Genomic DNA, 72,089 nt, shown 5'->3' on the forward strand with positions numbered 1-72,089 from the left:
AAGTTTATATAAACAGTGAGTAAGAATATCAAAAAGAAAATCCAGAACAATCCCAGCCTTGAGCAGGTCTACAATCATGTCTCTGAGGTCCTTAGACAGCTCTTTGGTCTTGCCCATGGTGGAGAGGTTGGAATCTGATTGATAGATTCTGTGGACAGGTGTCTTTTATACAGGTATCAAGTTGATGTTAGGAGTACTTTTTAAAAGGAAGAGGACTTATTTAACCGGTCTGTGGGAGCCAGAATCCTTGTTTGTTGCAAGGGGATCAAATACTTATTTCCCACAGTTAAATGCAAATACATTTGTATCTTTTATATAATGTCAATTTCTGGATATTCTTTTTGATATTCTTACTCTCACTGTTTATATAAACCTACCATTAAAATTATAGACTGTTAATGTATTTGTAAGTGGGCATACTTACAAAATCTGCAGGGGATCAAATACTTTCCCCCACTGTACAAGATCAACGCCACAGTATTGCCCTCATACTATATTTTTCTAGAAAAAAACCCTACTATTTAATACTAAGACCAAGTTATGTAGATGTTCTGCATCGTATCACGACTATCACCTCAGTCCGTTACAAGTTACTGCTCTCTGGCCTGATACCCTGGCCACACACTATTGAATGTAACTCAAAATATACTGTAAATATTATCAGTTGGGTATCAAACTAAAAGTGTAAAAATAAGATTGGAACGTGTGTTATCAGTAGGCTAAAGCTAACGTTAGAAGTTCAAAAGAATGTAAGGTAGTTAGCTAGCTAAATGTTTTGTTAAATAGTATGGCAAACATTCTTCATTCTCTGCACTTTGCCGGACGAATGTAAACAGCATAATAAAAACCCTTCTAGGCATCTAGCAAATCAACAGAAGGGAAGCATTGTAGATCAACTATGATAGAACAACCAAGAAGCACTGATGTAAACAGAATATGCCTCTTCTCACCTCTTAACTTAGAGGTAAAATATTTCCTTTTTTTGTTTGCAGTGAGGATGATGCAGCTCAAGTTGATGTGATGGAGATATATCCTGATCTCTTCGGATGTGTTTACAAGTTTGCCAAGACCCAAGGGTGGAATTCAGAGACCCCGTTGAAGGAAATGTTCCTTAGAGAAAACATCAGCACCAGCTTTACATCCACAAGCCCTGAGGAGCCTCTGTCTGTCCCCGTACAAGAGTCTCAACCCAGGGACTTGAAGTGAAGAAGTACTTGAGAGTCTTCTAAGGAGTCAGAGAATAAAAGAACAAGCAATTCTGAAGTAATAGTTTTTAACTGTTACTGTATAATGTCCAATCTGAATACGCCTGTAAGGCTTTGCGTGTGCATTGTTCATAGTAACTATTTTCCAAAAGCTGATTGTAACAGTATGTAGATCATAAGATACTGTACTGTAGTTCAATTTTGGGAACTTTCTCCTCCAATTCTTTTTTTAAATAACTTTTTTAAAACATTATTATGATGAACTATACTACCTGTATTTGCAACATTATTTTTGTATGGCTTCAGTCTAGTTACTTTACAAATGATTATACACAAGGCATATGATAAATAAAAACATTAGGAAATTGAAACTGTTAACCACTGAATTATCTGCATCTCAAATGAATAACTTTTTGTTTAGCTATTGATGCATCAATATTGCCAGTAAAGTACCTGAAACTGACACACTTCTATATTTTAAAGATTTTAATATAGTTTATTTTTATTTTCACATTTACATTTTAGAATATTTTATCATTTTGCATTACCATGTATGTGCTATAATATGTTGGGGGAGCAGAACGTGAGAGAGTTGATGTAATGAACTCTGAAATATATCATCCTATGTTGATTTCTTTGGGACAGTTAGTGTTTTGAGTGATTTTATATTTTTTATATGTTCTTGTCCATCCTGTCAGAAGGATGGTGAGGAATGAAGTAGCATTCATTCTGTTTTTGAGGGTACTGAATGTTGACTGACAGGTTACAAAATATACGTATATAAAAATGGACGGCAGTACCAGTACTTGTAGTTCACAAACTAGACTGTAGCTTTGTTTTTAGAGAAAACCTCAGAAGTCTAAACTTCAACAACATGCTCCACTGGTGTTGGTGATTCTATTTGAATCTTACTGACTGTAAAATAAATGTATCTGTTGATTATCAAAATAAATGTATAACATCTGATTTGATGATTTTCCTTGTGATTGTATTTGGGATATGGCTCAGTGAAATATAGTTTTAACAACAGACCTCTCAGATTCTCCTTTTTACTGATGAGTGCATGAATGAACTTTAACCAAGTCTCCAGGTGTTAAACTATCCATAAACTTATCTGTAAGATTCTGCTTATAGCTTCGTGTGCGATGCAGACGTCTGAATTTCTAACCTAACAACATGTAATCCTTTGCGCAAATTAAGCCAGTGTGTGTGTCATTTTTACCATATATGATGATGTTAAGCCTGCAGCTCAGTTTCACCCCCATAATATGTAGTACATAAGACAAGTGGCAGTGAGTTTCAAACCTAACCTGTTTCGTCATGAACATTTCTAAACATAAAGTACAAGTACAAATTCCCTGTAACCCGACACCTACCAACCCTCTTATCACACACACGGTTTCCATTCAACTTAAACCTTGTTGTGGTTTTAACAATATGAAATATGCAGTAGGTTGCCTTTTTGCCAGAATGACATGCTCTACTCTACATTATGTTATGGTGGAATGTCAACTTGGATTACAAATGGAATGTTCTGACATCAATCAGTTTAACCCACAAGAACCCGGACATCATTTAGACTAAATAGACCACATAGAACACATTTCTGACAAGTAACCCCCCCTAGTGTTAAAGATCTGAAAAGTGATATATATGTCACATTGGGCTTTAATGGTAAAGTAACTCTTATTTATAACTTAATTAATGAGGATTATTTTTTGTTTTAAATTAGTTTGAACATTTTTTAATTGAAGAATTAAGAATATATTAACTAAATATAATTGAATCAGCTAAATTAACTGAGCAGATCATAGTCATATTTCTAATTGTGACATATGTGTCACTCCAGATTGACTCTGAAAGTTTAAGGTTGATGACCCGATGTGACATTAGTGTCACAGCGATATATCTAATTTGTTTCATATCAATTTGATCAAGACATGTTTCCACAACAGGTTAAATGTTATAAAGGACATATTATGTACGCATTTTAATTCTTAAATGGTTTGAATTGTACCTTTTAGCAACAAAAAACAAGCTTCTGAAAAGGAAGGACAACAAAAACAATCGAGGAGGGACTGTTGTGCTCAGAACATCCTCATTTCAAATGGCAAAAGAGATCGAGCGCGGTTGAGTTTGGAGAGATCAATTATTTTAAAGACTCAAAGAAGACATCATCAGCATTTTTGATATTCCTAATCACATATTCCTAAATCAGTTATACTGGCAGGGATATCAAACCATGACTAACTTTGTTTCTGCCTATTAACTTGTTGTATTAGAAATTTAAAAAAAATTCTCTTTTACCTATTCCTGTTGATTATATGCATACACCAATATTGAAAAATCTGTCATGAGCTAAAACGTGGACTATATCTAGCCACCAACTCAGTTCATCTGATTTACTCATTTAAAACATAAATAGTTAATGTTTAATATTCAAAGAACATAAAATATGCTTGCTAAGGACCAAGTGTAACATTGCATTGGATAGGATTCCATGTTTCACAATTTGATACCTGTTTTTGTCTTCCCACAGATACTGTGAAGCAAAGAAGTTAATATCATCCCACAGTTACAAATGGAAGAATTAGTTATGATAACACGGACAACAAAAGGCACCACAGACTGGGATCAACTGTATTGAGGAGGTTTGCAAGACGATTGCTCCTTTTGTGTGTCAAGACTACTCTGATGACATTCGAGCCTTAATTCATAACTGTTACATGTCTAATATGTAACGTAAAACGCTTTGAGCACATGGAAAAGTGCTCTATATTTTTTTTTAATGAATTATCATTATTATTATTTAAAGGGCCCATGTCATGGCCATTTCCACTGATCATAATTACATTGTTGAGGTATACTAAAATAGATTTATACTGTGCAATTTTCCAAACTCACATTGGTTTCGCATACAGCATCTCTGTCAAGCATGTGTATTCAGCAGTATTCACTTTCTCCACTAAACGACTCGTTGGAGCTCTTGCCCCCCCCTCCCTGTGAGCCTAGTGTGCTCCGATTGGTCAGCTCGGCCACTCGTTCTGATTAGTCAACCACCAGAGAGGCTGCGCCCATGTCTAACAGTGCTTTTCCCGGCTGCTCTCAGCGTAACATCAGTCTTATCATGGCGTCGGCACAGCCGTATATTTTATATACATATATATTTTTAACTGTTGTTATAGAAGAGTGTGACGGCCCCAGGGCCTTTGTCTTACGATGGGGTGGAGCTGAAGAGGCTAATCAGCACGATCACGGACACCTCCGGACACTACGGCCCCAGTCTCTCTCCAAAGCGGCTGCAGGAAGACTAACTCTGCGATCCTCTCAACCACCTATCTCTGCATTTATCACAATAAATGTGCCGTGGTTTTGTAAACTCGTGTATGTCTCCTTGTCTTTGTGGCCTACGAGCCGCTCATAACAAAGAGTAAGTTATTTTTACCCGTTATAAACTACTACTGTTTGATGAGAAATCAAATCATGGTTTGCTATATATGAATTCAGGGAAGAAAGGATAGGCCTACTAAGTATTTCCATTAAACTTTATTTTTAGAAATGTACAAAATGAACATAAATATACATATATACACGGTATATCATCCATTCCTCCTCCTTGCATCTTGCCTGCGCACAGTCGGTGCGGTGCCTTTTAGCACGACGCCTCAGTAGTAGTAGAAGTGCCTTTTAGCACGTCATGGATTGTCCGCCAGGATCTGGCTGGACGAAATCAAATGCAAATCACAAAATATTAGAGAAACTTAGTTGTTTTAGATTCGTTAGTAGTAGTTGTGTAATGAACAGCTTGCCTGCTAATATGCTAACCTAGCTTTGTTTACCTTGGTAGCTAACACGATATGAACGTTAGCTTGGAGGAAAGGCAACTATAATGCAGTGTAATAAAACTACTATGAACAAAAGCTAGTGGTTCATATTAGGCTAGCAATAACGTGTTTATAATTGCAATCGTATACGGGTATTCTGCTACCATACAATGTAACTTGCATGAATACATTGTTTTGCGCTAGCATACAGCTAGCCTCGTTAGCTACATGCAGTATATGTACGGTCACAATGTACGGTAAATCACAGTACAGTATACTGTATAAGTATTCCGTGTGTGTGAATGCAGACATTCTCCTGCTATGAGATACATGTATGCAAGGCCATCTGCTGATATTAGAGTTGATATATGGAAACGCTAGCAACTTAGTTAGCACAGTTAGCACTGTGTCAATGGCTTAGCAGTCCAACACAGTTTACACATTTAAACAGTCTTGTTTGATAAATACACAAATAACAATGCAAACTTACAGGTTGTATACCCAGATCTTCCCCTGCTCCAAACGGTCCAAACAAGCTGTGCATATCCGGCCTCAAACTGGGCAATGTTTTGGAAGCTTTCGTCTGTGAAATGCCGGTTCTTCGAACCTCTGGAGGAGGAACACGCCGCTGCTGGTGTGGCCATAGCTCTTCGGGATTGGTCCCATTTCGTTCCGGGTACCGCATGACATCAGGCGGTACCCGGAAGAATCAAATGGGCAGTGACGTATCTCCAACGAGGCGTTTTGGGGAGGTATTTTCTGTGTTAGAGTTTTACTCGCTACAGGGTGTACTTTGAGGGTTTTGACTCTGCACACCGTTTACATGCATAAAAACCTTCATAACACACAAGGGGACGGGTAATAACCGGAAAAGCATGACATGGGAGCTTTAAGCAAAGTAATTTATGTGGTGTTGAATCTTTTGTCTACAGTTGATGTGTGAAAAATAACAGATAGCCCTAGGGACGTGGCTTGGGAACCGGAAGGTCACCAGTTCAAGTCCCTGAAAGACCAAGTGCTACCAAGGTGTCCCTGAGCAAGGCATTGTTCCCCACACTGCTCCCCGGGTGCCGTACATATGGCAGCCCACTGCTCTTAACACTAGTATTGGTCAAATGCAGAATGTAATTGATCATCCCACAGTTGTCACAGAGGTGGGATCAAGGAATCCTTTCTTCTTCTCCTAAACTGTACATGCAAACTGGAGTATCTAAATAAATGAGTTAAAAATCTGATTGTTGTTTTATCATGTTTGTGATTATGTTCTATGGTAATGGTAGGCTATGTATATCAGTCAGGGATTCCTCTTAATGCTCTTAAACATATTTGTTCTATAATACAAAGTGCTTTGAATATTAAAGGAGGCTCAGTTCATTAATGTCAAAGGATTTAAAAAGCATATTATCTCAATAGTTGTATTTATTTAATAGTTTGTATTCCATCTAGTATTTAATTTAACTGTCTGATTTACTGTTACTCCACCATATGATGCCATCGTGCTTTTATTGTGAAGGAAACCTTCAATTTACATTGTATTCCTCTAAAAAGAGCGCTTCCGTTTAGCTATTTTACAGAAACATTTATTTTATAGTGTCACATATGGAAAAGTGTTGAATTCATATCAGAATTATTGCTCAAAACGCATATTTTTTTGACAATACTTTTATTTTCATCACTGTACCGGAAGTCGTATATCTTTTCCCCACATCTCATTCCGCGCGAATTGACAGCGGAGCCAAAAAACTGTGACACCGCATCCGGATAAACAAACGGGGGAGTGGCTGCTCGGACTGAGGCGGACAGGCAGCCTGTATCCTGACATCTTTTTGCAAAAATATTCCGGATAATAATGCAGTCTTCTAAGAGGAGCGAGAATGACTGGCAGGGGCTGGTGAGCGAGGTGAGTGAGACCGGGAACAGCTGTGCAGAGGCGGACTACTTTTACCGAAGCTCCGGTGTCCATATGGAACAGCTTTACTGTTTGAATAGACCGAGGAGCTGTGCAACATCACAAATAAACCCATTTTTTATTCGTTTTTTGTATGATATGCTGTCTACTGGTTGACTTAAGAGGTGAGCATGTTATTTTGTCAGGCCTCCGGGTTGGAATTTGAAATGCAGTGCCACATGCCCACATCCTTAACACGACCTGATGCAACACACCTGTAGGGCTGCTGCATCTCTACATTGCTCGAATTCATCTTTAATGCTATTTAGAACTATTCGACCAAAGGGGGATATATTAAATAGACATTTATATTAGGCTAATGTTTAAAATGTTTTAAATATGGTGATAACTATATTAAAGTTGTGATAAATAAACAGAGATTAAAGTTTACTTAGTTTGTTGCTGCCTTTAATGCACTTCTAAAATACAACACATTGCTGTTGAAGTATTCGTATTAGCACTATCCTATAATAAAGAAAATGTACTTAAGAAAAATGTCTGCTTTGACTTTATTAATGTTAGATAGTTTCATTTTTATTTTAATACTTAGAATTGACAATTTGTCACTATTTTCACATGTTTTTCTGACCAAACAAACCATCCATTAAGTGGCAAAAATAACTGCCTCATTTAAATTGCATTAGTTGCATCTGTGAAAGAGTGGTTATCATGGCTGAGCTGCAGACACTACAAGCTGCTATTTAATTTGGTTATGAGCTGTACTGACGGATATGAAGCTTTGCTCGTTTCCCTCTGCTGTGTGTTATCTACATGTAAGGCACTTGGCTTCAGTGTGTGTTTTTCCACCTGTAGGGCACTGGTTGGGGTTGGTATTATTTGCACAGTTAAGTGTTTCTAACGAAGCTGGATGATACAGTTGATGTGAAAATGTTATATACAGTTGTACTCTTTGGCCCCTGGAATTAACACGAAAAGTGTCAGTGTCAGCAATTAAAGGGCAAAGCGGCCACAAGAATGCCCCGAAAGCTGTGATCAAACCAATGATGTGGAGAGTCACAGTCCCTAACCTGTGCTCTGTGATGGTGTGTGTGCGGTGTTTGTAGTTCCTGGTGTGTAAGCGGAAGCTGGAGAGTAAGAAGGAGGCTCTGCTCATCCTGTCTAAGGAGCTGGACACCTGTCAGCAGGAGAGGGATCAGTACCAGCTGATGGCCAACCAGCTGAGGGAGCGCCACCAGGGACTGAAGAAGAAGTACAGGGAGCTCATCGTGAGTGCTCATGTTGATCTGTCCTCAGTATTTTCTCTACACACACGTCATTTTCCCTGTCCCCGTGCACTCTCCATGTGGACTTCCAGTTTAAATACTAAACTCTTTTCATATTTTAGGACGGTGACCCTTCTTTGCCACCAGAAAAACGCAATCAAGTAAGTTGTGGTTCAAATCAAGGACTCCATTTATGCCACTGATGCCAAAAGTATTTCTTACTAAAGCATATCTTATATATCTGCTATATGAGTACTGTATTTTTGTTAAAGTATTGCTAAGATTGTACATTTTCAGTGTCAAAATAATATCCACTGACTTTATATGTTCTTAGTTCTCCTTTATGATTCAGTCTCTTAAAGGTTTCAAACATAGGAAAATGTTTGGGAAAAATAATACAATAAATAATACTTTTTAAATAATCTAGATTTATTTTATAAATGTTATTATAATACTTATCTTAATATGTATATATATTTAAAATATACAGTAAAGAAATAAATATTCTACTTGTGGTTGACACTGGAAATGTGATTATTAAGAGTTATATTGTCTTATTTTGTTTGTTTTCTTAATCTTCACTTGTTTACAGAATTTACTTTCTAGATGTGATGTGGCCAATATCTAGACATCTTGGTTAACAGTTATTTATTCATGTATAATCAGAGTTTAGACAGCTACAAGTGTAATATAGGTTAGAAATCAGCCGCAAAATAAGTGTTAATATAATTCTAAATGAAGTATAGAATAGTTAATACAATGTAATACAAAATTAACACGATTACCATTTTAAATATACTTTTCAATGAGAATAATGATCAAACCCTCTCATATCGTGAATTATATTGTTATTGCAATATCAGCCAAATAATCGCAATTGGTAATATTTCCAAATCATGCAGCCCTAATCTCCATGACGATCCACGTGGCCAATCACCAGCTGTTTTCGCGATTCTCCTCCATCTTCTCCTCAGGTGAACCTGGCTCAGCTGCTGAGAGACTCCAGGGAACGAGCCAAAAAGCTGACGGAGGAGGTGAAGGAGCTGGCGCAGAGGCTGACGGAGGCCCAGGGGGACAGCAAGGTGAGGTGACCTGCAGCAGCATGTGACCCCCCCCCCCCAAACACACACACATCCAGTGCATGAGTAGATGTGTTTGAGGGAAGCAGTGAATTTAACTTGTTTTTCCACAGCTGCTAAGGCTGACCATAACTCGACAGAGGCTCGGCGATGAGGAGGTGGGGCCGCGACATTTCCCCCCCCATGAACGTGAGGACCTTGTTCACCAGCTGGAGAGAGCAGGGCTCCAGGTTGATGAATGTTCTTACTTTCTACACAAAAAATCAACATACTGAACCCAGAAAAGCTTCTTATTTGAGATGGTCTCGCATCAAGACTCTAGTAATAAATATTACTTTAATAATGGAGTTTTCTAGGAATATTCACCCCTATCAAGCAGTGGCGGTTCTAAACCAAGTTTAAAGACAGTATGAAGTAATTGTGTAATTACCAGTGGCCACAGGGGGGTCCCTGGTCAGTGTTACGGGGGCACTGGCCCCTGTTGCCACCCCCTAGAACTGCCCCTGCTATCAAGGCTCCGTCCGTAATCGTTTGAATTTTTTTTTGCCAACAATTAACATAATAAGCTGTTGTACATGCCTGACTCTCACCCCATTACTACCATAACTCCCTTACGATACATCCACACAGTGTAGTAAATACTGCCTTTTAGGAGGCTTATAATGTGGTGGTGTTGAATTGGATTTCATTAGGTTGATGAAAAGATTCTGTTCCCTCCTTAAAACCTGCTTTTGAGGTGTTCTTAAAAGCAATTCACCTGTATGCGTTCCAGTAGAGCCTCTCACTCAGCTGAATACAGTATCCAAGGTTTTACAGGTGGGAGCTCCTACACTGCGAACAACTTCCTATGCCCGCTCAGCAAACTCTAACGTCTTTCTGGTTGTCTTTTTCTAGATGGAGGAGATGGAGCACAACATGAAGGCTCTGACCGACGAGCTGCAGGACGTGAAGGCGGAGCGCGGCGTGTTCAGGGAGAAGACCTACCGCCTCAACGTGGAGCTCAACCACGTCCTGGGCAACCGTGAGGCACGCATCATTGATGTGGATGCCCTCTGCATGGAGAACAGGTGAGTGGGACACAAGATCTTTGGGAACTACTTTCCCATATCTCCAGTTCTAGAGAGGCCATGTGTTTTCTACAAGCTGCAGTTTCCCAGACACTTGGTTTCACTCTAAGTAACTGCTTCCTGTGTAGACATGTCTCCATATTTACCCTCTTTCTTTTGCTTTACTGGGTGTTAACACATCAGAATTATTCTGTTTTGGAAATAAAGAGAAGAATATCTGTTTATAAAGAGAACACAATATATTGTAAAAGCTGAAAAGTGAAGTTAAAGATATAACCACATCTTTAAACGTGTTTTTTTTTTTTATTATTTCAAATGTTTCAGAGAAATGTGAAATTTTAATTAAGCTAACGGTGCGTTTCCTCTGGTCTACTGTGAGAGAATTGTCATATATTTACTTTTTATCCGGTTTTTGGCCACATTTTCACCATACATTCATAAGGTCATGAAAATGATAGCGGCAGCCGAACAGATTTTTAACGTGATTCTCGTTGCTGATGCAGGTATTTGCAGGAGCGTTTGGGCCAACTGCAAGAGGAGGTGAACCTGCTGAAATCCAACAGCATGAAATACAAGGTACAGATGGAGGGCCTCGGACTTTGACGATTCATTTGACTTCACGAGAATGTGTATTCTTAAACGGTGGCATTGCAAGCTTTATTCCTCCTTTTATTCGTTCTCTTTTTCTTTCAAACATTTCCCAAATTGGGATCAATAAAATACTTTGTATCTAATCTTATCTTTCCCACCCTCCAACAGACAGCTCTTGAGAGGAGGAAGAACTCCAGCACGTACGGAAAATCAAACAGCAGCAGTCCGCTAACTGGAGTCCTCTCGGCAAAACAAGGTGAACACGCACTGATAAATAGATGAGGACATAATGATGATGAAAATAAAAATATTGCCTTGTAGGTTTACACGTACAATGATTTTTCTTTACCATACACGAACACAGTAAGTGAATAAATTGAACCAAAAGGGACCAAAAATTGAACTATTATAAAAACTATTATAACTTTCAAAATATAAAAATATTTTACTAATATACAAAAACTAAATGGAGTAAATATGACAGTAATCAAATCAGTGATCGGACGTCAAGTGGAGAGCTGTGCAATATATCTATAATGCATTTTAGACATGGTAGACAAAGAAAGTGCTACCCTGATTCTCTCTTCAGTGTAACAAATTGGTTAAAAAAAACCTTTTGTTTCTAGCCGTGCATTATTTAATAACTTCTTCTTTGCCGGTGCTTGGAGCCTCGGCCTGGACTCCAGCGGTGTTACTAATTGTATCGGGAGTGGCAGAGAGCAGGGAATGAGCATGCCAGGATGACTGACAGGAGCTGGCAGCAGCAGCACAGTGGGCTCCGGAGTTAAAGTTAGGAGTGTCTCCAGTAGACAGCTGCTTCCAACTCTCCATCTCTGTCTTACTCTTGTCATGCTGTGTTCCCAAAATCACGTCAAATCACCCTACTTTTTAGGGTGATTTTTTACTTTTAAGTTAAAGTGTTATTGGTGTATTATGTATGGGCAGGTGGTCCCACATGTTTTTGATTATTTTGTCATTTGCACATCTTCCAACTAGGCTGTTGAGAAATGACTAATTTCAAATAAGTTTGCCTGATATTGGATTGCGGTATGACTCACAAAATGGGACTGATTTGATCATATTTCTCATTATCATTTAAAAAACATGTAAAACAATTATAGTGAATACAAAAGAAAAAACATAATTGTATTTAAACACATGTTTTGCCTTTTTAAGAAATAATTTGCCTACTATGATTTGAGTATTGCACTAGACAATATTGTGATTTGTATACATTCAATTAAAGATTCAATATTTAAAGCTTTTATTGTCATATGACTACAGTGTAGAAATGGCAATGCAATTCTTCTGACCTGAGCTCCTCCAACAATCCAACATATATAATAAAATACAAAAATACAAAATAAAAGTAGTGCAAAAAGTCTACATACATGTAAATAGAATATGAAATAAAATAATGTAAATTAAGACAAAATTAAATACGGTTTATTGCATTGATAACTATTTATATAATATATTTGAATATACATTTTAGATTAATTGTGCAATCCCAACTTCAAATAAAATGAGCTGTCTCTGTTTTATCCTCTCCTTCTTTCCCATTCTACCTGTCTTTCTGTATCTACTTTTTATGTTTCCTCTCCCTCTCCTTCGCAGTCCAGGAGCTGCTCCTGGAGGAGCCGGGCTGCAGCCTGCCAGCCACGCCTCAGTCCATCTCCGACCTCAAGTCTCTGGCCACGGCTCTGCTGGAGACCATCCACGAGAAGAACCTGGTCATCCAGCACCAGAGGCACACCAACAGGTACTGAAATACTGCTTTAAAATGATCACAGGAACCTTACCGGCCCCTCTGTTGACTGTAAGGACTTTTTCATTTAACCTCATAAACTTTTCCTTTTTTTACAATTACTTTTACAATTTAAATTGTAATAATCCATGTTGATTATATTTACTATTCACTTAAATGTGTTTCATGACATCAACAGCAAAAGAGGCAATAATGATCATGTCCCCTCGGATGTCATGTGTCCATCCCCACTGATAAACACTGTGACTTTTTCACTCATGTGTCCCGGGAATGAATGCCGATTGTAACCTTTCCCACTAAAGCCAGATGTAAGCGGCTTTATAATGTTTGCATACCTGTTTGAGGATTCTCCTCCACCTCCAAGGCAAACACCGAACTGTGACACACACATACACACACACACTGTTTATCAGGCCCCAGTAACCCGACCCATCGTACCTGGCCTGCAGGATCCTGGGAAACAGAGTCGGAGATCTGGAGAGGAAGCTGAAGACGTTAGAGGTGTCAGGACTGTGGAGTCTCCCAGGTGGGTCCATCGTCCAAATGCTTTCACACAAAGAAAAAAAAGCATTTAAACATGCACCATATGCACTATCCTTCACAAAGTCCCCCCCCATATTTTAATCTCACATACAGTTCTTAAACAACAGAGTAACAGTCATTTATAATAAATATTCTAACAGAACTCTCTTATTAAACATAATTTCAAGGGTGCAGTTATTTGCCATGCATATAAATGTTTTTAGTCTAAGTGTAAAACAAATATTTTACAATTATATTGAATGTTTCCGAGTAATCCAGGCAGAAAACATTGATTTTAATATTTTAATGTCATCTTTACTGGCTGTAAAGCAGTTACTTATGATTAGTAACTTTACTGTACCTCACTCTGAAGTAAGGCATCTTCCCCTGAATACTTAATCCACCTGTAGCTACACCACACCATTAGCAAACACGACCATGTGACCACAGGTAAGTGTGAGCGTGTTGACATAAAGTTGATGTGAAAAAGAAAATGGATAACTGTTATCTACCAGTGCTGAAGAAATGTGCCAGGTAATTGTTTTCATAAACAGAATCCTTTCATACATTGCTCTATTTTATACTTGATGTTTTTAGTAAAAGGCCAACTGGCTTAAAGGGACATTTCACCCCTCAATCAAAAATAAATAACCAATATTATCTATATTGATAAAAATCACTTTAGGTCAGAAGATAAACATGTATTTATTGTTGTTTGGGGGTGAACTGTCTACCAAAAAAAACAAAACGTTCCTACTTTTCTCTCTTTTAAAATTCTAAATACATTATTGAGGTTTTTTGTTCATAACGGTGTTTCTCTCTCTCCTCTCCGGCTGCGTCCCAGGCTTGACCTACCGCGTATCTGTGGGAATTGGGAGTATGTATTCCTTCTGCCCCACTTAGCCCGCCCATGCCCTCCACTCTGTCATGCCAGGACAAATCTGGGCAGACGCCCAGAAAGTGTGTCACCTCGTGCCCACCGTTTACTGTGTGTGTTGACCACCCGCTCATCTGTCTGCTCATGATACCATTGACTGGAGCGGCTGCCTGAATATCACACACTGATCCTCTCGGTCCAGTGGATCCGTCTCAAACACTCAGGGAAAGAAAGATTATATATTAATGTTAGAGTTGGGAGTGTTTTAAGGGCATGAGAGAAGCCTCAGCACGCTACTGTTTTCTGGGGTCGTTTCAAGATGCGCTCAGATTCTCACATCATAAATCACATTTGTGTAGAGTGATACGTAATGCAGCGTCAGAGAAAAGAGAACATGAATTGATTAACAAAAACAAATATGGTGATAGAAAATAAGGTAAAATAAGCTCATAAAAATGCAGAGATTGTTTGTGTAAATCTGTGTCATTATGTGAGACAGTGGATGTACAAAAGAACATTTTAAATGCAGCTTGCATTCAAAAACCCAATAACATAAACAACACCTGCATCCATGCATGAGGCCTAGAAATTAATATTTGTACGTGTTGCAAAGATGGCTGTTTCCCTTCTTCAAAAAGAAACCTCATCCTCAAAGTAGCAAAACCAAACAACAATGTACTCTCCCAAATGTAGGCATCAAAAGTGTCCGTCCCAAATAACATGTACTAAAGAATTTCACCTAAACTATAAATATGTTCCGTGTTTCCCCACTAGAGAGAGCTGTTGAGCCGCGTATTTGTCAGCCTGAAAGGTGGAGGGGCTGCGGCTGGATGGAGGTGCCCTGTCATGAGACCGTCATTCTCACCGCCATAAAACTGACAAGCATCCATTACTGAAAATGATTGCCCACATTACAAACACATTTAGGGGAATGTGCCGTTATTAGGGAATTTGTAGGCGAGGGCCCAGAGTGCCTGACGAGCACGCTGTCCACCACAGTTAGGGAGACAGGAATATAGAGAGAGATGTGTGCGTCTGTGGCCTTGATGTGATATGAAGTTGGGCTGATGGATATTAGAGGCAAACAGGATAGGACGGGGGGGCCTTGGCTGCCTATCGGAGGCCCGGAGAACACTCGAGGTGACTACGCTGTCTCCGGATGAGAGAGAGACAAAAACAATAAGAGTGACATGGATGCAGTGAGTCAGATAAAGATGTGATTGATTGATCGCCACCAGTGAGTGTGAGCTGAACACAGCAAGTGAAAGCCTGTCGGAGTGGCTCGGCTGTTGCAAAGACACAGGTGGAGACAACATTTTTGGGATCTTTTCGGGATCCAGTGACAGATTTTTTCCTGTTAAGAAGAATTGTCCTTGTCAATCCAGAGCTACACAGCACCGCATCGCACTGTAGGGTTCCTATTTGACACGTGTCTCTTATTTCTCATATTATTCAGGATACAGAGTGTATGATCTCATATATTTTTGAAATATTGTATAATGCAGAAGAGCCTGTTGCATTTGCATGATGAGAGTTTGAGTTACATTTGAATAATTTCTAACCATAAAGCAGGGATAGTCTTGAGAATAAAATCTCAAATGGATGCGTTGCATAAATGCAAATTAAACAATTATTGTGACTTTAATGAGGCATCTTTAAGTGCAAGTCAAATTACCAATTATTATTTAATTTTCATTTAACAGCCAAAAAGCATTGAAAAAAGAGAGTGCTGAAGACATTTACGTTCACTACTGCAAATATAATTTGGAAATAAAAAAGTTATTTATTGGGTGTTATATTTTTGTTAAATAAAGAAGCAATAAAGAACATTTACGGCTTCATACATTTTGCAGGTAATGGCACACAAACTAGACAAATAACACAAACGTATCCTAATTAATCCTGAAGGTGCATCAGTGTGTGTACCACATGTCCAATAGTTGTTGAGACATTTCAATTAAAAGAATCTCACACAATAAAAGAATAAACTTTGAAGACGCTCTCAGCTGCTCAATGCGTTATCGCTCACTGTTGCCACGTCAGTATCAGCATAACAATATGGACTGCATTCATAACAATATGGTCTCCGTTCACCATTGATGATTCTCACGCATCGTGTCACCCAGTCATCCATTTTCCCATTCTTCTGTTTGTTTGTGCGCTTCACACATGGATGGTCAGAGAAACAGGCCTATTCACAGTTTGTGTGAAGGCAAAAGCTGATTACAGGCTGTGTGTGTGAGTACAGGTCTGTTTGTGTGTGTTTGTTTGTGATGTCTGGTTTATAGTGCTCCTATCAGTAGCATATGGTGTCAGCCTCAGAGGCGTGCAGCCATCACTAATGAAGACAGATGACAGGGAACTGAAGCCTCTGTAATGCATACGTGCGTGTGTGTGTGTGTGTGTGTGTACTCAAAGTGCCATACATGTGCTCCATCCAATCCACCAAAAACCCTTCATACCACTAACTTTGTCTTTTTGTTTTTGAATGCAAAAGTAACACTTTGTGTGATTGTGGTGTTACAGGAACACGAGACAACCACACAGTGAATGAAAATCTTCAACCGGAGCTTCACCCAACACAAGCCACGCCTTCCCCACACCTGCAGCCACCCAAAGGTGAGTGTGTGATCGTGTGTGACTGGTTCCCCAAGCCATTAACAAGAAAACCTGCAGCTAACCGCATAAGCACTGTAATTAGCCGCCGCGTGCTAAACACTCCTCGCTATCTCCCACGGTTAACCCAAGTGCTTTCCCTTCCCGCCTCCTCTCCTCATTGGTGCAAGCTGCCCAAATGCCATGGCATTTTGGAAATGTGAAGAAAATTCTCGCCCGCTGACATTCAGAAACTTCTGCCGTGTTCTCTTTGAAAGGAGATGGGGGACGGGGGGGGGCCATAAATATGGATGCCAGTTCAAGTAATGTTGCTTTCTTCCTGCATGTTTATGTGTGTGTGTGTGAATGTGTGTGTGGGGGAAAAGGTGGCTGGGACTCTATGTGCAGTCTTTAACCTTTTTGCCTGCACTTCCACAAATATGGGTCAGTAATCCCCAAAGTGAGAGCATATTTTGGCGAAGAGGCAGAACTAAGCTGTTGCTGTTGCCCAGATGCGGCGTCACACTTGTCTTGCGTCCTCTTGTCTGGGGCACTGCTGCTATATTTAGCTTGTTGCCATGGAAGCACTTCAGTCACATAAGTAATTGAAACTTTCTACATTGACACGGTTGTCCAAAAAAAGGAAACTTTTCCTTTAGCTTTCTTTTGAAAGTGTTTTTAGGCCTCAGGGCATTATGCTTTGTGGTTGTGTTCCGATTCTTGAGGAACGCAATATTTTAGAAACCACTGGAGGGAATGTCTTAAAATATGGCACAAATGTACATTTGGACTCAAGGATGAACCTGTTAGATTTGAGTGGACAAGGGACAAGTCACAAAACATGTTTTTGGCCAAGAATTCCCACACTTATTACGACCATTTCACACGAATGGCTGATAGAGGCATTTTGGAAATACATGAAATTAAACTGCAACTGGACTTTTTGGTTGAGTCAAACAATGGCAAGGCATTATGTATAAGTAAGTAACACTATGACTTCATTAATGCACATCATGTGAGCACGTCTTTCAAAATGTTCAGTATATTTTTCTCATTTCCGGACAATAATACCACTTTAAACCTGTTCACCATCTCAGTTTTTGGACTAGTTCTGTATGTGCTTCTCCTCAGGACTTATTTCCTTTTACTGTGTGTGCAGGAAGGAACAGAAAGAAGTATCTGTTTTCAGATAAAACTGTGGCCTAAGATCAAGTGAGTAATTAAAACGACCAGTTGTCTCCTCTCCCCTCTCCCCCTCGTGTCAGATGGATCATCGTGGGAATGCCACTCCGCTGGCAGCGACCTCGGCACAGATGGCACACCTGCACTGCTCCAAATCCTGCAGCCTCTCCCGGGGTTGGAGACGAATGGAATTGACAGGAGAGGCGGAGAAATCTTGACGGAAGACGGAGCCCCCTTGGAACTGGGGGAGGGGCGCAGTCCGGTGGAGGAGGCGGGGCATGAGGTGGAGGGCGTGGAGGATGAAGAGCTGGGCTCCACAGTGGAGGAAGGAGAGGAGGCCGCTCTGGCGCTGGGTGTCACAGCCACTGACTCACACCTTCCCTGGCTTCCAATCAAACAAGCGTCTGCGGATCTTTCAGAGGCGGGTCGGCATCAGCCCGGAGAGTCCCAGGACGATGGGTCAGATCATGAACCTGAACATGTAGAAGCCTCAACCCCAGAGAGCCGGTCCAGCACAGGGGAGTGGGACGTTTTGGATCTGCGCAGAGACGCCTGTCGATCTGAAAACTTGGCATGATCTCCCCTCGTTTAAAGACTTACTCAAACTCTTCTCCTTCTTATTGATAATTGGCAAAGCCTTGTGAAGCTGAACGGCTTGTCAGTATGACATTTCAACGATATGTGTAGGAGGTACTCCAAAGGATTCCTGAAAAACTAGTTCTGAAATATCAGAGAGAAGTAAACAAACATAAGTACACTATGCATTGAAAGTTAATTCTCAATGTAATTTGAGAATGAAAGGATATTCAAATCAAGGGAAAAGCTTACCGGTCCAAAAGCAAGTGGCACTTTACATTTTAATAACTTATGTTAAGGGAAAACAGAGACATGAATGTTATTGCGCAGCAGGGTAATTCAATGTAGTGATTTATTTGAGGCTCCCTACAGCTTTCATTATGTAATTATAATAATAATACATGGTATTTATAAAGCGCTTTTCCTGGTGCTCAAAGACGCCTATACCATACAAGTCAATTACCCCCCTTTAACCTTTGTTTAAAGCCAGGGTTCTTGTGGATACTTAAACATTCTTAAAAGGCATTGAATTATTGAATCTAAAAGTAAGGCATTAATTGGTAATACAATGTCTAAAATCAATCTTTTACAGTCTAAAAACTGCTAAGACATAGAAAGTAGTAACAGGAAGTAGTAGTTTTGTCTCTAAGATATTTGACTTTGGTTTGCTAACGTAGGTTTGGACAGTAGCTGTTTTTAGGGAGGGGCTTAGCCAAGGTTTGATAGCATGAATCATCCTGAGTTGTATTCACTCAGCGTGGCCAGCGCTCATTAGCTCCCTGCTCCACCTAGCCTCTCTGTTTTAGTCAATAAAACGGAGAGAAAACACTTTTTCAGCCGGAGGTTCATTTTGTACACGGACAGGAACAGACAATCTTAAAATCAATGGAGTTGCAAACTTCATGCCCTACAGGAAGAGTTACGAGAATAACAAATATGGCCTCCCTCCGTCCTCCCCCTGCGATTCGATAATCCCAAATGTTTGCTTTCTTCTTCCTCCTAAGGGATGCCACTAACTGAGAGGGGGTCTTAATTGACTTACCAAAAATTGAGAAGAATGTGCTTTGTACATTATGTGTAAATGAATAACTTGAATATTACAGATTCTATTGATGTCTATCCATCTGTACGGGTGAGTTTTTATTTATTTGTATTTATTTGGACGTAGGTATTTGGATGACACTACATGTGCCTTATATGTGGGAAACACTGGTATTTATTCATATAAACTGCATAAACCTGCAATATGAAGTTGGTATTTTCTGACCCATGCACATACAAAACAAAAACACTTTGACATTGAACGATTTTGATTTATATTTGTTTCCACGCAGACAAGAACTTCCTCTGATCTAAACTTGTGGCTGACTTTGTGAGCTTATATTTGTTTGAGCTTTCACACACTGATGAGGTTTGTTTGATATCAATTTTCTGCACCAGAAAATGAGCCCATATCTGCAGCAAATCTCTTCTCTCTCTCTCTCTCTCATTTCTATATGTTCACAAGGTTGGTCTCATTAATTCTGAATGCAGCAGTCTCTGTCTTTTGATTGTTTTGCAGATTAGTGCGGCTTAGCTTGATTCTCTTCTTTCCAGCTTTGAGAGGGAATTGTTCTGACATCATATAGCTACAGTTACACTAGATATGTTGAAATCTGATTTGAAATTTCATTAACAATTAGTTTTTGGTATTATTTTCATTTTGGGTTTTCCCTGAATTCAACTTTTTTGTGTCCAAAGGTTTTATTGCAGCTCAATGTAAATAAATATGCCACCTAGCGCAGAGGAAGCATCTCAGTCCAATTGTATGACTTAAAAAACAAAGTTAGGACATTTTGCCATAACTGTAAAAAGGATGAACGCCCATTTTGATTAGAAGCCAATATAATGCCCAGTGTGTAGAGAGGCACGCAGGTGACAGCTGGCCTCTCCAGGAAAACTGTGTCTAAGCCAGAATCCATGAACTGCTTATTCTGCAGAAGGCCACTTGCTATTTTTAATCTCTGACACAAAATAGAGGCGAGGAAAATAATTTGAGTTTTGGAGCCATGCTGTGTACAGCGTCGGCACATGTGCCAGGCAGCTGATTTGGCACAAAGCAGCAAGCGTTTTTATTCTGAGGAGTTTTAAGTTCATAAAACCAGATGGAGTCTAAAATAATGGAATTGCAAGATGATGCCAGGTTGTATTGGGTTTCTTTTAAAGTCATTAACCGTTTATTTTTACTTTGGCATCCATATGAAAGCCAAAGATCGTTTCTCTGATGTAGGGAAGATCTATCTGACGAAGAATGATCCACAGTATAATGTGAACAATTACATTAAAGTGATGTTTCTAAATCTGGCAGAGCTGGCATTATTTCTGCCAGATTTGGAACCCCTTCTGTAACTATGGCCGGCATGGTCATAATCTCACAAAAATCCCTATGCTGTAAATTGAAAAAAAGTGTATTCTTAATATATACAAATAAACATGCAATTATGTCATTACTGACATTTCATTTTGCACCTCAATATTACTGGCCCATTTAAGTCATTAACACAGTTTTACATCAGACCTAATCAATGGATCACTACTCTTTCTCTCTTCCCTTTCAGGGCTTTTCCCGCCAGAATGTGCATTTTGAAGTGCTTTGATTGGTTGCTGTCAGATGATTTAGGTGTGTGTTCTCCTCTCTGTATCTGTTCTTCAAAGAGTGATCACGGAGAAATCATTTGCGTGTGATTCCTGTAGCTTTGTAGATGGGTTGTCAGCATAAAACCACTAATCTTATGATATCACAGGATGAAGTGGCTTTGTTCTGATCCCTCGCCCCCCCCCCCAGCTATCTCACCCTGCAGAGTGAGAGAGAGGAGTGGGTCACAGCAATGCTCAGCGGCTCTAATAAGTGTGACCACCAGGGAGGGTTTGACGCCCCCTCATCTGTGGATGCTCCAAAGGTCTGAGGGATGGGGGTGGACAGGGGCATGTGGAGCCAGCAGTTTCCAGGCCAACCCCTCCGCAGGGTTAATTACTATACCAACCAGACGCCCCTCCACTGATGGTCAATGCCCTTATGATCCATGCTTCATTTGCTCACCTTGCTTTTTTACGCTTACCTGAGTTTCATCATGTGGCGCCTCGGAGACACTCGAGTGCAGCTTGGTCCCAGGGTGCTCGATTTGAGGAGTGTAACTTTCTGCTCTGTTGCTGACAAGGCTGTTATTATCTGAGATAATAGACCAAAGAGGGGGAAAAGCAGGCAAAATATGTCAGTCATCTTTTCCCTGCTTTTTTCATGTGGAGTTGATCATTCAAATGTATCATCGATATGATGTGCATCATTTGCTTGGTTTGCTCCTACTGCAATTACGCTGTGCATGACTCAGCAGCTGCCAAATAGGAATATGGTAATCGTGCACATTTTAAATATAAAGGAAAAAAAACATCCTAAATCTCCGTGTTATGTTATATTGGGGTACACACAATGGTTCTCTTCCTGTGTGTGAGAAGATTACCAGAACATTTGTCTTCCCTCGAAGCTGCAAAGCTAGGTTAGCGGTTTCCCTTTATTTAAAGTCTTTATGCTAAGCAAAGCTAACTCTACTTGCTGCACTGATAAAAGAATGGTACACATATTGTCATCTACTCTCCCAAATAATTGTATTTTTAAAAACGATATCCTTAAAACAATAGGTAAATACTTATTCCCATAATAGGAAACATTTAGCCCTTATAGTTTCCTTCATCTCTGAATACTCTTAGTTTCCTGTGACCTACCTCAGTAGATTTTCTAGAAACTGACTGCAGTAACGACAAAAAGGCTCCGAGGGCCCTGCTTGGCAGCCGTCAGCGACTGTTGGAGGAACGTAAGCTGGTGGACGAACGATAAGCAGGAAGGCCATGCCGGGGGTCAGCATGGAGCCACGGCATACAGTCAGATCTCTATTAGGATAGGAGATGGTGGGCCCGTCTGATAAGAGCTGACAGGGCCAATGTGATATCAGTGATGTGAGATCTTTCGCCTCCCCCAAGCAGGAGAATCAGAGTTGGGCCAAACTTATCCTTGAGCTCTTCCATAATGAGCTACTCTTCAATTATCTGTCTCAGATTTCCCAAAAATAGCTTAAAAAATGTAATGATGCATCAATGACTATCGCCCTGTAGCACTCACATCTCATGTGATGAAGGTGCTTGAGAGACTGGTCTTGGCCCATCTCAGACCGTAGGTGAGATCATTCCTTGACCCTCTGCAATTTGCCTACCAGCCTCACCTGGGGGTGGACGATGCCATTATTTACCTGCTGCAGCGTGCTCACTCATACCTGAATGGATCGGGTTGCACTGTGAGAATCACCTTTTTTGATTTCTCCAGCGCATTCAACACGATCCAGCCTCGGCTACTGAGTGACAAGCTGCAGGCTATGAGGGTAAACTCGTCCACCATCTCCTGGATTACCAACTACCTCACGGACAGACCACAGTACGTCCGGCTGGGCAGTGTGCTGTCTGATGTGGTGGTTGGTAGTATTGGAGCCCCACAGGGGACTGTGCTGTCTCCTTTCCTGTTCACCTTATACACCTCTGACTTTCAATACAACTCAGAGTCATGCCACCTGCAGAAGTTTTCGGATGACTCTGCAGTGGTAGGGTGTATAAGGGATGGACGGGAGGAGGAGTACAGAGCGCTGGTGGGTGATTTTGTTGAGTGGACTGGAAGAAATCATCTGCTTCTGAATGTGGCCAAGACCAGAGAGATGGTCATTGATTTCAGGAGGAAGAGGACATCTCCTCCTCTGCCCCTGTGCATTCTAGGAGAGGATGTGGCAGTTGTGGAGGTCTACAAGTACCTGGGAGTGCACTTAGACAATGGGCTGAACTGGAGGATCAACACTGACGCTGTGTACAAGAAGGGGATGAGCCGACTCTATTTTCTGAGGAAGCTGAGATCCTTCAACGTATGCAGCAAGATGCTGGAGATCTTCTATCAGTCTGTTGTGGCTAGTGCACTCTTCTTTGCTGCGGTCTGCTGGGGGGGCAGCATCAGAGCCGGTGACACCAGCAGGATCAATAAACTGATCAGGAAAGCTGGGTCAGTCATCGGCATCAAGCTGGACCCCTTTGAAGCTGTGGTGGAGAGGAGGACACTGAACAGGCTGTTGTCCATCATGGATAACCCCACCCATCCTCTCCACCTGCAGCTGGACAGTCAACGGAGCTCCTTCTCCAACAGACTGCTGCAGCTCCCCTGTCACAAGGACAGATACTGGAAAACATTCCTGCCCACTGCAATAACACTGTACAATAAATCACCTCTGGCTGGAAGAGAACTCTCTGCTCCATAGTTTCTCTTGAAATAAAACCACGTTGTACATTTTACTCATACATAATCTGTTTCATATTTAATACTCCATATTCCATATATTTTGAATATATATATATATATATATATATATATATATATATATATATATATATATATATATATTTGTATATATATATATATAATATCTGCATGTATATTTTCTATTTCGACATGTATATTTTATATTTTATATTTTATTTTATTTTTATTTCTATTCTTGTATATTTTGTAGTTGTTTTATTGTAAAATGCCTTTTATGCTGCTGTAACAACAATTTCCCAATTTGGGATCAATAAAGCACGATCTATCTATCTATCTATCTATCTATCTATCTTTTGGTAGTGATTACAACTCACTGCAGTTCATGGAAGGATGAGCTTTTACAGAATAGCATTGTATTTTTTTCTTCACTATCAAACAGGGATCACTTCATTATGTAATCTTGCTGTTGCAATTCCCTCTCAAACTTTGCAAGACTACTAACTACATTAGGACAGTGTATAATGAGTATTTCCTTTTTTGCACAAAGATATTTCCACTTTTTAACCTTTTACGTCCAGTTCTCTTAAGCTGTGGTTGCAGTACTGTTTGAGTAGTGATCAGTCCTCAGCGGCAAGAGCTATTTCACACGGCTGGACTGATATTTAATAGCCTATGAAAGTTAGGCAGTCAGAAAGATGGGAAATCCCCAGTATTTTATATTACCAATGCATATTTAAGAATGATGACTTTGTTGTAGCGTCGACTTATCCATAACCATCACCATCAATCCCCCAGCTATAAGCAATGAGCCATTTGCCATTATGCAGCTTGTTAGCAATGTCCAGGCTGTGTAATTACCTGTGTCAACGGCAATGATTGTCTTCAGTGACAGATTATTCATCACTTTATAATTGTAGAGGTTGAAAGAAGGGTTTTTAGCTCTTCTAACATAGCTGAGAAATGTCCATCACTTTCCCTACTGTTTGTGCATGTCTGCAGTCCTTTAAACTACAGGACAGGTACTTCATAATCATTCTGGGAAGAAATGTTTGTACTGCAGTTGTCTGCTGCATTCCTACATACAGTTTAAATAGTTGATACAGCCCTTGAAGCTATGAAGAGTTTTAGATGAAGAGGAAGTCAGAAGTCAACTTTATTGTCAATCTTCTGTGTGTGAGATGCAGACATGGACATCAAAATGCTGTTTCTCACAATCCCGAGCAATATAAATTAAATATCTAAAAGAATATAAATATATATATATATACATATACACACATAATAATCATATATATATACAAATACCTACATTAAGAGGCATTGATACAAAATAAAAAGGCACAACAGTCAATATATAATAAAATAACAGTCACTAATAAACGGATGAAAATGATTATATTACAGTAAAAATATGTACAGTAGTGCAAATGATTTTCCTCTGTTAATTTCTTTACAGAGGTGGATTAAATACCTAAATATTTCACTCAAGTAAAAGTGGTAATACTGCAGTGTACAAATGAGCCTATGTTACAACAAAAGTCCTGTGATTAAAATATTTCTAAAGTACAAAAGTATTAGCATCAACATATATTTAACGTAAATACTAATATTCCAAAATATACTTATGCACGATGGAACATGGTTTATTAAAAATGTTTTTGTGTTTTTTTTTTTTACTATAGCCTACTGCTGAGTAGGCTACCTTGCAAATTCCACCAAGTGATCAAAAAAGTTTTTGTTACCTATCATAATACAATATGATATATTGTCTGTTGATTATATTTAGTATTAATAATCTTAACATTAATCTTCAAAGCCGTCAGATAAATGTAGTGGAGTAAAAAGTACAATCAGAGGTCTCTAAATTGTATTTTTAGCAGAACATGTTCATAATTGAACAAGTAAAGGAATTTGGAAAAAGCACCTACTGTAGTAACTTCCCACCATTACTTTTTCTCATTACTCATGCAATATTTGCATAATGTTTGCAGTGATCCTGTTGCAATAAACCTGCTGCAGTGAGGCTTCGGGCTGGGGTTTGTGTGTGTGTGCGTGCGTGCGTGTGTGTGTGTGTGCGTGCGTGTGTGTTTTTCGGCGGGCTCAGCATCATCACACCGATAGTCAGCATCTCCTAAATGCAGCATCAGATCTGCAGGACTGCAATAGTTCCTGGACATAATGTGCATGTCTCAGTAAAGCCTGGACCTTTCTCAGTTAAAAGCACTGAGTTATACTAATTTTGCACAAGGACAATAAAAATGAGGTAAGAGTTTCCGGTCGCCATTTTGCAGGGTGTTTAACGGGTTTGGGGTAAAAGTCTGCAGGAGGATACATAAGCTGAGAGGGAACCCGGTGGAAGGATGTCCAGACGACAGCGTGTAGATTTGGGTGATGATTATTCTCCGGGTAAAAAGAGACCCTCGGATAGGTACGTGTTGTTGGAATGTTCGCTGTTGTTGTCGTGTTGCAAACGTTTACTCTGCGCATGTTTAGCTAGCAAGTTAGCTTAGGCAGGGGTTGAACTGCATGGCTGTTCGGATACAGACTGAAAAGCTAGCTGTGAACGGTTGCTACTGTTATGTAGCTTGCAGAGTGGCTAATTAGCTATGTTAGCAAACAGACTGCACGTGGTTGCCAGCTACCTTAAAGCCCCGTGTCTTTAATAGAAGTGAGCAGACAACGCTACGTTTCATGAGACAAAGTCGACATGTCATGAGGAATTCCTGGTTGTTATGGCATGTTTAGGGGACAGAATGACGAAGTAAAGCTGCACACAGGACAGTTAGCCAGGGTAATGCTAGCCTGTTAGCTGTCAGGTGTAACTGCCACTAGTGTCAGCTCTCTGTGAAGATGTTAAATGACATTAAAATGCGTTAAAAATAACGTAAACGAGACCGGTTAGGGCTTTATTATTTAGAGGACCCCGGTTGAGGCGAATAAACTTGTCGACTTCACGGAGAGTGTGCTCGGAGTCATTGCCTCAGATTTTTGAACCGATTTGACCTTTTTAGAAACTATTAGAACATCGGTAATTGAACCATGATATCCATTAAGTGAATACATCTATTATTTAATACTCAACGAAGAAGTACGTAATGTTTATGTAACAGAGCTTCGCATCATCCAATGTACATAATGCCGCTCTCACATGAGAAGAAATGCGCACATCCAGAGAACAACATGATGCTCATCTCTCTATTAGTGATGTCTTGCCTCACTATACTCATCTCTCTACTACTTATGTCTGGCTTCACTATACTCATCTATCTACTAGTCTTGCCTGGCGTCACTTTTGTTGATTCATTTCTGTCCCTCTGTAGATATATCATACATTTAGTCAAAACTGAGTAGTAAATAGAAGTTAAAACATTCAATAGACATTGAGTTTTATTGTGGACACAAAAGTAACAACGGCTGTAACTCATTAAAGTAATTTCTCTCAATTTGCCTCTCAAATATGGATATTTACTTAATATTTCAGTTTTATGTTGTATTAAAGTCAATTGTTGTGATTTAGACTGACAGAACAAGCAGGTTAAAGTTAACCTGCACTTCCATGTTCAAACCCTCATTTATCATTAAATGCCATTCACACATAAGCGTTGCAACAGAGCTCCACACATCATCGTTGTCTAAATAATGTGAGGATATAAATGGTTCTCATTCTGCTCTGAAGCTGTAAAATACATCTTATTGCATTAGGAGAACACATCTGGGGATTGTGGCGGTTAACTCATGACCTTTGCATGTTACACTTGATCAGGCAGTGCTTTTTGTAGAAGTGAATACAAATGCGCAGTAACCTTTTCATTCAATTTGAAGAAATGAACTTGACATGGGCTAACATTCGTCTGTGTGCTTAGTCAAATCTTTTCCATTTCTCAGGCAGAATGTTAAATCTGTGGAGTTTTTTGGAGTGTACAGGCATTTTGGGGTTTTATTGTTTAGAGCTGAGCAGTATAACCAAAACCTTCTATCATGATATTGGTCATTTTTCAGGATAAACCATGTTTTTTGTCCTATAACGGTAAAAGTCAAACTGAAAGTGGACAACACAAGTCATTTGAAGAAGTCTTCTTGTTCTCTATTAAATGCCTGAAAGAGATCTGACTTTCTCAGACCTAATTGTTATTAGTGCAATATCCAAATCGACTTGCGTGCAATATCTCTTAATTGTAAAATATGTGAAAATATAATCATTGATTAAGACTTGTGTTGCTGCAGACATTTTGTGGCTTATAAATCATATTCCACAGATTTAAGAAATATCTGATTGTTACAGATCATCCTTAAAAAAATCACATTATCATTTTTTTAATATATCTGTGAATAATATTGAAAATAACAATTTCTCCATTATCGTGAATCATATTGCAATATCAGCAAAAGTCGTGCCCTAATATGTTTGCTCAACAAATCTTGACTTCCTGCTTCCTTCTCCCTCAGGCGTGACCGCGACAGAGAGCGCGATGATCGGCCCAGGGATCGGGACAGAGACGTGAAGTCCTCCAGCATGCCCCGCAGCGTGGCTTCGTCTGGCAGTGCGGGCTTCTCTAAACAGCCCTCCCTCCAGCAGCAGACCAACCCCTACACCAACCTGCCCCACACGCCTCGCTACTACGAGATCCTGAAGAAGCGCCTGCAGCTGCCTGTGTGGGAGTACAGAGAGCGCTTCACCGACATCCTCATGCAGAACCAGTGCTTTGTGCTGGTCGGGGAGACAGGATCTGGGAAAACCACACAGGTACCAGCACTTAAACTGTTTCAGTAGTGAACACACTCAAATGGGCCATGAACAGCTGATGGATTTCAAACAGTTTCGTTGTTAAGTGTATTTAAAGTTCTTAGCAGAGCGGGGTTGTCTGTTTTTTAAAATCTGAAAGAGAGAAGATTAGAGTAAATCAGTGGTTGAGCCTCAGTCCTCTCCTGAGGGGAAAACAAACCACTCTTCCACCACTTGTTAAATATAGTGGTGTAATCTTGTCAATGCACTCTGCCTTAATGATGCGAGAAACCATTTGTATTCCACTCATTCATCGTGAATTTTCAAACAGACTTTCAAGGAATGTTACGTTTTTGGTCACCTCTGCAAATACAAACAGAATACGGAAGGGTTGAATTGCTTTTAAATCAGCTGTTTATTTAAATTAGATATTTATTTGTATTTCTTACAATTTAAGCGAGAATATTAGGTATTGTATTGAGGCTAAACGTCTCTTTCACAATTGTTCTGTATTTGCTTTGTTTTAATGCAAATGCAGCTTACATTATTGAAAACATACAGACATTCCTCCAAACATCAGTGAACAAGTTGTCGGGTATGAATTGTATCTGACCATCGGGTATATGCTTTGCAGGACATAGCAAGCTGTTGTAATGCATTTTAAAGTAGTACTTCGAAATCCTTTTGTTGTCATAACAAAATTGTCACTACACCCACTGACTCACTTCATCTTCATTCATTTCACAAATGTCATTTTCATTTAAAGTGGACAATTGACTCCCCCCTAGCATTTACAAATGGTATTATTGTTGGTGCTTCTTGAGCAAAGTTTCTAAACAAACTGAAACTGAGTTAACATATTTTGTTTGTTGATTTTAATTTGTAGAAGAGGATCGATCTACTTGTTAAAATATTGTTGGCAAAGTGTCTCCCACGAGCAGCCTGTCTTTCCAAAGCAAGAACTAGAAACCCCTCTTTCCTTCCTCCTCCGTGAAGTTGGCTCTCTTTAAGCTATTCTTTTGAGGTGCCTCTCCTGCCTGCGAAATGCTCTCTGGTTTGCATGGATCCAGAGTAATGCCATAGGCTTTTATTGTGAAAGTGTAGCCGTAATGTGCTGCTCTTGACAACGTGGGCTGCACGATTATGTCCATGATGATGTGCAATCAGCATTTCCTACATGATTATAACTTATAGCAAAGAAGTTTCCACTTGAAAGATGCCATTTATACTCAATCACAACCGGACTTGTCTTGCTGTCTGCAGATCCCTCAGTGGTGTGGGGACATGGTGCTGGCAGTGGAGGGTCCGAAGAGAGCGGTGGCCTGCACCCAGCCTCGCAGGGTCGCCGCCATGAGCGTCGCCCAGAGGGTCGCCGATGAGATGGATGTGATGCTGGGCCAAGAGGTGGGCTACGCCATCCGGTTTGAGGACTGCAGCTCTGCCAAGACGGTGCTCAAGTAAGAAAGATGGTTACAAATATTCCTCTTGGCTCTCTTTCATTTAAACAAACAAAAACAATCATAAATCTACAGCTTATATCTGGAGGAGTTGATTATAGTAGGAGCTTATAATCCTAACGGGAGCCTCAAAAGATATCCTAAAAGTGCACACACATTTTGGCAACTTCAGCATTATACAGTTGATTAAATCACATGTTGCTATTCTGTCCCATTTTCTGCATTGAAATCCTATAACGATATGAATGCCGTGCTCATTGCAGGGGGGTGGGGTTATTTATATCCTTTTTCACAGTATGTGCTGATCGAGCCTGCTTGTCTTGTGTTCAGGTACATGACAGATGGAAGGCTGCTGCGGGAGGCCATGAACGATCCTCTGCTCGAGCGCTACGGTGTCATCATCCTGGATGAGGCTCACGAGCGCACGTTAGCCACAGATATCCTCATGGGGGTCCTCAAGGAGGTCGTCCGCCAGAGGGCTGACCTCAAGGTAAGAATAACAAGCTACGTTCATTTGGTGTATTTATATAAAAACAAATCCTTTCCTTTCAGGCCTCAGGATTTACAGATTGCAACCCTTTTGATAGTCATTTCAAAGGTAGTGAGTTCCTTAACCTTTAAAAGATACTTCACCCACGACATGAACAAAGATGCAAAAACTGAGAACATTCCTGATGAATTAAAACAAATAGAAGCCACATTTAACAAAAGCAAAGCGATACAACTTACAAATACATACTTGCAAACAAAAATTCACATGTATTTGTGATTTAGTGAGTATACAATTGGCTACATCAGACTTGGATTATACTGCACACGTTCTGGGAGAAATGGTGAACGGATGTTTTGACATCGTTTTGCCGCCCTTTGTTGTTAAGCTCACCCCCATTTACTTAAATGTTACAAGAATGTAAGATTCATCAATAATGTAGCTTTGAAGAGCTACAGGGGTAGTAAATGATATAAGAAATGATCGTTTTGTGGTTAAAGTATTTCTTTATGCACCCTGTTTATTCTGGAAAATCAGGTCTAGCATTTATTTGGTGTTATCTCTAGACTTGGTGTCGACAGTACTCTTGACAGTAGTCTGATTTGTTTCCACTTAACGCCTTCAAAATGCTGTTAAAGCTGCAAACTGCGGGATAAATTCAGTGACAGTCAGAGTTTATATCCGTCCCCTGTCATCCCTCCCTTTTGTCACATTCCCCCCGACAGTGTCAGTCGGTCAGACAGTGTCTGACAGCTGTGTACATGTTGAGGAGGGAGAAATGCAGTAGTAGTGGAGTCAGTCCCATTTTAGGCCAATCAACCCGGGGGGGGGGAATGGTGATGTGTGCACAGGCAGCCAGAAGTTTTATGGGCAGACTGCGCCTCACATCATTCTCATAAAGCAGATGGATAATGACTGGTTGTTTGTCAGCGAGGAATCAAAGGTTGGATTGTTGTTCGCCGACTGTTAAATGAGGTCTAGGTTATTGGGAATGATCATCCACCCACACCCCTCTATCTCCTTCATCCCTATCCCCTACCAAATTTGAAAGTTTAATTTGCCTTGATTAAGAGCAATTATGATGCCTCGCAGAGCGTAAAGCGAAATGCCGAGACACTGGCCCCTGAAAATGTTTGAGATTGAAAATGGGAGACGAGTTTCCCATCAGAATCCTAATGCGCCACAGCTAATGGCTCCAGAGGGAACATTGTGTACCCAACATCAGGAACAAGGACTGTCGTCGCTCTGTGTAGGTCAGACACTTGGAGGGTGGTGCCAAGTTGTTCACGCGGACACCGACTTGGGTTCGTGCCGAGGCCCTCATCCTAAATTGCGATTTCAAAGCATTATCCATGCACTCTTCATCTACTCTGGATTCTGTTGCAGCACTTAGCATGTGTCCTTATCCTCAATTATCATCAAGCTATATAAATAACATACTCATTGTACACTTGAGTGCCCATAATCACCACAGTCTTTTCCACTCCCTGCTTTTATCCTTCCTTTCTCCTCTCTCATGAATACATTGTCCCGTTCTCTTCGCAGGTCATCGTCATGAGTGCCACGCTCGACGCCGGAAAGTTCCAGGTGTACTTTGACAACTGTCCACTGCTGACCATCCCCGGGCGCACCCACCCCGTGGAGATCTTCTACACCCCCGAACCGGAGCGGGACTACCTGGAGGCGGCCATCCGAACCGTGGTCCAGATCCACATGTGCGAGGTGGACGAAGGCGACCTGCTGCTCTTCCTCACCGGACAAGAGGTACCACTCCAAAGCTTTTCACCTACATCTACTTTTTTTGTTTGTGAGGCTTGTAAACAGGCTTATCAAGGTATATCAAGTGTATTGCGATTTGATTCCCAATTTGAAAGGGATTGATCATTTTTGATAATACATGAAATGATAATGGTTTTTTTTTTAAGAAGGATCGGTACCAAGCAATTATCTTCATTTAAGTCTGTAGAATACTGTTTGTTAGCCAGGTAACGTTTCATTTAAAATGGTGTTTTAACAAACTCTTTTAGCAAATATTGTGCTCCCTGCGATTTGAATATTGCGCAGTCCATATTGCGATTTTTATTTTATTTGTATTTATTGTGCAGCCTTAGTATATTTGTCTTTACAATTTCATCAGACAAGTGAAAGACTGGAGCTAATATTTTATCAACTAATCCCTTCAACTTCAACTATAAATTGAGCTGCAACGAAATAATCATCTTGTTATCAACTCTTAAATAATATTAAACTAATACATCGCTTTATTTGCTTTTTTAAGTATCTCTAAATAATGCCATCTTCTTAAATTTGGATACTTTCAGTTTTTTCTTTTTCATCACAAACACTTTAAACAACAAATAAATAATAACAAGACTTTAGACTACTATTTAAGTATGCTAACCAAAATTATATATGTACCACATGTATATGCTGTCAGACCAACACCACAGATAAGTCAACTCCTTGATCGATACATCGACTTGGTATAGAATTACATACATTTATTATAGTGTTACGTTTGTGCAATTGAACAAGGTTATAAACTTATGCTGAGATTGAATTCATCTCCAAAGTTAAGAGTGTGCACATTAATCTAATTACATAGATGAGTTACTCACACACACGGTGTCATGAGCACACACTCGTGTCCCCTCTGCACAGGAAATGATTAATCCTCAGCTTGATGGATGTTAATGCACGTGAGTTTAGCTGTTTGGGAACCACCGCGGTTTGCACTGAGAACGGGAAAAGGAAAAAAAAACACGAGTGACCCAGATTCTGCCCTTCCCACAAATCTCTGAAATTAAGTCATTTATTATTTTTTCCCTCCCTGCAAATGTTATCCACTGATGTGTAATGGAGGGCAGGGTTCATGCCCAAAATGATGAATTTGGTCACAGCAGGGTGAACACACACACACACACACACACACACACACACACACACCAACACACACCAACAAATGTTTCAATATCCTGATCATTGGACAGGAGAAGCCTGAGCTGCTACGATTATTCTCTCTGACAAAATGCTGTTGGAGACCACGTGATAACCTGTAGCTGTACGACTGGACAATATTATCACCATATTTTCTTTTAAATTGATCAATAATCATCAAGTTTTATATTTTAATGGTCATAAACAATTCTAATGCTGCTATTGGTTTACCCTTTTTGACTTTTGCATTCATTATAGACGCATTAAGGCCCTGACACACCAAAGAGCACGTCCCGACGGACCCGATTGTTGTGTCGCCTCACGTCTCCTGCGTCTTGGCCAAAAAGTCGCACTGGAACACACGGCAAAGACTTCAGCCGACGGCCAAGTAGCACGTACGCACTGCGCATGCGTGAGTGGCAATAACTCTCCTTACCAGCAAGCGGCGGTAGTGTGTATTCGTCATTCAAAAGAGGCAACCGGAAGACAGACTGCGTGATATATACAAACAACAAATAGCGTGCGTTCCATTTTCACTCTCGTCCATCACAGACTGTTTCACATAACGACTTATCAAAAACATGTTTGAAGATGAAAAATAATAATCCGTTTCGCTTCTCATGCACTGATTCGCTAAGCTGAACAGCCAATCAGAGTGATTTATTTTGCCGATAGCCATGTTGAATCGGGAGCGGAAGGTTGTCGGCACGGCCGAAAAGACACGACGGTGCGGGACACACCAATCCGAGTAGGGCGACCGGACGCTCATCGACGGCCAGACATCTATCGACGGCCGAAATCGGCTTGGTGTGTCAGGGCCTATGGCCAGGGCCTTGACATGTGAAAATAACGAAATATGGCATAACATATCAACACACTAATTGGATTATATGTACGATACATTCACATATTGTCATGGAGTGAAGTACAACATTAAATGGTGTGGTATTTAGTTTTAGGATTATTCTCTTTATGACAACTCTAAAGAAACATGAAGGGTAATTATGGTTTATATTATACAATTATTTATTATCAGAACACTGATGCAAGCTCTTAAGCCCTAAACTGACTTCTCAAAAGTTTTGGGACACAATAGATCAAAAGTACATCTCATAAATGTATCATTATAATCCTGCAATAGAAAAGAAGAGTGTGTGGGTGAGAAACTCCCTCTGGAGGGAACTTTGGAATTTTAGCCTCTGCAGACCATTTACATGCACACAAACCTATATAACAGGAAAGTGAAAACCCCAAAAAGCATAATAGGGGCTCTTTAATGACTATGAGACTTGCATGTGTCTTTCTTTTCACCCAATCGGATCTTGCGATGGGTTGTTCATTAGCAGGAAATGTTTGTCACTCCGAAGCAGCTTGACTGTGGCAGCACACCTAAGTCAGTTTTCATTTGGTGAAACAAGATCGATGTGCAGCACGTTACGAAGTCATCGGAGGGCATGGTGTTTGAAGTGGTCTCCTTGAGGGCTGCTAATTGATTTTAGATTTACTGGTGTTTCCCAGCGAGAAACTCTGAAGCCCTCTCCTGTGAATGTGTAGAAAAGTCTGGGATTTTTGCAGCCAATATGTTGAACATTTCTCATGCAGTTAAATGTAATTTGTTGATTTATATTCCACCCCCCCCGCACTGTGTCAAGCTGAAGCATTACCGAGAGCACTCCCACGGTGAGTTCATTATCACCCCCTCCTAATTGGGTTAAAGAAGTTAATGTGTGGTAGGTCTGGCAGAGATGGGTGTTCAAAGGGCGCTGCAGCACGCCCTCCGAGCACTTCTCCAGTCTCCACAAAACTTTGATGTAGACTAATGATCAGGAGGCAGATCCATGGCATGGATTATTTATTTTCTGACTGATTTACAACACACAAAAGCTAAATGCACAGGACTCCCTTCCTCTCCTCCACAGGTTTTCTGAGAGATATATTTTGCTTCCACAAACAAATAAAAGTGAAGCAACGACTCAAAAAAAGGAAAAGGAAACTTATCACAGCTGTTGAGCAAAGATAAGTCCTAATATTTAAGCTTCCCCCTCAGCAGCTAACATCTAAACATGGGGATTGGCGGGGGGGGTTGTTTGCTAGTCAAGAGGAGTGCCTAAATGTGTCGGTTATTAGCTTGGCTGTAGATGGTTGCTTCTGGGGTCGCAGGGAGAGCTGGTGGACAGGTTCCCAACACTGTCCAACTGCCCCCCCACACACACACACACACACACACACACACACACACACACACATGCAAAAGCACACACACACACTGTCTTGGTGTCCCTATGGGACAGACTGCCAGCTTGCTTCCAGCACTTTGGCAAAGGGGTCCATTTTTTTTCTCCATGGCAGCTGCTGCATCCAGAGGCTTGATAGGCTATTAATACCCGGGCTAATTTTACCAATCCATTCACATTTACCGATTTCCACTTGTCAGCGTGTTGATTAAGAGGCACATGGCCATCAGCAGGGTTTGACTTAATACGAGGAACAAGGGGACAACTGGGCTAATGACACACTTGCAGTCCGGAAAGAAAACGGGACATATTTTGTCATGGCTTCACACAGTCCAACACATTTTGTCCGCTACAGTCATGCTTTAACTCATTTCGCCGTTATTTCATATGCTTTTAGAAAATAAAAATGTGTACGAGAAATGATGTTGCGCGAAAGAAAATCCTTTACTTTTTAATTTAAATGTTATTTTCTTTTAACAAAGTTTAGCCTTTTGATGACCTGCCATTGACTTGCTTTATATATTAAATATATATCAGCTGAGTGCACTGCAGACAGAGTGCAGGTTTACCTCAACGTAGACCATCAAGGCACTCATTGTTAAACAAATATTCCTTTTCGAGTCTAATTTGTTCTTAATTAATTGTTGCAACAAAGCAAAAATATAGGCCGACGGCTCTGACGTAGCTTATTATGTGTCTATAAGCATCAGGACAATGATTCTGTCTCCTGTTCTTCACTGCCTCATGCCTCCTCTTTGTAACGTAGCTGCGCTGCTCCCCTGGGCCTGCAGGTGGTGCAACAGTATAGGCTGTAACTGCTGCTTCATGAGGATTAAATGACTGTTAGCAAAACACAGAAAATGGTTCTTAACAGCTGGAGTTGCTGGGAAAAATTCAAATCTGTTGTAGGAGACCACTTCAAAGTAGGATAATGGGTAGGTAACAGAGACCTATATAGGTGCGTTATAAGCAAGGGGTGCCTGTGGACTATTCAGGGATATTTAATAATAGTGCATCTCAATATGCTTTTAGAGAAAGGGCCCTCTCTCTGCTCTCATGCTCCCTTTTTCCTGCTCAGGTCGTCAGTCTGTCTGCAGCCCACCGGCTCCTCCACGTTCAGCCTCACTAAACTGATCTGCCGTGATTTGCCGCTGGTTATGCATCAGTGCTGCAGTCTCATCTCCCATTCCCCCCCCCCCCTACAATACTGCACGGTGGAATAATGAACCCCGCTTGAGTCTGTCTGTCTCTGTGTGTGCGCGCGCCCGTCCATGTTTCCATGATTGCTGCATTTGACAACAGAGCCACAGGGAGCTCTGCACAGCATACTGCGGACCAGGTTTAATTTCCTCCGTCAGATGGAGCGATAGTTAGAACAAATGTACTGTAGCAGGGAACCCCCCCTCCCCCACCCCCCCCACCATCCACTTTCAGCGCCATTGTTGGTGCAGGTGTTGTGCAGAATCTGTTGTATATTCTGCTGTTTGCACACGCAGGTGACACCCCGGATTAATTGTTGCCCCTTGCAATCTTTCAGGAAATTGACGAAGCCTGCAAGCGGATCAAGAGGGAGGTGGACGACCTGGGGCCTGAAGTCGGGGACATCAAGATCATCCCGCTGTACTCCACCCTGCCCCCGGCGCAGCAGCAGAGGATCTTTGAGCCACCCCCACCCACCAAACCAAGCGGTGCCATCGGAAGGAAGGTATGACTGCCTCGTTGCTATTAAAAACAGGGGGAGGCTGAGTGAAAGAGCAAATGAGTGGCGTTGATGTAGAAAGGCCAGATGGGAAATAAGGTGGAAGAGAGCTGGAAGGGAGGGACTGAAACTTTTTTTTTTTTTCCCTTCCTCAGCTTTAGCGCAGAACTGACTCACACAACATATGCTGCTTTTGTCAGCATGCGATTCTCGGCTCTAAATTATAGCCGGGGTATTACTCACGCCCTCTGAGCCTGAGGAAAGTACTGCATCCTCAGTCATTTTTATCTTCTCACTACATTTGCACAGACAGAGAAAGAGAGAGGGAGGCCTCTGCCATACGAAGCCGCGTGCAAGCTGACAAAAACAAGACTCCTCCTGCTGTGCATAGTCTTCTTCCTCAATCACTTAAGTGGATGATCTTGTTATTGATACAGACGCCAGACAATTCCTCTCTTTTCGCGCGACAGTTTGTATTTAGATGGGCTCATCACTGGAGGAGCGGCACCACCTGCGCTGCCAGTGTTGGCCCGGCATCTGACGGAATATCAGAATATCATCACTGCCAGTGAATGAGCAAACGTTCACCCCAGCATCTGATAGGGGGACGCCGCTGATGAATGACTCATTGCTACAAACCCCTCTAATTGAGGCAGATCAGGCTGACATATGAGCCGCCAAACTGTTTATGTGCTGTCAAAGATAAACACAGAACGTTCAAATGAACCTAGGGTTTAGGGGAACATAGGATTCCCTGCAATGTGTGTGAACAGAGGATTAATCGCACATAAAAAACCATGCCATGAAATAAGAAGCAGGTGATGAAGGGTTTTTAACAAACTTGTCAAATTGAGACTTTTACACAAGTTCAGGTATTGGAAACAGTATTCGTTTTAGATAGGGGTGTAACAATTTATCTATTCAATGATCCAATATCATCAACGTATTAGATCTTTATTTGCCTTTTATTTAGAAATTCCCATGGCTTTGTCTTTGTCTTGCTCAGCTCATCTCCTAAAGAGCCCAGTAATAAGATTGTAATATTATTTTAAAAAATAAATATTAAATTGATGTCAAATGGGTATATGACATTTTCCGTTTCGATGGCAGGCCCCTGAAATGAATGGAGCTATCGTGACAGATTTGATGACCTCAGAAAATATTGTCTTGTTTTCCAAAGATTTGATGGAACAGGAGATGAAAGTAGTGATATACACTCCAAGTAATGAGACATCTTTATACATCAGTCTGACGTGATGAATGATTTTGAGTTTGTCTTCCCTCCCGCTGGTGAACATCTTGCTGCAACTTCTCCTGGTTCCCCTTTAGTGAAGTGAATTCAGGAAGTAAAGTGAGTGCAGTGACAGCGTGACCTCTGACCTGTCCAAGCAGTTTGTCAGGTGCTTGTTGAATCGGTGGTATCTGAAGTAAATGTGCTTCTCCTCCAACACTGACTGAGCAGCTCATCAGTCGATAAATGCAGAGATGTCATCCAAGCCAGCCCAAGAGGAAGTAGTGAAAAAGAATGAAGGTTTGCTACGTCTGCTGCTACGCATGCTAACGACTGCATTAGACTCCCCTCAATTAACATAAAGCACCAGCTCGTCACCGCTCTATTTCTCCAGGAAAGCCACTGATCTTCTATTTTTGAACAGTTTAATCATTAAGAGCCAAGGCGGCAATTGACTAATTACAAACAAAGACTATAATCTCACGTTGCTCTCCAGCCTCTCAAAGATCGTCTCTACCAAACGTGCTGTGATGGGTTTGTTTTTAGCATCGTCACGTTTGGAATATTCCCTCAAATGTCACTCGTGATTCTGCCACATACGCATTTCGATGAGCTTTGAATAGGATGCCGCTCGGGGCACGTTCTCCTTTCCCCCCCCAGTCGGAGTAGGGCTTTATTTGTCAACACGGCTGTGTTTCCCAGCAGGGAACGAGAAAGATGGCCGTGTTAGCCATAGTACTTGCTCTCCTGCAGGTAATAACCCAGAAATAACATGCAGAGACGACGCCCTAATGATATTACTGATGAAGAAGCTAGGATTATCCAGTGCAGCAACAGACTGGAAGGAGCCGGCCTGCGTTCAGTGTAATGGCCCCAGCCCGGATAATCCTTCAGAATCAATGCAGTCAATGAGGCCACCCATATGATCATGAAATGTGAGAGGGTGTCATGTGTGGCATCTGCTGGAGCACCGTGGGGTCCCAACACGCAGGACAACCTCAGCGAGTCCATTATTAACCGGACTTTGAAGAATTCCAAGTCCTTCAAGGCTTGCTGGGACGTCGGTCGCTGGCATATAGTTCCTGTCATGAGACACTGCTCTCTCTTTTAATTTCAGACAGTGTGGCTAATAGGTTTCATAAAGATTTAACTCCTCTGTATCCGTAGGCCACAGATGGCCCTTTTCCACTGCGGAAACTTAACCCGTTACCTGGCCTTGCATTCAACTCCATATTTAGGATTATGTGAGTCTTTGGTATAGGGCTGTGCAATTAATCGTATTTTAATCTCGATTTTGGCTTGCAACGATTGTGAAAACAACGTAATCGGGAAAAAAAAACGATTATTTTGCTGCATTCCCTTTCGCAATGATGCTCTCAATTTGGCTTGCGTTATACATCCTGCCCGCGCGTGCGCTGTCGCCCCTCCCTAAAAGCCGTCTCAGCCAGGTTGTGTTGTGACTTGCAGTCTGTTTAATAAATCCATATAAACACGTTACAACGGAAGCTTTAGTTGCCGTGTCTTTACTCTCCGGTCAGCTCTAGCCTACAGTCAACTTTCACTAACCTCGTCAAGCCGGAGCCTCTTGGCTACTTCCTGTTTCTGGATAAAGGGTTACCAAAATAAGAGCACTGCGTGTAGCAGTATAATTAAACATTACAGGTTGTGAGTGACATTAATTATCATATTTATATACGTTTAGTAGGTTGTGGAAGTGCGCTCCAAAATATTTGTTTATCTTCTTTATTGGTATTTATTATTTTGATATTATTTATTTAAATGTAGATATAAATGTATCATTTTATTTTTGTATTGGTTTTTCAGTTGAATTATACTTAAAGTTCAGGGTATTCAACTGTTAAAAACGTACTGTTCAAATTAATATTTAAATTTGTTTTAAATAAATGGATGTTTTCAAAGTCAATGAATAATCGTATTTAATAATCGTGATATCAATATTGACCAGAAATAATCGTGATTATGATTTTTGCCATAATCTCACAGCCCTACTTTGGTACTAGAATTCTCACTGTCTTACCAATATATCCCCCTGTTTCTCTCTCTCTCAAACCCTGATGTTTTCCTTGTTAACTTTAACTCCATTAAGCAGGTTACTCGCGTCTACATTTGCGTAGGTTGGGAAAATAATAGCTGCTGTTGAGTGTAGTCCTGATACGCTGCCCAACATATTCTTTTGTCATCACAACACATTTTGACGTATTATTTTAAAGTTAAAAAACCCTCAATGTGTTTTTGAATGGCGTAGGTGCCTTCTTGTCATTGTCTTAGTCATTGAGAAAAAGTTAACTGAAGAAAGTGTTTAAGAGTAAAAGTACTGAAAGTAGTAAAGTGCAGTGTAATGAAAAGGTATATAAATATGATAGATATAAACAAGCTAAAGTATATGCAGTGTGAACTGAACATATGGCTATGAACATTAGTATAACACTGCTGGTAGAAATAAAGACACTATATTTGCAGACACTATAGACGGAATAAATATGAATACACTTTACCGTTAACCAAGCCACATTTATCATGGTGTGCTCGTGTCAATCAGACCTAGACAGCCATTCATCCAAGAACAACAGCCAACCATCATCCAGATACTGCTGTCTGATGAGCTTCATGCAGCGTTTATTGCCATCCCTTTATTTCTCTGCTTGAATACTAAGGGGAGTGGGTCTTTCGACAGGTGAATTACCCGAGGTCAATGGCTGGATGGATGGATGGGGGGGGGGGGTTTAAATGCCCTCACTGGCATTAATAACTAAACAGTCAGGCATTCTCAGGCGTGAGAGAAATCCTCGCTTAAAAGGTGGGATTTAAAAAACGTCTGTATGGCTCACAGCTAGAAGACAGCTGAAGAGGCACAGCTACAAAGGAAGTGTGTCAAGTGTGCAAAATTGGTTCTGTGGACCTGTATCAGCAACGACTACAGAGAACCGTTTGGTTTTGTGCATTTCATCGTGAGGACTACCAAGGACGGCTTCCACCAAACGACTGCTCGGGTCAGCCTGCTGCTCGTTCCTGCCTGGGTGGATGTTGAGCAAAAGGAAATATATCAAAGTGCGGGAAGGCATTTTTCCAAACACCCACTCGCATATTAAGCGCTGACAGAGGAGTGGCAGTTGCCAGTCGAGTGGGCTATGATCAGGTCACCACAGCCTGTGATATTACGATGAGTGTAAAGGGCTCCTCTGTCCACTCTGTGTCAGCTGTTATGTAAGGGGGGGGGGGCTCACCCTAGCGGCGGCCATAGTTTGCGTGAGAGCAGCTGCAGATCTGTCTCCCTCTCCTTCTCCCGCTGGTTGTGTATAAGCTGACAGCTAGAGACCCACAGGGTGATTTGAGTCATTTGATTTTCTCCGCTAAGATTCAGCTGTCAGACAGCCCTGCTTTGGGGATCATTGTTAAAGAAAATGATCCGGAGATGGTGCAGGTTCACAGTTTACCCATTATTCTTAGAAATCTAGCATCTTTCTACGTCCAAGATCAATTTCAGTTTTCCACAAATAGTTTCTGCTCTACTACAGAACTACTATTTCAAAAAATGCAATGATTTTTGTAAACGTTTCAAGCTAAAAGCAATAATCACTAAAGCCCTCTCTCCATGAATACTTTGATAGCACATTGGACATGATTGCAGAAACTGTTGCAGTACCCCACTGTTGGGTTGCATTAGCGTTAGCATTAGCGTGTGCAGTGCGCTGTAGTGGCATCTCTACAAGCTTCTTTAGCCAACTGGATCACATCAGGGAATATTGTTCAAGTTAAAGCAACGCTGATATGTGAACTTTCTTGTGTTTCTCTCTCCTCTTACTCATGCTTAATAAGGGCTATCAATTACGAACTGCTCCAATTTGGGATTATACAAAGTACTTTTTAACTTATTTATCGAAGTTGTTGCGTTCTCTGTGTTTTTACTTGCACGTTGGAATGGATTTCCTAAACGCAAAAGATGTCGATAAATGTGTTTTTAAAACGAGGTCTAGTGCTAGAATTTGAGGTCTTTCAGTCCCTCCACAGAGCGTGCAGATCATTTCCTAACCCATCTGTTCTCCTTTCCACAGGTCGTGGTGTCCACAAACATCGCCGAGACGTCCCTGACCATCGACGGCGTGGTGTTTGTAATTGATCCTGGATTTGCCAAGCAAAAGGTTAGCTTCCCCCCCCAACCTTCTCCCACCACTCTCTATCTGCCGCGATCATCTGCGTCTGTTGCCTGAGAATCCCCAGATAAACACCGCCGTGCACAACCTGACAGCGGCAGAGATGGAAAAGCCGGCTATTTATTCCTCTGACATTTCCCCAGCCTGGAGCCAAGTCATACACATGGCTCAGAAACAGATTATATATGCATTACGGTGGCTTTTGTGTATGTGTTTTGCTTTTATATACAGTAGATCGAAGGTGTGAGTGTATGCTTGACCACTTTTTTTCACCACCCACAAAATCAATGTGTTTTTTTTTTTTGGCTGAAGTTAACTTCCCTCTTCCCCCTCAGGTATATAACCCCCGTATCAGAGTGGAGTCCCTTTTGGTGACAGCCATCAGTAAGGCGTCGGCCCAGCAGAGGGCGGGCCGTGCCGGACGTACATGCCCAGGAAAGTGTTTCCGCCTTTACACAGAGAAAGCTTACAAGACAGAAATGCAGGTAAGAAACGAAGCGGTCTGGAAATGGTTATAAATTCTATGAGGTGTTTGATTTTCACAAGCACTTTGTATTCCCTCAAAGCAGCCCCGGAGCTGGAGAAGCTCCCTATTATGCAATATTTGCTCTTGGAATCCATGATTCCAAGTTAAGCTGAATTTAAATTCCAAGAGCTTGCTGCTAAACCACACTACCCTCCACCCTTCTACATAACATGTGCTAACGAAACAGCCACCTCGTGACAAATGAACCCAGGGAGGCCCGGTTCTCCACTTTAACAGGCTCATCCTTTCACGTCACGCTAAGCGACAAAGGGGATTTTTTAAGCGAGTTAGATAGCCCTTCAAATGCCCTCAACTCCCGGTCCCTGTTGAAGTTGACACATGAGCGACGCATGAGGAGATAATTCGCAGCCTGACTAATTAATTCTGAATTGTTCGCTGGGTTTGTCTCGTTCCTCTCCACTGCTGCAGGACAACACGTATCCAGAGATCCTGAGGTCTAACCTGGGCTCTGTGGTGCTGCAGCTGAAGAAACTGGGGATCGACGACCTGGTGCACTTTGACTTCATGGACCCTCCAGGTTAGTGTCAATAAAATACTCGATACACATTTGTTTTGCCTTTTTTATAAAGATTTATTTGTGTCGTTTTGCTTTGCATTCAGTCCCAAACTGACCCATTGCATTGTAAGAAATCTTTTTAAATACTTTTAAAGTTATAATTCTTTACAATTTATATATATTTTTGTGAGAATAAATACAACGGTAATGCCAAATAACTACTATCGGACACATCTCTAGCATTGTACTGAATATATCATCATGTTGCCCAACATTCATTGCAGAGAAAACACCATTCCATGCAATGTAGGCCTATTATTTATTCATACTATTTATTCATCACTATATATTTACAAGAATGTAAAGGCGTGGGTGTTATATTAACTGCCTAGGCGACACCTCCTGATGGAGGAGAGAGACAGACGCTTACTGCAGGAACTCAGAGCAGCTCTTTGAGTAAATTACAATCCAGCGCGTTTGCATTCATTTTTTGCGTTTTCTCTGATGGTCTGAATATGTTTATGTCGCAAGCCGCTTTTTAGAAATCAAGTTACTGCGAGGTTCTAAAAGAGGTTAAATCTACCTGTTGCTCCTCTCTTGTATTTCCGAGCATGTAATAGCTAAACTAGTGTATTCTGTAGTTTCACATAGCTCCTGCTGCTCTTACCGGTAACCAAATCCAACCATGAGTTTAACATCAAATAATATTTAGATCTTGATTTTCATCAGTCCTTTATGAATCAATACAAGTGCAGTTAAATCGACTTTAAGCTGAGCTGTGGATGCTTCATGTACAATATCAAATCTGAGATTGCTGTGTCACTTAGGGAACCTTTGGAATGTTTGGAGTGCTCTGACAGACACAGTTTTTACGAGCTTAAAATTCATATTATTGCTGTTTTTAAATTGATAATATTCTGGATTAGCGCTTTTTCCGTGTTTCTTGCACATCTTCATCATGCTGCATCCAGGCCAAAAAACACACCTCATCTCATTGAGCCAAGTTATGGCATCCTCCAGGAGTGTGTGTGTTCCCGCGGAGACCACCCCTCCTTTCCCTATCCTTAACCTCCCCCTCCCTCCCCCCTTTTCTCACCATAATATAGTTTTCATCTCACCTCTGAGATTAAACCCATCTCTCCCCGTCCACCGTGGCAAACGCCATTTTGAGAATGAAATTGGTTACATCAATAGCAGCGCTATCACCTTGGCTATTGCCTTCCCTTTATATTCCTCCAGTGAAACGTGACTGACCTCCACCACCACCCCCACATTTCTCACAAAATACAAGGGTAAGCGTCAACATACGGGATTGGCCTTGTGTGCTGCGTCTAACTGGGAACGCTGGGGTGAAGGGAAAGGGGAGGATTACCTTTTTATTTATTTGATCCACTCATGGCAGAAGATTTCTCTTAACTAGCTGTGGAGCACGCTGGAAGCTGCAGCGATTACCTGGACAGGAGATTTGTAACATCTTAGGAACAGCGGGTGAATTATAATGCACATTTCAGAGAATATAGACAGGTCAGCGCAGGGTGTCTGGAGACATACAGGGTGAAAAAACAGCATGACACAACTTTTGATGGTTGAACTGCTACGTTAATCCGTTTTTGGCATGGATCGAATCCATAACCAGGGTGTCCGCGGGGTCTTAAAAAGTATTAAAAGTTGATAAATCAATTTAGCGAAAATGAAGGCTATTAAAAAGTATTAAAAATGCGCCGTAAAATGCTGCTTCTTATTTTAAGTTTCGTTGCCTTGCTCCGCTCTGTGGGGGGGGGGAAAGAGTGTGTCGGGGCGACACTGATGGTGATGAAAGCTGGTTCAAGGGACCCCCACAGACTCTAGAATCGCCACTGTCGATGGGGGTCAAAGCTGTCCGGTCCCACATGCTACGTAATAGCCAGAAAGCTGCGGCGTTTAAGTCCTGACTCTCCCGATGACCAATCCGTGCCTCCCCTGACTGCACGTCGCTGACACTCACCGCTGCAGTGCAGACTCTCTGCACGGAGGAGCCGCGGAGGAACAGCGGAGTCCGGGCGATGCTGCTCCTCCAAGGAAGAGACACACGTTCACTAAGCCGAACTATATCCGGTCACAGAGATCTGCTATTTTAAAGTAAAGTCAACACATATCAACCCTAAATGTAGTCTATATTAAGAACGGGAAAAGTCTTAACATATATATCGTTTTTTGTAAACATATGACAAATGTGCGAGGGTGATTACGTCAGAACATCGTCCTATGTGCCGGGGCTTAGCCCTGGACACCCCCGGCCCAATTTAACCCCTGGTTAAGGAGGGAGCTCCTATATGGCATTACCCCGCTGCTGAAGCTCACCAAAGTTGAATATATTTTAGTTATATAAGTTTTGTCAATTGTTTTGTTTATTGGTCAAACATTGGTTTCTGATGAGTTTTACTGGAATGAAAGAGCACAAAGTGTGTCTACAGAAGCAACAAAGCAGCATACTGCATTAAACCTGACCTTGACAGAGAGGTTGAAGTTCATGTGGAAAGGAGGCTTCAGTAGTCTGTCTGTTCTATCTCTTGGGAACAATGCCTAAATCAAATACTACTTTCTAATGGTTTCTTTTTCTAATAAACCTTGCATTGGGTTGGTCACACAATTCATTCTCTTGTGCTTTGTTTTATCTGAATTATGATAAGGAGTTATCACAAACTGTTTAGTTGTGCTATCTTACAATCAATACTGTATATAGTAAATGTGAGGTAAAGTGTGTTGCCAATGTAACCGGTTAGAACTCGAAGTGGCGATGAGGTCTTAAAATGTATTAAAAGGTATTCCATTTGACTTCAGGATTCCTGCATGTACTGTTAAAGTGTGGATAAGTGGACATTTTTGTAATCGTCCCTGTCAAAAATACCCAAAACCTGCCTTCAGATGATTTTGATGTCTCCTTGATGATCAACCACAAACCGTTTTCCACTTCAGCTTGTCCGTGAGCTAAACGGTAACATTCAATTTGACCCTTTTTGGAAAGCTCGAACACATAGGTCAATTCTCTCTTTGCCCACCCCGCTCCTCGCTTACTAACCTCAGGAGCCAGCCAACCAAATGGAAATCCAAAATAAATCAGTAGTGATTTACACAAGGACTTGGACTGGGTGGGATTCATTTGCCTCGTGACATTTCCAAAGAAGTACCCCCTGGCAGCCGTTGTGGTTTAATGTACCTTTAGCCTTTCGTGTCATTGATTTGGCCCTTGGTTAATATATCGGATTCTTGTGTGTCCAGGCAGTCGATACTTACTTTCTGATGAGCCGCTTTGTGTATATTGAGTTTCCACACCGGTTCATCGTGCTAGCAGTACTTGGAAATCAGAGTTTCACCTTTTGCACAGCCCCACACAAGCGCTTGGTGTGGTAAGTAAATTGGCCGGCACTCAATTGTGTAAAAAAGTAGCTTTGATGCCCCGAATCAATATTTGTTAATCATAAAAAAAAAAATGCCTCCCGACAGTTTGAAATTGAATTTATTTTTTGGGGTGCACTTGAGAGGAATGAAAGTGAACGAGCAGCGCAGCCGCAGCTTGAAGCTAATTTTCAGTTAACATGCAACTGGTCATTAGGCTCCGGCTCTCGGGAGCCAAAGGTCAATAATTGCATCTGGAGGAAAAATCTTTTAACCAAACGGTGGAAGCCTTTTTGTGTTGAAGCATTAAGTAGAAAGTTCCCCTGTAATTGCATTAGTTGTTTAGGATTGCCTGAGCGGAGGATGAAAAATGAGCTCTGCCATGATTACTTCTGCGCTAAGTTGCTGTCTAGCGTAACAGTGGTCACACACAGGGAGTTTCTCATGTTGATTGGCTTTACGCTCCTTTTGTTTGAAGGTCTGTCTTTCTTAACACACATCTGTCTTCTGTTAAAGGTCTGAGGGGAGCCGGTGCTGAGTATCAGCTTTTTAACTTTGGACTAAATTCAACATTATTGTCATTGCACTGAGACAACAAAATGCAGTTAGCATCTGACCAGAAGTGCAAAAGGAGCAAGTGCACTGTAATATAGAAGTGTATATAACTTTACAAATATAAAAAAAGCCAAAGTGTATATACAGTGTCCTATCCTAATCCTAAACAACTATAGACAAGGCAACTATAGTCAATAAATATGAAACTCTATAAATCAGTATTGACACTTTTCTTAATAATAACAAGTGGGACTACGCAATAGAAGATATAACTAGTTTTCAATCAATGTTTTTGCTCAGGTTACAGTTCTTCTCATTAAATAAGTTTATATCATACCAGCTGATCAAAAATGTCCCTGTATATTCCTTGGCTAAAATGTAATAAATGGCAATTATTAAATTTTTTGTTTTTGCCCTGAATTTGGTCCCACCATTTGGAGAATGATGTTGTAACACTTAGTCGCTTGAATGTGAAAATGTTCACATCTCAAACTCTCTTTTCCATAGAGTACTCATGCCACTGTTAAAAAAAAAAAAAGGTAGTTTCTTCAGACTCTTTATTATTTATAAAAGCTTCCATCAGCCAAGTTTGAACATAAATGCTTAACTAAGTGCTGCAGACTTGTTTTGGTTTAACGTTGAATGCCAGTACACAAGTGTTTTAAGTTAGACTAATGAGATGCAAAAACCTAAATAGTGCTGCAACTTCTATTAACACTTTCTAATTGTCTATTATAATAAACCCAAGGTGACTTCTTGAGACGTCTCGTTTTATCTAACTCAAAGACATTCAGTGAATCATGAGCATTAATCACTCCTGACATCCTTGTGTTTGCTCCAAATTGTTCTTCTCGACTTCTGCTGTGATGAAGACATTTTGGAAATCGTTCCGCGGCTGTCGTCTGTGTGTGTGTTTTGCCTCGGAGCATTATTTACCGGCCCATCTCCCCCCCCTATCCTGCCTCCCCTCAGCTCCAGAGACCCTGATGCGTGCCCTGGAGCTGCTGAACTATCTGGCGGCGCTGAATGACGACGGTGACCTGACAGAGCTGGGCTCCATGATGGCCGAGTTCCCCCTGGACCCCCAGCTGGCCAAGATGGTGATCGCCAGCTGTGAATACAACTGCTCCAACGAGATCCTCTCCATCACCGCCATGTTGTCAGGTAACGCTCAGTGCTCACGGACCAATGAGCGCACAGGACATATACATAGCACATCTAGATAATTCAACTTCTGTACAGACAAGGAAGAAAAGGAAGTTAGTTGAAGCGGGAGAGCAGGAAGCTAAACAAGCTCCAAAACTACATAATACCTTGAAAACCTTTTTTTTACCATCGTTAACTAAGATGTAATGAATCTTATGGCAATAGTCACGTTTTTGCATTAACTTGTTTTGCAGGCGACAAGTTGTTTACTGCCACTTTAACCTGTGTAAACAATGGATGTTCAAATATTAGACCCCAGAAGTGGGAAAGTGAAATCTGAACTTAACTAAGAGGCAAGTAGGGGAAAGTGGTGTCAGCTTTTACTTGTGAAGAAGGTGGAAATACATGTCCGTACAAAATGTATAGGTGTAGCTGGAGCATGCTGCCGCAGTAATTGCACTTTAGGCTTGCCAAAGCAGAATGCTGCTCATTGAGATGAATCTTGACGCCTTTGAAGGGAGTGCGAGGGTCTTTGAGAGCGGGGAAATGGATTTAACTAGCTGTTTTTGGACGTGGTGTGCACTTAAAGCAGGTGTTTCGTGGCGGCAGCTTTTTGTGCTGAGTTAATTAGAAGTGAGCCGCCAAAGTACACCTGAGAATGTTGCCGCCACAGCAGCCAACCACTAGGCTCAATAAAAACAGTTTCACCCGTTAAAGACACAGTGGAGCACGGTTGACATTAAGCAATGCGGAGCGAGTTCACACAGGGGAGCCCGCAGTCCTCTGGATGAACTCACCTCTCATTTATTTACTTCAGTAATGTAATCTATAAAATGGTAATGCTATTTACTTTGAACCTCCATTGATAAGCGGTCCATTGACAGTGGTGCTGCGATGTGAAACAGTGCTAGCAAACCAAACGGCAAAGAATCAAAGTAACAATGTTTGTAAAAAAAATAAGTACAAGATAATATGGAGCGGAAAATAGAAATATAAACACAGTTGAGTATAAAAAAGAATAAATAAATAAACTTTAAGTGTGGCTTAAGGAGGTATTTACTGTCTTCTCCTGTCCAGTGATTTAAAAAAGAAAAGCAGTGCAGTGAATAAAGCAGTTAGACGGTAGAAATCTGTGTTTTTCTGATCAGCTAACATTTACTCAGCTTTTCTCTCTGGCAACTTGTATCCAGGTGTCATTAAAAAAGATGTATGCTAAAAATGTGGCTTAAAACTCAATACAAAGTCAATTTATGACAGACAACGCTAAAGTTGAAGGGGATACAATGCCATCACAGGAGACCAGAGGATTACAATTAAACATTTCTCTGAAACATTTGGGATAATAAAAGTACACAATTTAACTAAATGATGAAATAGTTTTTTAATCAAATCAGTTTTTATTTATACTTCCCGATAAACTCACAAAACCGTTTTGTTTCTCAGAGGCTTTACAGATCAACAAACATGAATAAAGACAATCAAACTGACAAAATGGTAGTGTGAAGGTCAATTACAAATAAAATATAAAAGCCAGGAGGATGTTCAAGGCTAAATATAAGCTTTAATAAAAAGACTTTAATGTGGAGAGGATGTCATGACATTTTCCCGCCACAATATAACACCATCTTCTTTTAAAGCCTTTTGCACATTATCCCATGTTTAAAGTGTATTTCAGTGCAGTGCATCAGGGCGGAGACCCCCACCCTTCCCTCCTGTTTGCCCCCCCCGCTCCTCTCCACTCTTCTCAGTGCAGTCTCTGCCTCTGTAGCCGAGGCCGTGTTCCTCTCTGTGGGATCAGCTTAACTTATCCCTCCGGGCGGCTGTGTTGGGGCCTGTACCAACCTTGTTTAGTCCCACAGTGCTTCGTCCGACCCACGGAGGCTAGAAAGATGGCCGACGAGTCCAAGATGCGCTTCGCCCACATCGACGGAGACCACATGACGCTGCTCAACGTGTACCACGCCTTCAAACAGAGTGAGTGGCCTCTCCTGCACACTGGGTTTATAGAGCTGAAGCCAACAGATGAATCTTAAGAGCGTCATGTTGACTTTCAGATTTTAATGACCATTTTAAATGTTTAATGATTGTATTTAAAGGCGTTATTTGTGCACAGTAGATACATATTATACTACACAAATAGTATTATAATTTTTGTAGAATAAGATTCCATAGATGGCCGATAAATCACATTATTCAAATTTCAGGATTTTATTTGACGACAGACAATTAAAGCTTCATTTGTATTTATTTTTTTCTAATTTAATATTGATAGAATACAGTCAAGGTACAATAAAACAAAGTTAGATGAAGCAGAAGGAGAGTTCATATTTACATATTTTTTGGTCAAAGACCCCAAATCTTGGCAAAATAACTAAAAGCTTTATGATAAATAAGTTTCAAAACGTATGATAACAAATAAAACAATTATTTAAATTCTCAGGGTAAGAATTTAATGAAGTCATGTACATGGGCTAAAATCAAAATTCAATACCAGAAGAAAAAAAAAAAAATACAAGCACATATACAGATCACAACACAATTGACTATAACTAAATACTATATATATATTTTTAAAATATGAACTAAAAGTCTGTTTCATTATTTTCCTTTCATTCATTTGAAAACTCCAACTGAAACTTTGAAAGTTAAAATGAAAAAAAGCCCTTTGGTCCAGCTTCAGTAAACATTTGAATATTAACATGATCTCTCTCTTAATCCCCCGTGTCTCTCAGACAGCGACTCCAACCAGTGGTGCTACGAGAACTTCGTGAACTACCGCTCGCTGATGTCGGCGGACAACGTGCGGCAGCAGCTGGCGCGGATCATGGACCGCTTCAGCCTGCCGCGGCGCAGCACCGAGTTCACCCACAGAGACTACTACACCAACATCCGCCGCGCACTCATCACCGGCTTCTTCATGCAGGTCAGACGCAGCAGGGGCTTCTGGGAGAGCGTCGCCTTTGAACAATGATAAGACATATTTTCGACATGTGACAAACATGGAGGATGCTTTAGAAAAGGGACCCAGACACTAGAGAACATATGTTACTCATACATCTAGAGCTGGAGAGAATGTATATGCTATAGAGAAACATTACAAGTTAAAAAAACAACCCAAATACCCAAAAAATGTAAGTAGTCCAACCTTAATATTTTGGGTTTATTTGATTCTTTAGTCCTATGTTTGCAACTTTATAACCGTAGCTATTCAGTCTCCCTTCTTATTTGTTTGCTAATTTGACAGAGAGCTGTTTATGTGCAAAAAACACACTACTGAGAATGCAGGCGAGATAATGACTGCCACACACGCACACACATTTACACACACAAGCATACACACTGCTGCTTTGTTTTTAACACATACAAGGAAATCACGTCAATTTGCTCCTCGCTCAAGGAAACAAATGGCATTTGCAATGAGCCATTTCCAGGGCTACCTGAAACAAGCAACCGGACCAGCTGAATTATGGCGTTAATATTTAAATATTTGTCAACATTAACCTTTATCGTGTTGACAAATTCGCGGCTCATGTTGGAGCTCTCGCAGCATTTGGGAGATCATGTCTTTGTTGGGAAAGGTCTTTATTGAGACTGATTGCTTTGGTTAATCACAACAGCCTCTGCAAACTGAGGAAACTCGCTCACAAGTTGTTCTCCAGAGCTCTGCAGATTTTTAATGCATGCGTGTAGTTGAGTAACAGCCAGCGATAAAGATCATGTGTGTGTGTCTGTGTTGGCCGCTGACCCCTCCTCTCTGTGCTGAGAACAGGTGGCTCACCTGGAGCGCACCGGACACTACCTGACGGTGAAGGACAACCAGGTGGTGCAGCTGCACCCGTCCACCGTGCTGGACCACAAGCCGGAGTGGGTGCTCTACAACGAGTTCGTGCTCACCTCCAAGAACTACATCCGCACGTGCACCGACGTCAAACCAGAGTGGTGGGTTTAATATATGTTCTAAAGATATCAGAAAGGAATGTTACATTTGAATGTTTGTTAAATAATGTTACATTAACTTAGAAAAGATGGAGGTGGATGGAATATTTATCTTTTGCAGGAATTAAAATTGTTTTTATTTAATTATAGAAGAGAAAATAACATTGTATAAATATTATATATGGTTTATATTTTTTTAATTACTTTTTACTTATCTTAATTTGTCCATACATGTACTTAGTTTAAAATACAAATGCGTTGTTAAATACAGTATAATGAAAAAAAAGACAAACAATCATGACTTATGGTATGCTTTGAATCACAGTTTATTTGTTTTTACCTTAGGGAAAAGAAAATATAACATTTTAATTTAATTTTTGTAGTTTGTCCAATATATATTTTTGTATTCACTTGATCACTGGATAGCTTGAATGCAGCACTTCCTGTGTGAAATTAGCGTTCACTCTGTATTCATATAAATATTACTACCTGTGTTCTACATCCCCCTCCGTAACTATGTACAATTAAGTATTTAATATGTTGGCGCAGTGAATATGTAGGAACAGCTTTGTCCCACGAGTTAACACGGTACATTTCTGTGACTGACGTTTCCTTGCTCTCTGTCCCAGGCTGGTGAAAATCGCCCCGCAGTACTATGAGATGAGTAACTTCCCCCAGTGTGAAGCTAAGAGACAGTTGGAGCGTCTCATTGCCAAAGTCTCATCCAAGGAGTACACTCAGTACTGAGAAGCTGCATGAGCTGCCCAGCATCCTCAGCATCTGGACATCAAACATGAACTTTTCTTTCATCAACAACTGATTCTCTATTTTTGGTCTCACTTATTCGTGTTCATGATGATTGATGAACTATGTGCTTTGAAGGCCACCTTGTGTCAGTATTTCTGCAGGTTTGGCACTACCAGAAATGGACTGTATGTAATCAGGATTTTAGTCATCAACCATTTCGGTTTAAAGCATGTACATTCCTCCATACTAAGTCACAGCTTCTAGGCTTGCTGGGAAGCTTTTGAAAATATAATTTATACTGTAATTTTTAATGTGGGCATAATGTATTGTTTTTCTTGTCATGGAAATACTAAGAGAGGCACTCTGCTCACATTCTCTGCTGCTGTTCAACTTAATAAAAATTACTTTGTAATAAAACCTTTTCCCAGTGTCGGCTTTAAAATAACAGGATCATCTGCATTCACTTAACCATCACACACACACACACACACACACACACACACACACACACACACACACACACACACACACACACACACACTGAGCAATCACGTTCTGACCTGCCAAATCCAGCTTGTTTCCTGCTCTTCAGGGAAGTTAAATCTTCTTACTGGGATATTGATAGCTTCAGAAACAGTTGGAGTGGGGGGGGGGGGGGATGTTAATTACAAATGTTTCAGAAGAAGATCAGTGTGAAATCCCCGCTGTGCTGGAGCCTGTTCTGGCTCTCCAGCTTTGTGTCAGCGCCTCGTGGATGTAAAAGGTAAGGCCTGCAGGCAGCCTCAGCACAGAGGAATGGTCGGTGACGGAACCTGAACATGTAGTTTCACTATCGTCAAACCACGGATGAACTTTAAATGTAGTGACCAACACCAAACTTGTAGGAATCCTTAAAGAAAAGGAAAAAGTGTTAGGCTCTCCTCTTATTCTGCGGGTGAACAACTGCCATGTGTGCAGCCGAGCTTGAATTACAAGAAAACTGATTAACCGACTCATGAGGGGACTGTGAACGTCTCCACCTCTGCAGCCTGAAGCCTGCTACTACAAGCATGCTGTACCCACATCTCAGAGATGCATTGTGGGTTATGTAGGCATCGGGTTAAGACAGGATAGAAGAGGGCATAGACCAAAACAAAAAAACAGTTTCCATCTATTTTGAACGTATTTATTGTCCATCACGTGGCTGAGGATGCTAAATCTTTGGTGTAACATCAATCATTCTTTATAAAATGTAAAATGACCCTAACATTTCCCAGAATCACATCCAGTTATCTAGTTTTTTCAAAATAACCAAATGCAGTTAGATATGTTCTTCACAAGCTGTATCACGCAAGTGTTTGACATGTTTAGCTTAAAAAACAATTAATGTCATTATCAAAATATTTGTTTATATCTTAATGGTCTAATTGTTTTAGCTCAACTTAGTCGAATTTGAAGCCCCATCAAACAATATTATCCACTAAGTTTTGGCTTTACTTTGTCAGGGTGCTATGACAAAAGCAAATCAAAGACCATATTTTGTTTCCACAGTTCTCTTGCACCACCTTTTTAAAAGAAAAGCAATTTCTTTTACTGGTTCTCTAATCCAGACTTCTCTTTGTCCAGGTAGTTTGTATGATAACCTGACCTTGCCTTCCTCTGTTCTGCATCTCAACTTTACATCAATTGTAAGGGAATAATATACATAACATTGACCTGAGGAGAGAGGCAGAAATGAAGCAGTAAGCATTTTTTCACAATCTCTGTAGTGTCTGGAAGTAGGCAGCTAGAGATAGTAGACCTGCTAAGGGAGTTTTAAATTAAGCCTGCAGATTGTGTAATGTGCCAAGTCAGGATATTAGCATGTGTGCTTTAATATTTTTCGGACTGTTGGGAATCCAAGTTTTTAAGTGGATGGCCTTTTGCTCGGGAATGTACACAGAACCATAAAACGGTGCCGTGGAGATAAGTCTGTCTCCAAAGCGAAGCCAATAGAAAACCCATTAGTTTGAGCTGATCTGGAAATGATATGGGATTGATTCTGAGGTAAGAGCAGTTTTTCATGCTCAATACTTCCCATTGATTCACACCGCCATAATTACAAATCATGTCTCCAACTTGTATTTTCTTAGTGTCTGATACGAGGGTCATATATGCTTGCATGCAGTTCTACTTTTTTATACAGGGCTAGATCTTTTTTAAAACATTCGCCAAGGACGATATGTGTTGTGCCATTTTTCTGTTTGGATTACAGAAAAGCTGCTGGCCTGATTTCACAAAAACATGTTGAAAGGGTTCAGCAGGGGCCATTAAATGTTGGAGCAGATCTGAATCGCAGTACATGAACTGATTCTTTTTTCGTTAACATTTGTTCTCTTAATCAGAAAATAAAAGTTTTCAACTGAGAAAATTAATGTGAACACCGCCTTAATCTATCTCTGTAGATATCAAGTTGTTGTTCAGACATTCATAGCAATGCATCTTCTTTTTAACGTGCTTCCACTAGAGTTCACGAACACACCAAAGTCAGTGCTGAGGAGTATGTCCTTGATGGAGGTCTGCACTCTCCGTGCCATTGCAGTTCAACATTGAAATTCAGTTGGAATGAGATTCAGAGTTTCCCCTTTTTGTTTAGCAGTTCAAGCGGAAAACTTATCTGAGGTCAAGGGTAGGCTGTACATTTTCTCCCTCAGCGTTTCACAACACCCTGCGCTGGTGTTAGGGCCCATTCTCTGCGACTCCCTGACAGTAACTCAACAAAAGTAGCAAACACAAACAAACAGCAGACAGGTATTGTTCAGCGTGTTTCCAAACAGTGTGAATCACCACCTCGCTGCAGCTCAATCTCCCACCACCCACAGAGTCCGGTATGGTGCCTCATCATCATTTGAGACCGTGGGTAGGGAAGTTTATTGCAGAACACCTCAGCGTTTCAGGAAATCCACCCAGTCCTCCTCCCTATCCCACGCAGGCCCCGCTCCCCCACCAATCGCAGCCCAGACAGGTGTCTTATCTCCATCACACAGCACAAGCACAGCCAATCTTCCAGGAAGATGGCGACTGGAATGTGACAAATCCATCTGTCCTGGTTTGAATTTGTATGCTAATTTGAAGTAATAGCCCCTCTGGTGACAGTGCAAGGGAACAATTCAATCATGCCATCTATGACAGTTGCTTTCCAGCCTTCTCTGTGATATGGGAGTATATGCACGTACCGCCGGGTTAGGCTTGATAAATTGGTTATGTAGGGGAGATGTGGCATGTAGACTGCATGTTTAAAATGGGCTGCCAGTTTGAAATGAATCACGCAACTACTGAACGCACCTGTGCAGACATGTGCACCACTACCTGTCAGCGGCAGGGAAACAACATTTGATTTGACCTCATTTATTTCCCCCTCAACGCGGACGGATTGGCTGAACTTTCACCGACTTGTGCCTGAACGGCCGTCATGAGATGTGTGTGAATGACAGAAATATCCCCACATAAAATCACACTGACACAATTGTTACATTGTCACACTGAATTATCCCAGGCTGTTGATTTGGTTCTGTGAAAAGCTTTCATGTGTCACTGGGCTGAAGAAGAAGAAGAAGAAGAAGGAGGCACAGAGAAGATGCAAGCACAAGCTGAGCTGCGCCATATATTCAGAAAGAAGCAATGATTCCTCATGTGCACTGGCACTCCCCTGCACTGTGCAAATGTATGGCACTCCTTAATCTTTAAATTAATCTACAGCACAGGACAGATTATGGTTGATGGTGACAGATAAGGCTAAAGAACAAACCGCCCTTCATTTAGCTTGCATCACTCTTTTTTCTTTTTCCGCCACATCAGGGCTTGCTTTCTTCCAGAGTTTAACACATGTTCCCCTTAATGGTGCATTTACATTAAAATATGCAACAATCAGAAATTGTAAAAAACCACTCAGACCTGCAGCCGTCACAAACTCAAAGCTTTTAAATCCTTTGTTTATTTCTATCCGGAGGCAATTTAATGTATTTTTATTCCACAATTTGCAGTATTGACTCGTCTAACAAGCCTCGTGAGAGTTAACTAGATGAAATATGTACGCTGTGTTATGGTCAATCACCATGGGGGACATTCACTGTCATTCTGTCTTTCTATACTCTCACTACGGCAGTGAATTCCTGACAATCTCTCAAGGAAAAAAGGAAAATGCACAGCCGCTGTGCCAATTGACCACACTTCAAACGGGTGCAGATCATGCGTGGCAAAACGCGTCTGATCAAACAAGGAGGCCAGCAAAGAAAGCTGATGAACAAAAGGCCCGTCTGACTGCACGGGTCTCACATCACAATAAATAGTGTGCTAAAAGACAGCTCTCCAAATGAGCTCTGCCAGCAGCCCCCCTCGTGCAGTTTGCAGCGAGCTGAAAGATTTTCTGTGCTCAGCATGGCTGCACGAGGATAACAAATGCTGTACTGCAACACTGTACTGTTTCTCGAGGAGGTTTTCTTACAATGCTTCACAATTATTCTAATGGTTGCTCTTCAAACTGCTGTTTTTTGTCCAAAGATGTATGATTATGATTTAATTTAATCAGGCATGCTTTATACTCTGTGTTAATATATTCTTTTTGATTAATACAACAATTAAAACACTATTGTGTGAGAGTGTGTATTGTTGATTAATGCAGTCGGAGTTCATTTCAGGGTGTCGGATCAGGAAACTTTGCTCAGGTTAGTTTGTGAGATGCAGAGTTAAAGCTGCAGATCAAATATGCATAATGATGATAAGTCAAATGCAAAGTTTGTGTGCCGTTTTAACAATAAAACACAACAGAAGGCTGCATAATTTAGCATTGACGCTAAAATAGAGACCATCTTGTGTTGGGATCACAGCCGCCGTCTCACTAAATCAGGCCAAAGGGTGTAAAGTCTAAAGATCCAAAGCTAATTTGAGCTAATGTTAGTTAGCTTACATTAGCAATGGTTGGCGCAAGCTGTTACATATATGTACTACAAACGTACGCCTGCTCATGCTTGATTACGGTCTGACTAATTGCAGAAAAGCTTGGGAATGCAAAGGGTCTGACAGAGGTGGTAGGCCCTGGCATGGAGCTCTGCAGTGGGACCCTCCTCTGAATTACTGCCCTTGTGGTCCAGGCTGCAGAGTTTACTGCTTAACTGCATTCACCTGCCGGCTCAGATGTAAATCAGCCTCCTGAAGGCCTCACAGCTACAATAAACCCAGCAGGGCTCATCTGTTGAAGCTGCATTAAAGCCTTAATATCACAGAAGCAACACCGTGAGGGAAAGAGCAACTGACCAACTGCACATCAGCAACTTTTATTTATAGTCCGGTAAATGTATGCAGCTGGTATACGTTGAAATTATTATTTTACTGACCTTTACCCAGTTAGCTGTCATTAATTCATTGCTAACTGCTTTGTATGGCTCTATTACAGTGATTTGGGTATGACCTAATGCTCATTTGCCTCTTGTTATACCACTGGTGCAGTTAAAGTGAGAAGAGAATAAGGTAAAAACCATTATAGGTTTGGGTTCCAAGACTTTTGTGCATACTTCCTGTAGGAATTATAGGTCTTAACCTTTACTATCAGTATGTTATCCTCATTAAATGCCCTGCACAGTCATGCTTGTGTTTTCACTTTTTCAGTCTGATTAGACCTCGGCTATGCTGAAGCAATGCACAGTTATGTTGGGAATTGTGTTGGAGAATTGCATAATGTCACCAGTCTGTGTTTAGTAACAGTATGGATGATAGGGTTATGTTGGAAGGGGTGTGAGCGCAAAGGTGGTTGTACATTTATTTGTTGTTGAATTGTCACTTACAAAAACATATTTTAAAGTTAAGGGGATTCCAAGAACTTTGGTTTGGTGTTTTATTTTTCATTACACTTAGGTATAATGTGTCATTTTGTGTATTTATTTATTTGACCACGCACCTTTCCCTCCAAGTTCGACTGTTATTTCACTCATTTTAGTTTTAAGACTCATTCCTGCAGCACTTTATGAAAACTCAAAGAAAATGTGAAGTTGTTTATTACTCAAACCCACACACCCTAAAGTGACTTAAAAAGTTCCCGTGGTGATAAGAAAGTAGCCTGGTGTTCATCTTCATTATGTACACCTGTTGCAGGGAATCCCACAATGCACTGCTGCACTGCACATTATATGCCATTTTCCGTCCAGCAGCAGGCTGGTGAAAGTGCAACATGGCAGCTAATAATTTAAATGTCCAAAACATCAATGTACAGGAAAAACAGGAAAAAGTGAACCGTGGAGGGATTTCAGTTCACACTTTAGTTTACATTGGAAGCCATTGAGCTAATTGCAGGTGGAGGAGCATGCGAAGTTAATTAGCTTCATGTGTCAACCAGGTAGCAACAACAACAACAACAACACTGTTCCTTTTAACGCCCTGTCATCTACCCATGTTGTGACTTTACCGTGAAGTGAAAGTTATCATGTTGGGGACCCTATATACGGTCCGCGGACCTTACTTTGGGAAACTAACACTCAGTTTTTTGGGAGAAGACGCCGCCCACGTGACCAGGAGCATCTCCAGCACACCGCCGCTGCTCGGTGACAGCTGCACGGCGGGGCGGAGGAGAAGAGGAGCCGGGAACAGAGACTAGACACTCGGCGAGAGAAGACCGATAAGAGAGTCCGTCTGCAGAACCAGAAGTCCGCACAGTCCCCCGACACAGAGCCGCTGGCACGCACACCATGGACGGGTATGCCCGGAGCGAAGACGAGCTGTTCTCCTCCTGCCTGCTGAACCTCACCTGGGAGAATTGCTACGAGCAGGTAGGACACGACTCTCTCAAACATACCGACACATTCAGGTGACATGAACACCGGGGACACGTCCTCAGCACTTTTTGAAACGGCTGATTCTGTCCCTATTACTTTTTCAAAAGTATGTAAAATGTTCTGTTTCTTGCAAGAAATGCTTTCAGAAAGGTTTATTTGCACTATAAGAAAACTTAACATGCAATGTGAATATAGAGCAAATGAATGTGCATTGTCATCCACTAAATAATGAAGTCCCCATAGCTTTGTCATTATGAATTTACCAAAATGTAGCCTACCAAAAAATCATGCATGCACTATCAGTAACTTTAAATACCTCCTTTAAATAGTCTATTTTTTCCCCCCAAATCTTGGTAATGATCTAATCTGAACTCAAACTGATCCCCCCCATTACATAACCTAAAAGTGTATTTGTTAAAGACCTTCTGATGCCCTTGTAACAACTGATGCTTACTATTGTTTTTAATGTGCATGATTTAATAGCACGTTGTAAAGGATATCCCAGGTGTGACACACTGAGGTTGCAACTTCACACAACGTTGTCATTTCCCTCTCCTTCAGTTCCCTCCATCTCCTGTATTTTAGCAGCAGGTGTGTCACACCTTTGCTGCTTGACATTACATCTCCAATGAAATGGAAAAAGTAGCCGACTGCGCGCCCCTGTGTCTCCAGACTTCTTTTCTGAAAGGTTGCCTCGCACAACTTCCACATTTCTCTTTAAACATCCTGCCCTTGAAATCAATAATGAATTAACCTAGTAGACAAAATAAATCTTATGCCAGGAATTCTATAAATAAATTAGAGGTAAACACGAACTTAGCATCCCTTTGAAGAACCTGCAGTATTGTGTGTTATCATCAGACTCTCATTTCTCTGTCCTGAGACCCGTGGGTTGCCAGGTAGGTGTTGAAATCAGGTAATGCAAACTGTGCTTGCTGAGGAGAATAGAGTAGGAGCTGAGCACTTTGATCCTGCAGTGTTGGGCCTGTTCTCACCGCAGCAGTGGCGTCTGCTCGGAGATAATTACCTAATTCCTCCCTCTTCCCTCAAGCGTAATCAGTTCTGCCTTTAAAATACACTTATCGTGCTGTATGAAATCCCTCTTAATTCTCACATTCTAATTTGTGTGAGGCTAAAGTCATCTGCCACAAGAATGCCAATGAAATCGTGTTCTGAATGCTAAGAGGGCTCCCAGCTATTTAGCAATTTCTGCACAGTGATTGATGCCAAAATATTTGTACAGTGATTTCTATGGTAATTTACTTGAATGCCACCATGAGAGTTGTGGATATATATACAGGAGGATGTTTATTCTTCTGTTATCAGTACTCAGGTTGCAACACAGCGGAGGAAGACTTTTAAAACAATAAATCTCCCGTGGTTTAGTGGGCCAGCGTTTTTGAATTACAAGCAATCACAAATTAAAGCGGATTAGGCTCTCAAAGCCCGAGCACGCGATTGGCTGCGCTGAGAGTCATATTGTGACAGTTATTTAGGCACGGCAAAACAAAAGACTCCCAAACATGATTCAGAAGTCATTGTGGATGGCGTTTAACTGTGCAACAATTAAGCCGAGGCAGTTTCTACTGCACTATGAATTGGCACCGCAAACGACAGCGGCACATTAACAAACTCAAAATGATTAAATACATGTTGACTGAGTTAGCGCGAAGATTTAAGCCTGACTCCCACCCACCCTGACTCCCGAAATATAACATTCCAAAACTTGACATGATTCTTTAATGTGACTTTTAAATATGTAGCCTTAACTTAAATGAGGTGCTGAAAAAACTAGTCAAAATTGCCAATAATTGTAAAAATGAATCTGTTATGTCAACTATCAAGCAAACAGTGATAATTGACTTCTCTGAGTTCACTGTGAGTCCATGAATCACTTTCTGTTGATTGGATAAAACAACCAACCCTAACCCAACGTTAATTCAGTCCACTTTGCTTTTTTTTTAAGACTAAAAATTCCAAATATTGCTGTAAAAAGGAATAGAAAACATCACTTGAGAAGCTATTCAGAGAAACTAACGGCTATATTCAACTTTTTCTGACATTTCACACCAATAATACAAATAATCGGTTGCTGCAGACGGCCCTTCATTCGTGTCAGAAGCAGCTCTTCCTAAAAAGCTTGCTCCTTTATTCCGTTTGCTACGAAGTACTGTGCACCTTCAGAAAGCAGGTCATCTGCTCAGCTCGGCCAGCGTGTTGTTGCCATGCACACATCCTCTCTCGCCCTCCCCGAGTCCTACGGCGGGAGAGTAAATAAATAAATAAGGAAGTAAAGGGAAATGTTGACACAGCCTGTCCTTGTGGCCAGATTATCCACTCATGCTTGAGCGCTGGATAAAGCCTCTGCATTATTCAGACTAAGACACAGAGACGGGGAAAAACTGTGGAAAAGCTGGGTCTTGCCGCAGGTGTGTGTCTGTGTGTGTGTGTGTGTCTGTGTGTGTGTGTGTGTGTGTATGGGTGAGCGCCTCTACTTTGAGCAGATAGTTGAAATGGGAACATGCTTCTTTGGGTAATTATCAAATGAACTCACTTTACTCCATCTCTTCTCTCTCACACACTTCCTGAGTGCCGCTGTCCGTGGTGCTGAAAGTTTCATCACACATTTTGTGCATGCCTTTTTAAGAATTCAAGGCTCCAAATCCCCCGCTCTTCAGAAGCACTGTATTCAGTTTGTCTGGACAAAAAGTGCGCCGGCAGTCCTGCTGAAAAGGCTGAAGCCGATCATTCAGGACGTTTTAAAAAAAAAAAAATCTGCAGGTAACGCAGCGTGCTCTCAGAAGCAGTAAGGTCTAATGCACTATTTTGATGTGTCTGCTTCTGCCTGCAGCGTATTTCATCACACCCAGGCTCGGGTTACGTTGCTACTCACTCAGTGGCTCGGTTAAATGAAAGCTCCTTTTGTGGGCGCTCTTATGTACAGTATTTGATCCACGCGAGTCACTTCTTCTCCAGGGTAATGAGTCGGCAGCAGGGTGGGTTTAGTGAGGGCACACTTTGCTGCAAGTAAGGAATAAAAGATTCAAATATGGGAGTTCTTGGAGTATGTGACTTTTTGTCTTTTAGAAAAGAGAGGTAGACTCTGTTGTTTGAGTTTAGTGGGGTCCATGTTGATTGACAGGAAATGAAAGTGAGATTTACCGTTCATTTGAGTCTGCTATATAGTGTGTCACTAAGTGCTAAGTGGCACAGGTATAAGATGAGTAATCCTTTTTACTTTGGTGATTATCAAACAACCTGTACCTGTATCAACCGTGTTGATGAACATAATAGCTATTATCAACTAACGATAGTGAGTGTCATTAACTCTCACATAAGTGGCACACTTTGTTTTAAACATAAGGACTCATCACACCCGGGGAAACGGCAGATCCAGACTAAACATCTACTGGTACTGCTAAGAACAGATCTATAATACTCGAAGACTATGTAACGCCACCTGGACTAGTGATGCTAGGGCGGGGTCGATCATATATGAAAAGTATTCTGTGACTGCGTTGCTTTTAATCCAGCCTCACGTGTTCAGAAACATTTAAGTGTACCGTTAAGCTGTACAATGGGAACGTTTGTGATCCCGGGCACCATGTTGACAACACTCAGACTATATCACCTCAGCAGTTGAGGGGCACTATTCTTCATATTACATTACTTATACATTCATGCAGGGTGACCGTGCCCTTAATCTGTGCGACCTGAAGGTGTTTTCGAAAAATAAAGCAGTGATGGACTGTGTATCAACAGAGTTTGTCTCTTAGGGCAGCAGGTGATTATAGTAGGAGGTTGACTGGCCATATTTAATCCTCAGAAACTCTCTTACTTTTAGTTTTTAGTCAACAAGTGTGTGTCTGCTGATCACCTTGCTTTTGCCTGTCTAATGAGAGGAGCGTGTTGTTCCTCTCCAACATATTGCCCAGATATGGATGGGTAATTATCTAATCAGGACTTTATGAAAGGGCCGCCGCTTACTCACCGCTGACCTGCTAACCGTCTGCCAGTGTCTGCTACAGGATGTTAACACACTTTAAAGTGACCATAGAGCTGCATTTGGCAGGTTTACATGATCTTAATAATACATGGACACATATATAAGAAATGTAACCGCAACATGGCGCTTGGTACGTTATGTATCTACTGCCAAAGTGTGATGCTATCCATATTCATATCTGTTCTCTTCATGCTCATTTTGAAAGATTTAAGCTGAAAGGAGAGGATTCTTCATAATCACACACCTTTTTTATATTCTCAAGCGAGATGTGATCCACCAGAGGGAGTAACAAGCTTTGATTCCCTGTGGAACAATAAAATAAGTCATGTTATTGGTTGTGAGGATTTTCAGCAGGCGAATCTTTTCTACCCCACCACTGCAGCCAGATACAAAACATATCTTTGCTGAGGGAGATAATAAAAAGACAGCGTTGATACCTTTTTTTTAAACATCTGTCATCTTCATGTTGTAAAGTCCCAGGGAGGTGCTTGTTTCCCAGATAAATTAATAAAATCACAATATTAGTTTACAGAGATATTAATCTTTGTTCCCCCGCACCGTGCTGTCTGAATCCACATCAGAGCAGCCACTCCACACTCCGCTCTGTGATGATGTGTGGGAAAACGTCTTGACAATCTGTTGATACCTCGCAAAATCTGAGATGAAAGGAAATGCGGCTCAGACTGTGAGAAATCCTTGCCTTCTCACCGGGAGGTAAAAGTACTCTCACAAACATTGAATTGTACGTCTGAAGTGTTATCAATTCCACCTGAAACGGGGCCCCGGTGGCAGGGCTGAGCCCCGGCGCTTTTGATGGCGCCAGCAGTGCCTGTAAACACGTATTTTCCCATCTCCCTCTCTCTCTCTCTCTCTCTCTCTCTCTTCCTCCCCCACCAAGGTGTCTGGAGGGGGAGGTTCCTTTGATTATCTCCGCTGTGGATTAATTGCTTTTCTTAACCTCTGCACAGACGTGCTCCTACATCGCCCCGGAGCCCGCCGCACGCGCTCAGATGGACCCCTGCCAGGAGCAAAACAAACCACACCATGCTTTTATCTCCCCACCTTCTCTCAATTACTGACCTTCATCCTTTCATTTCGCCTTGGATGTTATCGTGGGCATTATCAGTGTATTTACTTTATTTGTTTTGCTAGTTACTTGGCGCACTGCAGCATTCTGGGCTGGATTTTTAAGCAGGTGGGAAGAGTCACGGCAGTATATGAGATGAGTGCGTGTTGCCGGGTAAAGTGTCTGCGGGTCATGTGTCAAGTGAGGTGATGGGGGGGGGGTCAGTTTTTATGCAGGAATATTACGCTGCCTTTTTTTTGGAACTGTCCTTATTATATGATTAAATACATGTTGGCCTTGAGTTGTGCTGGACAAGCAGTTTTAGATCGTTTCCATCTCACTTTGCCTCCGACACGCATGTGCCTCACGTCTCTGGAGAAGTCCCGCCTCCTTCAGACCTTGGCCTTTTTCTCCTTTAGGACGTCCTGAAAGCACAGCCAGGGCCAATCGCTGTGATGTATGCACCACTGCATCTGGTCTACTTCACCGTGTGGACAACTCTTCATGTTCTCAGGAGTTTGATTATCAGAGGCGGAAAGAAAACGTTTAAACATGTGTTGGTTCTGATTCAAAATGTCGACATGAAGAAGTTTCTTTCACAGCCTCGGGTTGGAAGTGTTGGAAATATAACCTTTCTAGTCTTATAATCCATAACGCAGACATTTTGGTCTTGGTTTCTCTCCAGTTCATATTTTTTTTTATGTTAATAAGTGAATCCAGACAAACTTCTCTTATAACTTAAGTTGTGCATGACTGTCTATGACATTACTGTAAGTGGCTTTAGGGATTGTTATTTCCAAGTGTAGCCTAATTGGTTCAGGTGTTTGAAACAGAGAGCACTGTGGGGCTCCAGACTCACACACACACACACACACACACACACACTCTGATACACACACACGCACTCTGATACACAAATGCAGAATCTGCATGTGAGACATAAACAGACGCATAATGTGCACACTGACTGACTCACTCACTCACTCACTAACAGGCCGACTCCCCGGACTGTGTGGTGCTGGTGGTGTTTCTGATTCTCGCCATCAGCAGAAAGCCGGGATGAGCGGAGCTAATTGAGCTGGGAGGCCCCGCGGGGGGGGGGGGGAACGGGGGCCCCTTTCACGCTCCGGCTCGTCACTTCCTTTCTTTATCCGTCCACCACTGTGTCTGTAGTCCCACATCTCCAAACACTCTGTGCTGCACAATAGAACAAATAACTTTAAAGCACCATTCATTAATGTCAGATGCATCTCGATCAATCTTAAATAGGATTTTAAAACAGAATCCATAGTTCATGTTAAATATAGCCATGCTAGTGTGTATTGATTTTTGAAGCCTATACTGTAGCACTGTTTTCTGATTGCTTAGCCTGTGTTGCTAATTGGGGGCGGATACGGTTTGGTTAACATTGCAAGATAGGGCATTTATGCTGCATTCATGTTGTGTTAGAAAACTCTGAAACTATAGTTACGGACACGGAAAAGTCCTGTTGATTCCTCCTTCAATTTGGAAGCTCAAAAACAATATCTATGTGTATAAAATACAAAACATCTTCTTCGTAGAAACTGTGTTGTATTTTATAAGCATTTTCCACATCCACTTTAAACACATGAAGAATGTCGGTGCCCTGTGAGTTTCTGTATTAGATAACCCTCAATACAATACAATAAATAAACCCTAAGCCCCCGCTCACAGGCAATTGTTTTCCGTGTAACACCTTAACAGAATTACAGCGAAATGGACAAACTGCATTGTCTGTATCACAGCAAACTAGCAGGCAACAAAAGCAGAGTACCTGTTCTATTTGGGGGTATTAAGATGTTACATGCCACTGGATGGGCCCTGGGGGGCCGGTCGTAAAAGCCACAGCAAGCTGTTGAGACGGAGGCTCAGAGTTGTTTCCATCTTTTAGCTGCACTCGGGGACTGATTATGGTCAGGCTAACGGCCTTTACCTGGAAAGTCACTTTCACTTTCTCGTCCGCCATTTGTTAGTATGGCTAATGTCTCATTAAGCCTCACATCGGGGAAATGATGTGCTCTTTGGGTGAAGGTTAGGCTCTCAGCTTATCATGAGACAAAAGAGAGAGTGATTATCACAGCACAGCCTGTGTCTCTCACAACATCCTCTCTGTGTTACTGCTGCTTCATTACCCCTCTTCTATTAGCCCTCCCTCCCCCTCCCCCAAATAAAAGTTCAAACATTTGGGCTAAATGATGAATGCTTTATCACTTTTGCCTGGTGTTCTATTGGAAGGAGTGGACGGAAAGGAGGTGGGGGGTACATTTTTACATTATCAAGGAGATAATTACAAAGCAATCATAAGCTGTTTCCTGTAAAGTGGTAAACAGGCCAAGGGCTTGTGCGCTTTTCCCAAGAATAATTAAAAGCCGCTTTGCATTCAATGCATCAGTGTCCTTCCTCCACTCAGCAGCCACAATAAAGCCGGCTGAGTCTTTCCACAGGGGAGGGGTCCTTCACTCTGAAGTGATTTGGCATTTTCTGAACCTTTTCTGTCTTATCTTCTCACAGATGTAGAAAGAACTCGCCCTGCTTTTACATTTTCATACTGACATAACAATTCAGAGCAGTGAAGGTTTCCAAATACAGATGAATACTTCTTGTCTTTCATTCCTGAGTAACAAGTGCATTCATTGATTGGTCTGGACTTATGAGTGGCGACTCGCCGGGCGGAGGTCTAGTGATATTAGATGAGAAGCCTCTCCATTTGGCGGAATTCTGCACCGTCAAAATTGCAATCCACATTTCCCCCCCAAGTAACACTAAAAAAATGACGAAGCACACATGTTGGCCAGGACTCAATAGTAAAACATAGTACAAGTGAGCGTGGCAAAAGACCATTTGCAAGTATATATGCTTCCATTTTGTGGACAACTGAACACAATATGACTTCTTATCCTGATCTGCCCTTTAAACCCCTTTTGACACAGTCTATAGGTCTAAGGAGGAAACACTACATTTCTTTGCACACTTCCTTTCCCAGGTTAAGATGCCTGCGGGCTGTATCACATCAGCGGCTGACATGTAGTCGTTACTCCACTTCTAACAACACCAGAATCAGTCAATTATCCATGTAATCGATCAACATAACCCCACTGCCGCTCATTTAAAAGAGCCAATCAATCTGCATGGGCCTGTTCTCTATTTCCCCCGCCGTGGTACAAGCGTCGGTGTGTGCGTGCATGTGTTAGGCTCCGCGGGTCGGCCCATGATGGATCTACTCGAGTGACAGCCTGTCTTCTGATTTATGGTTGTTTATCGCCGGAGTAGGACTGGAGCTGACCCCTCATCTAGGTCGCCACTTCCCATGATGCCTGTGAAAGCCGCACGTTTAGTTGCATGATTGCCTTGCTGGCCCGAGATGTCATATGGAGAAAAGTTCATGTAGAAAGGATGTTTATGAGCACCTGCACTTTTAAATAGTTCTACTCCTTAACTCCTGTTTTGGTATGAGCACTCACCTTGGTGACTAAATGAAGCGCCCCCCCCAATTCCACAGTGCTCCATGATAAATGCTGAGTCTGTGAACTGGGGAGGTTGTTGGTGTGTGGTGGGGGGGGGGGGGTAGTGGGACACCGTGTCCTCCCTACCTGATGACATGCAAGGTTTAGCAGAGACATGGTCACCTTACCCCGGGCCGCTTTGTGACAGCCAGCAAGTCACTGGAGAGCACCATTGGAAATCAATAAGCCCCGGCTCTTTAATTGTTAGGAAAAAAAAGAAGCTGTTTACAGCATCACATCATCAGTCAGGACAACATGACTTTCATTTCTTTTTGCCTTTTCCCCTCTTCCTGCTTCCCCTTCTCCTCTTCCTTCCTTCCTTCCCTAGCATCTCTCCTCAGTTGGATTGACTGGTTGTTCAGTAGATTAGGCAACAGGAGCTGGCTGGATTTCATTTGAGGGTAATTGTTTCTAATGTATACAGAAAGCTTGGCTAGTTAGCTTCACTACGTACGTTGTTTGTGGGACTTTGATTACATGTTTACCTTGTTGTTGTGAGCTCCTATACTGTGTCTCGTACTGACGGAGGACACGCACTCACTTATATGTCCTCTGTTGACTTCAAGATGCAACTGAGGTGAAGGCAGGTGATTTCCATCATCATTTCCATCACAGAGCAGTGTCTTCATAATTCATGTTGCCAACCTTTCATTGGATCATGGCTTTTTTATATTTGCTGTTTGATGTCTTACACTAACTCCTAACCCCTAACCCCTAACCCCTAACCCTAACCCCTAACCCTAAATTACAAATTGTTGAGAGAGCTGCTGTTCCTCATGATGGGTCTGATAAGATTCACACATTTACCAAACTACTCGACTCGCATCAATTCCAAAAGCACTTGTAGATGAACTCAATGGTTGTATATTTAGTATCAAATAAATAATTGATTTAAATCATACTCAAAGCTACCTTGTGTATTTTCTAGATTGTTTCTATTTTCATGTAACAATCTGTAAATGCTAATCTGTGTATACATGTGGGGACCCCCAGTTTGTAACCACTCCCTTGTGCAAAAACAACGTATTTAATGAAAGATAAATCGTTAAATCTTTCAAACTAACCAATAAGTCAAATGTGTTATTAGTCACGGCTCAAAGCTGATTTTTGTGGTCGCCTTTGCTGTGTGTCTCCAAAGCGTCTCGTGTTAGTGTGTAACCAAGGGGGGGGGGGGGCACAGACTCTGATGAGGCCTCTCTGGATAATTAGGCTGCGGGGCCACAGTTGGTCGTTTGCAGCGTTTAATGGAGGGCCGATGGCGCAGCTGTCCTTCGTCCGTCATTCATCTGATTTGTGCCCTTTATGCCACAATTTGTGCCATAAAATGTATAAATAGCCAAAGCTAGCATAGCATTTATCGCTCTCATTAAAGTGACAGAGGATGTGGTGCATGCTGCATATTCATGTAAGCAGCAAAGGCAGTGTTTAAATTCTAAGGAATAGAGGGGAAGGCTTTTGTCCGAGCAGAAGAAAGTCCTGGTGTTTCTTAGAGAGAGGACCTTTTATTCTGACGATGTTGTGGTACTTCTTTAAAATGCTAAGAGGCTGATCGCTGCTAATTTCCCTCTGTCCTCCGTTCTTCTTTTCCTCTCCGGCTATTCAGGGCAACAGGCTGCTTAATTATTTATACCTCTCCGTTACGGTAGGAAAATCGGGAGGACAGTAACATGTATACAACAGAAGGAATCTAATATTCCCCCCCTGAGTGTTTAGTTTAGACTTTAACTCTCCAAATCCTTCACAATGGTAGCATTTAGATCCTGAACAGATGGCTTATTCAGTGTTCTACCTGATGCACCAACAGGAACATACTGTAATAATAACATAAAAAACGCTACAGTGTATACTCACACACTCGCTCACACAAGCCCCAGGCACCAGCTCATCATCCAGTGTTCATTAGGCAGGGAGAGAGTTGTGTTGGCCCACTCTGCCCTCTTGTGAGCGTAGAAATGGTTAAATATGTTTATACCGTCTTGTCTGCTGGATTCTTTTTGGATTTCATTTCTTCCCGTCTTCTCCAGGCTCTCTTTTTACATTCCACCTGCGTGTCACTTTGCCACGTTTGCTCACTTGCTGTACACGCATGCACGAATGAATTGATCATAGACAGTTATTATTGTTGGTCTTCATGTTGTTAAACCCCTCCCCTTGGACCCTCTCTGGATGTTTTTTTTTCCCATCATTGTTTCTGCAGTCCTCCCGAGGGAGAGTGGATAGCACAAGTGAGCGGATCACTTCTGATTAGTGGTGGTTCTTTAAGAAGACGCCTGTAGTGTTTTTCTGCAGAAACAAACAGTGGTGTGGCCTCCCCAGGGAAGACCGGCGTATCCCGAGCACAGCACAGCCCCCGAGAGAAGCTGTTTTATCTCCCAAGTGCTGTTAACTTTGGGCTTTAAACTGTGTGCTTCCCCCCCCCCCCCCCCCCCGACGCCTTGTTTTTCACATCACAGGAACATGATGATATCGCACAGGATGAAGACAGAGCTGATTTAAAAACAAAAAAAAAACGTGTTTGGATTTCGCTTCATCTCGTCTTGAGGATGGCTTTTCTTTTAATTCTTCGTAACAGCCTCACAACATACACTCACTGTCATTCAAGTCTCATTGCAACATTTACATATAAAGTGTTTGATAAGCATGTTCGTGTGCAGCCAATGCTCGTTTTGCACAAATTCTGGCAAAAGAAATTTGAGTCATATGGCATTTAGTGTGAGAAGAGACTGAGTGTAGGTAAATAGCGGGGGGTTTGGGGGGGGGCGGGCAGCAGAAGCAGGCAACTGATTTGTCTCCGATCTGTCGGGAGGATTTACGGCACAAGTGTGTTGAGCCATCAATCAATTGTGGCGCACTCCAAGGACAACTTTGTCTCTTTATGCAATTTGTAAGGCTGTCCAGTCAAATTGATTCCTAACCAGGAGCCGTCCAGAGTAACCCCCCCCCCCCCCCGCCCCACACCTGAACAGAACACCCCCCCACCCCCTCTATGTTTTCTGTAAAGCAGACAATAAATGATAGGAGTCTTAACTGTCAAAGGCCGAAATCCAGCCGCAAAACAAAGTGAAAAACTAGATTAGAAGTGATTCAGACAGAGATTGATTAAATGGAAGCACGGAGGATTGATCCTGCCGAGTCCCTGTGTCAGTTATGATTGTTTTACTCTCAGCTCTTCATGGATTATAT

At 41.5% G+C, this 72,089-nt stretch overlaps 3 protein-coding genes across 4 annotated transcripts in view; all 3 read left to right on the forward strand.

The window, feature by feature from the left end:
• LOC117487922 overlaps positions 1-1,577 on the forward strand; it is a 5,625-nt gene extending 4,048 nt beyond the window's left edge. Inside the window, exon 7 of the mRNA XM_034136692.1 lies at positions 993-1,577. Within this exon, the coding sequence (XP_033992583.1) occupies positions 993-1,206 (214 nt within the window). The 3' untranslated portion in view covers positions 1,207-1,577. The remainder of the gene's footprint in view (positions 1-992) is intronic.
• Positions 1,578-6,815: 5,238 nt separating this feature from the next.
• ccdc149a (coiled-coil domain containing 149a) lies at positions 6,816-20,972 on the forward strand. Its single transcript, XM_034136728.1, has 12 exons — positions 6,816-6,929; positions 8,042-8,203; positions 8,323-8,361; positions 9,175-9,282; positions 9,393-9,509; positions 10,174-10,346; positions 10,850-10,922; positions 11,106-11,193; positions 12,555-12,699; positions 13,155-13,231; positions 16,631-16,723; positions 17,965-20,972. Exons 1-12 carry the CDS (start codon positions 6,879-6,881, stop codon positions 18,456-18,458), a joined length of 1,620 nt encoding a protein of 539 aa, XP_033992619.1. The 5' UTR covers positions 6,816-6,878; the 3' UTR covers positions 18,459-20,972.
• Positions 20,973-25,878: 4,906 nt separating this feature from the next.
• Positions 25,879-53,950, forward strand: dhx15 (DEAH (Asp-Glu-Ala-His) box helicase 15). Of its 2 annotated transcripts, none has more exons than XM_034136567.1 (14): positions 25,879-26,046; positions 28,230-28,527; positions 29,770-29,963; positions 30,294-30,453; positions 31,999-32,217; positions 37,162-37,329; positions 42,628-42,714; positions 43,062-43,211; positions 43,682-43,790; positions 48,672-48,863; positions 50,697-50,819; positions 51,578-51,768; positions 52,615-52,784; positions 53,411-53,950. In XM_034136567.1, the coding sequence occupies exons 1-14, from the start codon at positions 26,042-26,044 to the stop codon at positions 53,526-53,528; spliced, it is 2,184 nt and encodes a 727-aa protein (XP_033992458.1). In that variant the 5' UTR covers positions 25,879-26,041; the 3' UTR covers positions 53,529-53,950. The 2 variants fall into 2 exon arrangements, with proteins under 2 accessions (XP_033992458.1, XP_033992457.1); XM_034136566.1 differs by lacking the exon at positions 25,879-26,046 and adding an exon at positions 26,070-26,211.
• Positions 53,951-72,089: the final 18,139 nt, after the last annotated feature.

This window comes from Trematomus bernacchii, unplaced genomic scaffold, assembly GCF_902827165.1.
Source record: "Trematomus bernacchii unplaced genomic scaffold, fTreBer1.1, whole genome shotgun sequence".
Lineage (NCBI taxonomy): Eukaryota > Metazoa > Chordata > Actinopteri > Perciformes > Nototheniidae > Trematomus > Trematomus bernacchii.

Excerpts from the sequence above, each read along its gene's own strand:
- ccdc149a (XM_034136728.1), top strand. The coding sequence starts at position 6,879 with ATGCAGTCTTCTAAGAGGAGCGAGAATGACTGGCAGGGGCTGGTGAGC. Across the intron at positions 12,700-13,154 it reads CACCAGAGGCACACCAACAG|GATCCTGGGAAACAGAGTCG; the intron begins GTACTGAAATAC and ends CCTGGCCTGCAG. Across the intron at positions 13,232-16,630 it reads AGGACTGTGGAGTCTCCCAG|GAACACGAGACAACCACACA; the intron begins GTGGGTCCATCG and ends GTGGTGTTACAG.
- dhx15 (XM_034136566.1), top strand. The coding sequence starts at position 26,144 with ATGTCCAGACGACAGCGTGTAGATTTGGGTGATGATTATTCTCCGGGT. Across the intron at positions 29,964-30,293 it reads TCTGCCAAGACGGTGCTCAA|GTACATGACAGATGGAAGGC; the intron begins GTAAGAAAGATG and ends TCTTGTGTTCAG. Across the intron at positions 48,864-50,696 it reads CATCACCGCCATGTTGTCAG|TCCCACAGTGCTTCGTCCGA; the intron begins GTAACGCTCAGT and ends AACCTTGTTTAG.